Source organism: Chenopodium quinoa, unplaced genomic scaffold, assembly GCF_001683475.1.
Source record: "Chenopodium quinoa cultivar QQ74 unplaced genomic scaffold, ASM168347v1, whole genome shotgun sequence".
Lineage (NCBI taxonomy): Eukaryota > Viridiplantae > Streptophyta > Magnoliopsida > Caryophyllales > Amaranthaceae > Chenopodium > Chenopodium quinoa.
This window is the reverse complement of record NW_018745248.1, coordinates 1,205,688-1,277,776: the sequence shown is the minus strand read 5'-3', so window position 1 is coordinate 1,277,776 and position 72,089 is coordinate 1,205,688. Positions and strand designations below refer to the sequence as shown.

At 38.4% G+C, this 72,089-nt stretch overlaps 2 protein-coding genes and 1 long non-coding RNA gene across 3 annotated transcripts; 1 reads left to right on the top strand and 2 right to left on the bottom strand.

Annotated features, from left to right (window-relative positions):
• Positions 1 to 15,168: 15,168 nt before the first annotated feature.
• Positions 15,169 to 16,438, top strand: LOC110711243. The gene is made up of 2 exons (XR_002509311.1): positions 15,169 to 15,545; positions 16,182 to 16,438. It is a non-coding gene; the product is annotated as an uncharacterized LOC110711243 (long non-coding RNA).
• A 242-nt stretch (positions 16,439 to 16,680) lies between these two features.
• On the bottom strand, positions 16,681 to 38,278 carry LOC110711242. The gene is made up of 17 exons (XM_021889618.1): positions 37,645 to 38,278; positions 36,680 to 37,033; positions 36,445 to 36,585; positions 35,787 to 35,919; positions 35,576 to 35,689; positions 35,398 to 35,471; positions 35,238 to 35,312; positions 32,161 to 32,253; positions 32,015 to 32,075; positions 30,228 to 30,560; positions 29,658 to 29,784; positions 29,391 to 29,490; positions 28,337 to 28,406; positions 28,085 to 28,237; positions 27,892 to 27,987; positions 19,254 to 19,573; positions 16,681 to 17,321 (listed from the first exon to the last, which is right to left on the bottom strand). The coding sequence occupies exons 1-17, from the start codon at positions 37,720 to 37,722 to the stop codon at positions 17,076 to 17,078; spliced, it is 2,568 nt and encodes an 855-aa protein (XP_021745310.1). The 5' UTR covers positions 37,723 to 38,278; the 3' UTR covers positions 16,681 to 17,075.
• Positions 38,279 to 60,731: 22,453 nt separating this feature from the next.
• Positions 60,732 to 61,379, bottom strand: LOC110711277. Its single transcript, XM_021889657.1, has one exon. It carries the CDS (start codon positions 61,377 to 61,379, stop codon positions 60,732 to 60,734), a length of 648 nt encoding a protein of 215 aa, XP_021745349.1.
• Positions 61,380 to 72,089: the final 10,710 nt, after the last annotated feature.

The window sequence follows — 72,089 nt, the reverse complement described above, 5'->3', positions numbered from 1 at the left end:
GTAAGCCAGTGTGAGGGAAAATATGAGGCAACTCATCCGGCTATGATCAAGTATCTTCAGGCTGTCAAAGAAGAGGCCGGGGCACTTGAGGAATTCTGTCTGAGTCAAGTGCCTAGGTCAGATAACAATCAGGCGGATGCATTGTCCAAATTGACATCTTCCCCCTTCTGTGATACGCCTTGGTCAGTCTTTTGGGAAGTCCTAAAGAGAAGTATATATGAAGAGCCCATTGGAATACTGGACCGAAGCTCTACCTGGATGGATGGCATCCGGGCATATTTAACAGACGGCACACTTCCTGATTCACCATAAGAGGCAGCCGTCATGAAGAAGCGAGCAGCAAACTTCAAGATGAGAAATGGAGAACTCTTCAAGGCGGGTTTCCTTAAACCTCTATTGAAGTGTGTTACCCCAGAAAAGGGGAAAAAAGTTCTTGAAGAATTGCATGCTGGATACTGCGCCTCTCATATAGGTGGCAGGTCCCTAGCCGTTAGAGCCAGGGGCATTACTTTTGGCCTACTCTTAAAGTAGACGCTAAAGAGTTGGTGAAGAGGTGTGACAAATGCCAGAGGTTTGGCAAGCTTATTCACCGCACGGCTACTTATTTGACGGCAATCCACAGCCCAGTCCCGTTTGCTAAGTGGGGCATGGATATCTTAGGTCCTTATACGCCTGCTCCAAGCGGAAAGCGTTATATTTTGGTGGATGTGGATTATTTTACCAAATGGGTAGAGGCTAAGCCGGTCAAGAACATCAAGACAAAGGTTGTCATCTCTTTCATTTGGAAGAACATCATCACCCGGTTTGGGGTACCTATGTCTATGGTGTTTGATAATGGCCCTCAATTTGAAACGCCTCACCTTAAGACTTGGTTGGGAGATCTGGGTATCTCACATTGTTTTGCATCAGTCGGGAGACCCCAAGCAAACGGCCAAGTTGAAGCCTTCAACAAGCTTATCTCAGACGGCATAAAATAGAAAATTGAAAGAGTCGGTGGCTTATGGGCAGAAGAGCTTATTCACGTCCTATGGGCCATCCGGACAACTACCAAAGGGGCAACCGGTGAAACCCCATTTTTTATGGTATACAGTGCTGAAGCCGTCTTGTCCATTGAACGTTACGAGCCGACTCTCAGAGTCATGCTTTATGATGAAGAGGCAAATTGGGAGGCTATACGGCTGGCATTGGACTCCCTCCCGGAACGCAGGGACAACGCTGCCCTACGCCATGAGATATACCGTATGAGAATGACAAGACCTATAACAAGAAATTACACAAGCGCCCTTTGAAAGTTGGCGACTTTGTGTTACGAAAAATGGAGTCAAACAGGTAGGGCCAACGAGGCTGGAAAGCTAACCCCTAATTAGGAAGGCCCCTACCGGATCTATGAAGAAGTCAGGGATGGCGCCTACCGTCTGGAAACTCCAGACAGCAGATGCCTACCTCGAACTTGGAATGTAGAAAACTTAAAAAAGTACTACTTCTGAGAAATGTAAATTTTTTTAAACAGCGAGTCTATCAATGAGAAATCAGGCTTTGTTTTCAAAATTGTTTTGTTATCTTTATAATTATTATCCGCCTGGGTAATACTCAGACGGAACTTTTGCTTAACTAACTAAGTTTGATACTTAGTGTAATTTAATGTAATAATTATTTGTCCGCCTGGGTAATACTCAGACGGACTATTCGTTTAACTAACTAAGTTTGATACTTAGTGTAATTTAATGTTATAATTATTTGTCCGTCTGGGTAATACTCAGACGGACTATTCGTTTAACCAACTAAGTTTGATACTTAGTGTAATTCAATATTATAATTTTTGTCCGCCTGGGTAATACTCAGACGGACTATTTGTTTAACCAACTAAGTTTGATACTTAGTGTAATTTAATGTTATAATTTCTTGTCCGCCTGGGTAATACTCAGACGGACTATTTGTTTAACCAACTAATTTCTACATTTAGTGTAAATTTAATGTTATAATAACGCGCGGCCAATGGTCAGATTGAAAAAACTAAGCACAAAAACGCTTAGTGGCTATACAACCGGTCTCAAACAAGACCCAAGGCCAATGGCTGGATGGTTGCTTATTTTATAAAACCGCATGTCCCAACATGGACAATGGCGTCCAGCGACACCCCTCCGGGTGCAATCATCGCAGAGAGCAGACTCTTCGTCAGTTCTACGTACTATGCAGACGACAAATATTGAACGACCAAATTCGTTTACTCATAGCCGTCTGACCAGAATAACCTACGAGAACGACTAAGTTTCCGAATAACGGATGCCCTAAGGCATCAGTTAGTTACCGCCTGAAGTTTTCACTTGATTATTTATTCCAAAGTTGCACTCTCTCTCCCAATTGGGGCAAAAGAGTTTGTGTAATGGCTATGAAATAATCCCAGACAGAAAATTACCGCCCGGGTAAGAGGTTAGAAGCACCCGTTATAATGGTCGGTTGTGCACTTGGTTTGGGGCAATCACCATTGTGATTGATTGGCCTAAAAACACCTCATACTTCTCCAAGTATCAAGTGTTTTCAAGCCAATCAATCTATTTGAAATGAAACCAACCACACATCCGTCCAGGGACAAGAGTAGCCGGATTGCAAATTGCTGCATGCTTTTTTAAGTTTGGCAAAATGATTAAGAATTGCAGTATATACGCAAAATTCAAATTGAAAAAATTCAAACACAAATATTTATAAATAAACGACTGAGTCGGAATACTTTATATAAAATATGGCACAAAGGCCAGAATAATTGTTAACCAGAATAACATCCGGAGAAGAAGCAAAAGAAAATGATAGTTAACCAACTCTACAGTTGGTAAAAATACAATATTACTCAGAATACAAGCCGGAAAAGAAAGAAATTGGCATACTGCAGCTGAATTTGGGGAGGCTGATTCAAGGCTGAGGGGGAAGCTGCTGCTTCGGCTGGTTCTGACCGGCTGGGAGGGCATCTGATTGGTCGTCAGCTACTTGAGTCTGGATGCCTTCATTTTGTTCTTCCTCTACCGACTCCTCATTATCTGAGACTTCATATCCCAGCTCTGCAGCCCAATCCTTGAAGCGAGGCGGAGCTGCCTCTCCCAGCACTTGGGCATCATACACCACAGTGGCGTGATCATACCTAAGTTTATAGACTTCAAAGTCTATATCCGGATAGAGGAGACCCCAATTGATCTTTAGGCGGGCTGCATTGTCCCTCTCATTCTCTTCCATCAACCGCTTATGCTCCTGGGCAATCTCATCTGACTGCTTGTTCCGCAGATTGACGATTTCCACACCCAGTCGGGAGACGTCTGCTCGGAGTTTTGTGTTCTCCTTGTCAACGTCTTCTAATGCCTTGAGTTCAGCCTTGGCCTCCTTCAGTTGTTGATCAAGTTCATTAGCCCAGCTGGTAGCTTCATCATTCGCAGCCGTCAAGCTCCGGATCAGCTCCTCCTGTTTCAACTCTACTGCTTTAATCTTTAAATCACACATATAAATAGCATATTAAGCAGAGTTGAGGTTTTCAAGGGCCCTCCGTTTAACATCATTTACCTCTTCTTGCTTCCGCCTGAAGGGGCCTCGGAGCCCGTCTACCTGATATGTCTATTTTATATAGTATTTTACCCCCGTCCCTTGGTCGTAATTAGTAGTGTTTTTGGCTCTTTAGAGCCACTTTTATTACTAATTGGTGTTTTCTAGTGTTTTCGTAGATTTGAATGACTTTTGTAGGGATTTGCACTTTTGGAGCATTTTTCCGAGATTTTATGGAGCAACTACGAGCATTGGAGAAGCATGACCAGTTTCTATAGCCCAGGGCCGGTTAGAGCCATCGAACCGGTGATTAAGTGCTCGATATATGTGATACCGAGGCATTTGAACCAAATATTTAAGACCCGAAGAGGAAATCCAGATTGGCCCAAAGAATTGGAGTCCAATCGAAGTCCAAATAGTGGCCCAAGAGTGCCGCCCGACCAAAGGAGATACCGCTCGAAGGCGCGCCCGGACGGGCGCGAGAAATGTACCTATTGAGCAAAAAGGCGCGCACGATCGGGCGGTGCCTCGCCTGATCGGGCGCATGTTATTATTAGGAGTTAATTTTCGACTTTTAACTTTGTTTTAGTTTAGGATTCTTGCTTAATATAAATACTTTTCCGTTAAGCGAGTTTAGTATCTTCTTTTTACTCTTTCATAATTCTTTCTTAGATTTTCTCTCTCTACTGAGCTTTTAGATTAGTTTCTCTCTCTCTTATACTTTGTTCTTAACGTTATTCTTAATTTCAGATTTCTTTGGTAACGATTTCTCTTCTTTTAATCTTAGTTATTTATTATATTCCTTTGATCATGTCTTGTTTTATTACTTTGATTAGTTTAGATTTAATTATGTGTGAGTAGTTTTATTTAGGGTTTATGGGGATCCATAAATAATATGAAGGGGTAATTTATTGTTGTTGATTATCAATGCTAGATTAATTTCCTATTGATTGATTTAATGCTCTGTGAATAGATTTGCGCAGATCTTTTATGCAAGAGTTTAACAATATTGATTCGAGATTCGAGAGATGAGAATTAATGTTTAGGTCTATTTTCAATAGGCAGGTTAATTTATAAATGGTTAAGTCGAGATTCGAGAGATGAGATTTTTAATACCGGTAGATTAATTTTGTGATTGTAATACGTAGCGAAAGACCTTTATGATCTGATTAATTATGCATTGATGATTGATTATTATATTTTACCCTGGAATGTTATTTATTGGTGAACATATGCCCTAGGCATTTTTTTCATTGTTTTCTCCTTATTCTTATCTTCGTGGTTTAGTTTCCTTCGATTATAATATATTGGTTACTTGTTAATTTAGATTACTTTAATTAATTAGGAATAGAAAGACCAGTTTCCCTGTGGATTCGACCCTACTTCCCTATCTATTATCAGTTAGTTGTTTTAGGAATTACTTTTGATTAGGTGATACGACTTTAGCCTGTCAAAATTTGGCGCCGTTGCCGGGAAAACGGTTTTATTTCTATTTCTGATTATTTTTGTAGTCTAGGTTATTTCTTTTTGTCTCAAAGAACGTTAGTTCTTTGAGTCAAGTCTCATATTTGCTTTTAGTTCTTTGTTTATGCCCAGGTGTTCCAGATCAGGTTACATCCCATTCGATCCTGAGATCGAACGATCCTTCCATAGACAAAAGAATCTTTATAAGCAAATTCTGGCGGATTCTGGTGATAATAATAATCACCGAGATCCTCAAACTGATTCTAGCGATTAAGAGGTATCTTTAGATCCAGAATCAGAGATGACGGCTCCAAAGAAGCTTAGTGATTATTCACAACCAAAGCTTACAAATTTTCCATGCCTGACTCCAACTCCAGTTCTTGATGGGGTACAGTTTGAGATTAAACCCCAATTTATAACGATGATAGAAAGGAAGAAATTTAGTGGAGCTAAGGGTGAAGACCCAAATCTTCATATTGCAGACTACTGGGAAACTCTTGTGGAAGCAATTTAGTGGAGCTAAGGGTGAAGACCAAATCAGGGAGATTTTCTTTCCTTTTTCTTTAACCGGAAAAGCCAAATTATGGTTTAATGGTTTAAATAGAACTACACTTGGTATAACTGACTGGGAAACTCTTGTTTTGAATTTTTATAACAAATATTATCCTGTAGAGAGAGCAGCTGTACTACGGAGTGCAATTCAGAACTTTGCCCAAGAAGCCGATGAAACGTTATATGATGCTTAGGAGAGGTTCAAGGACCTACAAAGAGAATGCCCCCACCATAATCTAGCACAATGGCAGTTGATCCAAGCCTTTTACAATGGGATTGGAAATTCATCTAGAATAATTTTGGATTCTGCAGGTAGTGGGAGGTTTATGAATCTCAATGTTGATGATGCAGGTCAAGTTATCGAAGATATGGCGATACATAATTCCCAATATGGGAACCCTAGAGGATTCGCTAACAAGGGGAAGAATAGTGTTGACTCTGTATCCTTTTTGCAAGCTCAATTAACCTCTATCTGCCAGAAATTAGATAATCTTAGCACTGCTAATGTAGCTAACGTTTCTGCAATTGATAATAATGCTAATGAGGCTTTCTGTGAAAATTGTGGAATTTTAGGTCATTGGGAACAAGATTACAGGAGTTCCGTGGAGCAAGTCAATACCTTTCAAGCTTATAGGCATAATAACCCATACTCCAACACCTACAATCCTAGGTACCGGAATCATCCATACCTTTCCTACCGGAGTACCAATGTTCAAAATCCACCACCACCACAAGAACCACAGGTGCCACAACAACAACAGCAGAAATATTACCACCCTAATGCTCGCAAGAAAAACCAACCACAACAACCCTCCTCATCTTCCGACCCTGCTTTGGTAGAAATTAGAGCGATGCTGGTTAATATGTAGAAGCACATGGAGAGTAGAGATGCCCAAATTGATTCGATCCTAGCACACAATAAAATTGTAGATAATCAAATTGCGCAACTTTCCGCTGCTCTATAAGCCCATCAACAGGGACCTTTGCCAACATAGCCGACCAGGCATACGGATCAAGCCTATGCAATTACTCTAAGGAGTGGTTCAAACTATGAAGGGCCCCTATGCCTAGAGATGATGAACCTGTTTTAATAAATAATGTTAATCTTTATTCCGTTAAACCTGACAATGTAGCTAATAGCCCTGCAGGGCTAACGAATAGTACTAATATATTTGATTTTACATTCCACGGTACGACCCCAGGGAAGGTGGCCACTCCAGATAAAAGCAATAATGCTCCAAAGCCAATTATCAAACTTCCATTCCCCAATCGTCACTTGAAAACAAATTTGGATAAGCAGTTTGGTAAGTTTCTGGAGATGGTAAAAGATTTGAAGGTAACAGTTCCCTTCACTGAATTAATTATACAAATTCCTGCATATGCAAAATTCATGAAGGAAATATTGACAAGAAAAAAGTCTATTAGTGAGGTAGAGACAGTAGCTTTCACAGCAAAGTGTAGTGTCGTACTTCAAAATAAATCTCCACCTAAATTAAAAGATCCGGGTAGTTTTTCTATCCCTTGTCATATTGGCAATCTAATGATTGATAATGCATTGTGTGATTTGGGTGCTAGCGTTAGTGTTATGCCATTATCTGTGTGCTCCAAGTTAAATATGGGTAAATTAAAAGCTACCAATATTACTCTACAAATGGCCGACCGTTCTTTTAAATACCCCTTAGGTGTTTAGAGTATGTTCCTGTTAGAGTAGGTAAATTTTACAAACCTGTTGATTTTGTTGTTCTTGATATGGCTGAGGATATGCAAACTCCAATTATTTTGGGTAGACCATTCCTTAACACTGCAGGAGCAATTATAGATGTGAGAAGTGGCAAATTAACACTATCAGTAGTGGACGATAAAATTATTTTAAATCTTAATAATACCCCTAAAAGCCCCATGGCAGAGGAGAAGTTCTTTAGTGTTAATGTTGTTCATAATTATTCTAACAAGCCCCAATCTCTTGTAAAAGATCCTCTGGAGGCGGTATCTTGTGTTGCATCCCTTTCAGATTAGATAGATAAATGGCAGAAGGAAGTTGATGCAATATAAAGAGCCCTCTACACTGTCGGTCTTGGCTTCGAGGATGAGAAGGTGGAATTGAACAAGCAAGTTGTGGAAATTGAGCTTACAATAAGTATTCCGCCAGATCGAGTTACAAGTGCTAAATGTAATGACCTTCCGACCTTTGTGCATAGAGTTTTATGAATGTGAAAGTGTTTCTTATCAATGCAAGTTATGTTTTGACATATTTCTAGTCGACTAGTAGGTTGAGCGTACATCTCTTTATACACACGAGAGTGTGAGTTGGGAGGGAATTGTTCACATAGAGGGGTGGTTGGAGAGCGATCGAGTACATCTTTTACTCGCCACATAAATGAGAGTTGAGTGTGTGAGCACTAGTCTTGAATTCTATATGCTCTAGTGGTTTGCTCTATTTGACAATTGTTAGGGAGGAAGGGTAATTGGACGAATTTGATTGGTTGATTTTGAACCATGTTTATTGGATTTACCTTGAATTGCTTGTGCTTGATTTTTACTTTTTGGGGTGAAGCATATTTATTTATTCATTGATGAGATCTTTGCTTAGGGACAAGCAAAGGTTTGGATTGGGGGAGTTTGATATGTCTATTTTATATAGTATTGTACCCCCGTCCCTTGGTCATAATTAGTAGTGTTTTTGGCTCTTTAGAGCCACTTTTATTACTAATTGGTGTTTTCTAGTGTTTTCGTAGATTTGAATGACTTTTGTAGGGATTTGCACTTTTGGAGCATTTTCCCGAGATTTTATGGAACAACTATGAGCATTGGAGAAGCACGACAAGTTTCTATAGCCCAGGGCCGATTAGAGACATCGAACCGGTGATTAAGGGCTCGGTATATGTGATACCGGGGCATTTGGACCAAGTATTTAAGACCTAAAGAGGAAATCCAGATTGGCCCGAAGAATTGGAGTCCAATCAAAGTCCAAATAGTGGCCCAAGAGTGCCGCCCAGCCAAAGGAGCTACCGCCCGAAAGCGCGCCCAGCCGGGCGGGGGAAGTAAGTCGGCACCTTATGAGCAAAAAGGCGCGCCCGATCGGGCGGTGCCTCGCCCGATTGGGCACGTGTTATTATTAGGAGTTAATTTTCGACGTTTAAGTTTGTTTTAGTTTAGGATTCTTGCTTAATATAAATATTTTTCCGTTAATCGAGTTTAGTATCTTCACACTTTTTTAATTCTTTCTTAGATTTTCTCTCTCTACTGAGCTTTTAGATTAGTTTCTCTCTCTCTTATACTTGGTTCTTAACTTTATTCTTAATTTCAGATTTCTTTGGTAACGATTTCTCTTCTTTTAATCTTAGTTATTTATTATATTCCGTTGATCATGTCTTGTTTTATTACTTTGATTAGTTTAGATTTAATTATGTGTGAGTAGTTTTATTTCTAGGGTTTATGGGGATCCATAAATAATACGAAGGGGTAATTTATTGTTGTTTATTATCAATGCTAGATTAATTTCCTTTTGTTTGATTTAATGCTCTATGACTAGATTTGCGCAGATCTTTTATGCAAGAGTTTGACAATATTGATTCGAGATTCGAGAGATGAGAATTAATGTTTAGTTCTAGTTTCAATAGGCAGATTAATTTATAAATGGTTAAATCGAGATTCAAGAGACGAGATTTAATACCGGTAGATTAATTCTATGATTGTAATACGTAGCGAAAGCCCTTTATGATCTGATTAATTATGCATTGATGATTGATTATTATGTTTTACCCTGGAATGTTATTTATTGGTGAACCTATGCCCAAGGCCTTTTATTCATTGTTTTCTCCTTATTCTTAATCTTCGTGGTTTAGTTTCCTTCGATTACAATATATTGGTTACTTGATAATTTAGATTACTTTAATTAATTAGGAATAAAAAGACCAGTTTCTCTGTGGATTCGACCCTACATCCCTATCAATTATTATTTAGTGGTCTTAGGAATTACTTTTGATTAGGTGATACGACTTTAGCCTGTCACTACCCTCAGCATTACCTGAGAAAAGAGCAGCTGGATTATGACATACTTAGTAAAAATGAAGAAACGATCAGAATTAAGTTGAGGATTCTTTACCTCGGCCAGTTGGCCCATTATCTGGTCAAAGTCCACTACCTGAAGATCAGGTGTGGAATTTTTCTCCAACCGGGTGAGGGTCCTCACCATCCGTTTCGCAAACCCAATAAGATCCGGCTCGTCGGATGTAAGATCTGCACCAAAAGAAGTAGAAGTACTTGGTGAGAAGGAAGCAGCATAGTTGGCATTCATCCGTTGTCGGCTTCTCATTGAACCCTCGGAGGGGTCTACCTTAGTCTTTACTCTCATGAAGTCAAGTGGCCAAGGTATTTCAATCTTGCCCTTACCTTGGGTTACCGGATGGGGCGACGGAATCTCCTACCCAGTTGTTGTCTCTCCAGCTGCAACATTAGGTGGTTGGCCACCCTTTGATGCCGTAGAGACATCCGGCGCATTCTTCTGCGAGCGTTCGGAGCTTTCGCTCAGAATTTTCATTGCATAAGGGGATTTGCCACCGGTCGTGGGACGATCGGTTTTGGCAGTAGAAGTTGACTTGGGGGGGTCCCTCCTGGCGGCCTTGGCAACCGGGGCCTTTTCCAGATCCTCCCCTTGCCTTTTGAAAAGCTTGAAGATGGAGCGTGGAACGCGTTTAGCGGAGTCCTGCAAATTAAGAGTTTAATATACCCAACCGGCGAAATGCCTTTGCAAAAAATGTAAAGAAAAAGCTAAATTCAGGTGGCCTTACCCCGCCTTTCTTGACATCTTTGGCCTCAACGGCTGCTTTCTTTGCGAGAGCAGCTTCTTTGCGCAGCAGCGCTGCTGACTTAGCCGGGGTTTTGGCTGGGTCAACCATTTTCAAGGCGTCGGCTGCAAGAAGAAAATAAAAATTAGAAAAAATCATGAAAAGTTTGTTGTACAAAATAAAGACTACAGAAATACCGGATGCAAGTGGATCTACCCTTGGGAAACATGGGACTTAACCTACAGGCGGACAGAAAGCATTCATCTTTGAAGTAGTCCGGGTAAGGGATCCAGTTTTTTGGAACAATGATGTGAGTCCCATCCCCCATGGGCTCAGTAGTGTTTTCAAAGAAACCCGGCTCCATTATTTGGTCCCGGGCCCTAGTGGAGAGTGCCGGGAGGGGGCATTTCCTGCCCAGAAGAACCGGCTCCTGATTGCACCGGCGCAGTGTCCGGTTGTGTCTCAGAGTTAGTGAAGAGATTAAATAAAACTTGTCTTTCCACCCTGTCCACTTGGACACCTTGTCCAAACTCATTAAGTACTGGGGCAAGGTGGAAAGAGTGTACCAAGCCCCGTGACCGCCTAGGGCCTTGCTCAAGTAATGCATGTGAGCAAAGGCAGAGAAGCTAGGAGCAAGATTTTGAAGCTCGCAGGCGGCTATGTAGCTCAGAATGTTTACCCATAAGTTGGGGGTAAGATGCCAAATTCCCAGATCATACCCCTTTAGGATCTTCCTAATCCCGGTATGGAGGGGGAACCAGAGGTCGGCTTCTATAACCGCCTCGTAGCAAATGAAATAGTTGTCTGCATTCTCTATCTGATCGTCCCACGCCATCACTGCATCAGCAAGCGGGACGGTAATATCCCACCCCTTTCCAAAGGGGTGCTTCTCCTTGAAAGCTCTGAAGCCACTCTTCAGCAGTGTTATGTCACCCGGAAGCATCCTAATCTTCTTCGGGTTGGGGTTCTCAGCAACTTTCGCCGGTTGCTGATAGTCAGCCGTGAAATTATCCTGATCGAAGCCAGAAGTTTCGGCCCCCGGTCTTTTAGCGGCCTCATTACCGCCGGATCCTTCCCCGGATCCATTAGAGGAGGCGGCTTCTTCACCGTCTACCTCCCGTACGCTAGAGCTCCCGGAAGAAAAGGGAGCCTCTTCATCAGAATTGCCGCTCTCCTCCAAATCCTCATGTTCCCCAGCTGGAACAACCTCGTCGGCAGGCACTTCCACAGTGCGCCGGTTCTTAGATTTTATGGCCGTCTGTTTAACTCTTGCCATTGTGTCCTGCACAGACACATAGAGGGAGGAATTCAGAGATGAGCACAGCAGTTCCGACAGTCCAGAAAAGGCACCCCTTTTTCTAGACTCAGCCGTTCCGGGAGACCGGCTGAGTGTCTTAGGCAGTGTCGAGTGTGTGGATTGAGAACTCGTTTTATTTCTAAGACAATATATACAGACAGAAAAAAGAATGTATACAAGTTGGAAAAGAAAAACTAAAGATGGTACATGCAGTTACCTTACTTTTAACTCTGAAAAATCTGAAAACAGCTATAAACGGTGACCGGGTGTTGCAAGGTTAACACACGGAAATCTGGAAAACCCTGACGCAGACGAAAGCAGAGAAACTCTCTCTAAAAATCTCATTTTTCACTCTCTAGAAAAGTCAAATGAAAATGAAGTGAGAGAAAAGGGGGGGAGGGGTAAACTTCTATTTATAGAAGGTGAAAACGGGGGCATCCCCGTTTGAAATTCAAACTTTACTATCCGTTGTTACTGTTCACCTTTGATAGGTGGACACGTGTCACAGGGGTCACGTGTCACAGGCATCACGTGACATGCACGTGACCCCTGTGAGGGGCAAATGTTTAGGGAAAAAATACCCTAGACATGTGGACCAATGAGAGGAAGCCATGTGTCGAGTTCAGGATGGCCCAAGTGGCCCAATAGCCTTTTGACACGTGTCCCCTTCAGATAAGCCTCTGAAATGGCGGTCTTCAAGGGCCCAAATCCCAAGAAGCGCCGTAATTCGGCTCAGCCCACCAAACCTAGGTCAAATGACCTAGATAGGGGCACTCCTACCAATGACCCTATAAATAGGGAGATATTTCCCCATTTTCGGGACACATTCAATCATTTGTTTACACCTACTTTCTCTCTCATCAGAGAAACACCTGAGCTTGGAATCCAAGCGATCCCCACCTAAATTTTCGTACTCTTTATTCTCTTTCAAGTTACTAACTTGATCGTTGGAGGTGGAGCTCCACCACCTGGAGTCTCCGTTGTTTTTGCAGGTACAGCTCAACCGGACCAATCTTTGTGACGTAACTCTCCCGAGGGACAAAAACACCTAAAACAGTAGTGAAAGCCCTTTATAATCTGATTAATTGATGCATTAATGTTTGATTATTATGCTTTACCCTGGAATGTTATTTATTGGTGAACCTATGCCTTAGGCTTTTATTTCATTGATTTCCCTCCTACTTTTATTCCTTCCCACTTTTACTCTCCGTAGTTTAGTTTCCTTTCACCATAATATATTTGTTACTTTATAATTTAGATTGCTTTAATTAATTAGGAATAGAAAGACCAGTTTCCCTGTGGATTCGATCCTACTTCCTTATCTGCATTAGTTAGAGGATTTAGGAATTACTTTTGATTAGGTGATACGACTTTAGCCTGTAAGTATCGCACGTCCATTCATTAATCCATCCTGAACTAGTTCAAATTTAGCCGAGAAATGGTCAATAGAGAGCATGTCTTGGCAACTACGGCAAATGATAGCCTGTCTTCTTTTAATAGTTGATTATAGTCTACTGCTTAAGCTCATGTCCCAAAAAAAATGGTTAAAATTTCGAACATTAGTCTAATAAGTGTACATTGTTTTTTTTGGAAAAATAGTTAAAAACTACCTTTTAGATGACATTTTTTGTTAAAAACTACCTTATAAATTTTTTTTTTTTGAGAGAACACATCATTATAACAAAATTTTTTGTAAGGACATACCACTCACCAGATTTTTTTAGTTTGACCTCAAATTATGGCGCTGACCGGTTACATGCCAGTCACGTGACTTCATTAAACACATTTTTTTTTCCTATTCTTTTCCCTTATCTTTTTCACCCCTTACCCCTAACTAACCTTCTCTCTCCTTAATTCATACCCACCTGCAATAACTCCATCGATATACTGTAGCAAAGGATGCCAAAAAAAAAATATTTACATTGAAGAAAATTATACTACACGATAGGACTTTAAACACCACAATTAAGGTAAGTGTACTACTTATTTGCGTATTTGGTGCTGTCAATTTTTTTTTTAGCTATGCATCTAAAGTTTCTCCAACTATTAAACATGGTTAAAGCCGGAGTCATAAAGAAATGGAAAGCTAAAGCAAGCAAGGGAAGCAAGGGGGACCAATTACTATTTAAAGATGCCATTGACCTGTACGAATTGGCCAAAAATATTAACATACAAAAATCTCCAATTAAACTCTAATATAGTTGCACAATTTGTCAAACAACCACTACAAAGATTAAGATATTTAGAGTTGTTTGTAATTCTACAAAGATTCAATTTCTAGAAAAAATTCTAATTGGATGCGTTTAGAGGAGAGAGAAGGTATTGGATATCATTAAGGCTTTGTTTGGTTCAATATTAGTAAAGGAAAAGAAGAGAGAAGATGGGAAGAGAAAAGAAAGGAAAAGAAGGGAAAGAAAGGTGATTGGAAAAGATGAGGGAAAAGAATAGGAAAAAGAAAAAAAAAATGGGTTTAATAAAGTCACGTGACTGGCGCATGACTGGTTAACGTCATGTTATTGAGGTTAAACTTGAAAATTCAGTGAGTGGTATGTCTTCGCAAAAAAAATTGGTTAAATGCTATGCTCACACAAAAAAATGAGGGAAAGTGGTGAGAAGATGAGGGAACAGAATAGAAAAAAAAAAAAGGAAAAAAAAATGGGTTTAATAAAGTCGTGACTGGTTAATGTCGTGTTATTGAGGTCAAACTTAAAAATTCGGTGAGGGGTATGTCTTCGCAAAAAATTTTGGTTAAATGGTATGCTCACACAAAAAATGAGAAAAGTGGTGAAAAGATGAGGGAAAAGAATAAGGAAAAAGAAAAAAATTGGGTTTAATAAAGTCACGTGACTAGCATATATAACTGGTTAACGTCGTGTTATTGAGGTCAAACTTGAAAATTCGGTGAGTGGTTAAATGGTATGCTCACACAAAAAGACGAGGGAAAGCGGTGAAAAGATGAGGGAAAAGAATAGGAAAAAAAGATGGTATACTCACAGAAAAAGATGAGGGAAAGTGGTGAAAAGATCAGGGAAAAGAATAGGAAAAAAGAAAAAAAAAAATGGGTTTAATAAAGTCACGTGACTGGCACATAATTGGTTAACGTTGTGTTAATGAGGTCAAACTTGAAAATTCGGTGAATGGTATGTCTTCGCAAAAAATTTTGATTAAATGGTATGCTTACACAAAAAAATTCATAAGGTAGTTTTTGACAAAAAAAAAAAAAAAAAAAAAAAGTCATTTAAAAGGTAGTTATTAATAATATTCCTTTTTTTTTTAAGAAATACAAATGGATTAATTTGTCCACGTCACAAAGGTTTGCTAAATTTAATCTTTGTCGAGAATGCAAACCAAGCCCTTCGAAGAAGAGATGGAAAAGAAAAAGGAACTCCCCACCCCAAAAACATAGAGATGAGAACAGTGGCGGAGCCAGGATTTTCAACTTGGGGGGACAAAATGCTTAACTTACGAAAAGCTTAACAAAAAATAAAAACAAAAAAAAACTCACACACAAATTGGTTAATACTTAATATTAAAATTTCAAAATACAAATATATACTTAGTCATACAATTCAAAATGATGAAAAAAATTACATAAACATTACATTAAAATTACAAGTTCATTCTTCGAGTCTTCATACTTTGAAATCGATCAATAATCTTTTCGTCGGAAACTCGTAAGAAGACATCCTTCTCAATAAAAGTGACCAAACAATCATTCATAAGTTGATCACCCATGCTATTTCGCAACTTGTTTTTGACACATGTCATTGCAGAAAACACTCTTTCAACACTTGCCGTGGCAACGGGAAGAATCAACATCAACTTGATAAGCAAATGAATTGCCGTTGCCATAATGTTTATTCTTTTTCCCGGATCATGAGGAAGAAGTTCAACATCGTACACCGAATCTTCCTCTAATGGTACATTACTATTACTTGAACCACCCATTTCCATACTATTTTCTTGACTTTGAGGGGAGCTAAATGAAGGTGAGTTATTGGACTCATTTTCATTGGACTCATTTTCATTGAGTTTCGTTCTTTTAAACAAGAATTGTCGAAGATCGGGTTGTTTAGTTGCCTTTGATTTGTTTGAATTTGGTGAATCGTTTGACATTTCCTAATTAAATCGAAAATTATATATCAATTTCCACAAGACCACAATCCACATCATTACATAATAACAAAACCTAAGAGGCTAAGATTTTAAATTTCTAATTCAACTACACATTTCAATAATTTACAATAATTAATAATTTAAATTCACATTTCACAAAAACAACCAAAAACTCTAACAGGGGAAACAATCAAACAAATATAAATCAATAATCATATATCAATTCAAATTATTCAATAATCAATACCCACAAGGCCACAAATGACAAATTCACAATAAAAATATAAACAATTAAACATTTAAACAAGTAATAAAAATATGAAATTCAGAATTTCAGATTTACTGTAAATTTAAACAATTAAACATTTAAACAACAAAACAAGTAATCAATTATTCAATTAATCATACATTCATTGATTCATACCTCCATTGAAATCCAGATTTACAGCAAATGTGTTATGCTTATGCATATGACGAAGTCACGAAGACACGAAGTCACGAAGGACGAAGGCTCAAGGGCGGCTGTTGAACCTCGTCACTGCTGCGAACTGCCGGCGAACGGTGGACGGCGTCACGGCGAGCCGGCTAGGCGACAGGCGAGGGCGAATCGAAGAGAGAGAAATTGAAAATTGAAAAACTTAGGGTTTGGCTGGCAAATGTCGCAACAGAGCACTGTAATTGCATTTTTTTTTTTAAATTTTTTTTTTTTTAAATTTTTTTTTTTTGAAAATGGGGGGACAAGTGTCCCCACATGTCCCCTTCTAGCTCCGCCCATGGATGAAAAGATTCAAACATGCAACCTCTCAAATCCAGAAATTAGAGTCCTTGCTACTAACTTTTTTTGTACCAAAGTAGAATGGCAAAGTAAGCATTATTCTCTGCATTAGTATACATACATACAAACCAAGCTTAATTAACATATACAAACATCTAAGACGCTGAGGAGAATGCCTTCACTAAATATACATACATGAAGTATACTCAAACCGAAATTGACGATTTCTCATTCTCATTAACAGCCTTCGGCCATCTCTGAGATTTAACATTGACAAAAGTATTCCTTTTTCTTTTGTCCTACATTTTTCCTTTTTTTTTCCTTGATATTTCTTTGTTTTTTCCTTTTGCCTCATACAATTTTCTCTACAATTGGGACTTTCATTTTGAAAGCCTAGCTAGCTGAATTTTCCTACTCAACCCCCATTCCTAAATGACATTTAGAATGGGAAGAAAGCTAAATTCCTACACCTAAAGGCACGACAGATTGCGCCTGCCTTTCTCCTACAATAAACAGCCTATAAAAAATACAAGGTGAGAGAGGGGGTCACAGCTTCTGACTATTTTACAGATGATTCTTTCAGGGAACTATCAACATGGTGACTGCCGCCTCTAAAGCGACTAAACCATGACAACTTTATCTTGCTAGCGCCAGTACATTGATCTTCAGTTTCTTCCTTGTTGCTGAAAAGTGTTTGGTCTGAGCAGTCCAGCGAAGCCCCACATGCTAAGTTATAAGACTGGCATGCTGAATAGCAGACTCTTAGCCTGTTGTCACCATCCATGTCGCACTTTTGAATTGAGATCTAGAATGAGAAAGGCAACATATGTGAGTTAAACTGATGCACATATAGAACAAATATTACACATACATGTGTGAATCTCAATGCCTGGAAAATAAATGCTATCTACAACCAAAAAAATAAAATAATAATAATATACACATACATGTGTGAATCTCAATGCCTGGAAAATAAATGCTATCTACAACCAAAAAAATAAAATCATAATAAAATAATATATGCATATACTTGCAAAAAATGAATACTTGCTATTGCCAACTGAATAATTGAAGAATCATTTCAGATCAACAAAGGCTACAGATGAATGCTATAAAAACTGAAAGGAAATTGCTTTCATAAATCTATAGCACATAGAATGCCATGCTAATCTTATTGCATGTACCATGACTTTTTACATAAATAAATTTCTTTACCATGCATTGTAATGATCCATGGTTAAAATAAACGCTTAGTAAAGCTTTTCTTTATACAATAAGAAATTAATCCAAGCCTTCATCAATCTTAAACAAATCCCCAAAATTGAGCAACAAAAGAAAATTGCAAGTGATGCACTCTGAACACCCTCACCACACAAAAACCGTCTACAAAAACCACATGTCCACATGTATCCTACAAATTTCATTAACTGCAAGGTCACCCTAATTAAGCTACATACAACTTAATGACTGCCCCCCTTATCCCGGCCCATAGGGTTTGGGTCACCCTAATTAAGCTACATACCACTCAATGACTGCCCCCTTATCCGAGCACATAGGCCCATCTGATATATTTTATTTAAGGAGACCAACACTTGATCCCCTACCCTAGCCCCTGATGAAACAAAACCCTTCAACTCCCTAACTACTCAATGTTAACCTGAAGCCTACAATAAACCTTAGCTCAAAATCCTCCATCACATTGGTTTATGGCCTTGAGGGTCTCAGCCTTCCCTTTCATCACATAGGTTTAATGAAATAGATTTTTTTGTCATCACAAAGTCTCTAAGGCACATAGTACTATAGTAGAATAAGTCACATAGATGAGTTCACGAGAATGGAGGGATGCAACAACCATTTCTCTTGCTTACTTACAAAAAAAAAAAAAAAAAAAAAAAAAAAAAAAAAAAAAAAGACACTAGTAGATGTTATAAAATAAAAAGGAAAGCATGTGGAAGTCAAACTTCTTATGCTCCACATGTCTTTTTTTTCATTGCTCTAGGCCCTTATAAAGTAATCAACATTATGACAAACAATCATCCTTCTCCTCTCATATCAAATTATACTCTATAACATCTATGAAAATTTCATCATCCAAATGACTATTATCTCGAACTAGCTTACATGCCCTCATAAGCAAACCTCATAACTCCAAGTATATCCTTCACAAAATCTGCCATAGAAAAGGATATCGAATAATCTTATAACATCTGAACCACATCCACATGCCCCAAATAGGCTAAAAGAGATATGAATTCACCCACGGATGAGCTAACCGGCACTGTCGCACAAGAGCATCATCTTATAGATGTATGGGTAGTTGGCTAGCAGTACTGGTTTTCTCTGACAAGGAATGGTATAAATTTCAGTGGATAACTCGCCAATGGCGCATTTGGATGCATATAGCTGACATAAGTTTATACAATGATGGCATCTACAAATTTGAAAACTACAAAATACAATGATGGGATCAACAAATGGTTTCCTTCACATATGCTTTCCAAAAATTTAGCACTGAGACATACTAATGATACTTAAACAGTCATTTCATGCAAAGTAACTCTCATTTATTTATCATAAAATTAGCACTGGCATAATATCGACACACTCACTCAATTAAACAACTTTGATCTCAACATTTGCAGATGTAGAATTAATAGATCCTCTAAATATCTCAGCAAATGGAATTAACCGTAAAAAGAATAGGATTTGCATAAGTCATATTAACTAACAAACTTACCCAGCATGCTAGCCTTTTAGCAGCTTCATCACAATAACTGCTGCCAAAAATGTTGAATAACTTTCGAGCCCCGCCTGGAAAGAGACGGTGATAGTTGGGCATGACAACCACCTCTTCAAGCTGCTGCAATATACTTGGTTCACTAGGAGCACAGTGTTTCCCGGAAAAATCATTTTTAAGAATGTTTTGGCAGACTGAGAGACTTGACATTAACAAAGAACTATTTTGGCATGTGTAGCCAGCATAATCAGAGCAACGGAACTCACAAACTCCATTGTCACAGACACCTCCATGAAGGCTGCATTGCTCATCACATACAGCTGCAAATCACATTCAAGTAAAATACAAGTTATAAGGAGGCTCTACTTAATTCTACTTGATAAATTTTGCACAAATCACAGGCGATGATACCTACGAGAGTCTTAATAAATTTTTCAAACATATAGATGTAGCCGACACTGAAATCATAATCATGCAAAACTAAGATAGCTATTTCATTGCTTAATAGGCTAATTGTCACACATCAAACAAGAAACAACAACTATGCATGATGATATTTGTTTTGGGGTTTTCTGATGTCCTGCGGGAGAGCTACAATTCCGAGACTGGAACCGGATGCCTGTACCTGCAAAATAACGGAGACTCCTGAGAGCTCCGCCTCCAACGGTCAAGTTAGTACCTGATTAAGGAGTAATTAATACAGAAATTAAAGTAATAAGGTCTCTCTAGGTGAGAGTATTTAATGTAGGTAATCTGCTTTGCTAGCGAGATCAGCCGGTTATTAGTGTGTTCCGTAATGTTTCTCCTTTGTTCTGTTAATTATTCGGTCCCTTGATTAATGAGGATTAATCGAGTATTTATAGCCTTGGGAAGCGTGCAACTCTCTAGGTTTAAGGTAAACCTAGGGCCGAACGGGCTTCTAGACTGAAATGGGCCTTGATGGCCGGTTGTCCCATTTGGCATGGGTGGACACGTGGCGTGTCTTAAGTGGTCCGTGGAGGACGCGTGGCGGAACCTGGTTGGTCCACTTGTCAAACGGCGCTTGGTGGATAAAAATCCCCTAATCATTTGCCCCTCACAGGTGGCACGCGACTGGTCACGTGTCGCCTGTGACAGGTGTCGCACGGTGACAGGCGACGGCCCGTTACAGGTGTCACCTTGCAGACGGCCGGGAGACTCTCCCGCCCAAATTTGAATTCGGAGGCGACCCTTCGCCTTCTCATTTTGCCTATAAAAGGAAGTGCTGACTTCGGTCATTTTCACATTTGAGAATTTTTGCGAGAACATTCGGACCCCTGAACTTGCTCTGACATTTTCGGACTTTTTCTGCCTACCGCCTGTTCTGACAAGCCGACTGACCCGAACTTTCAGGACTTCATCAACTGTCATCCGTTCAGGTAACTCAGTTCTCTTACTCTTAATTTTCTTTTTATTTTTTTGAAATGGCACCATGGAAGCACACGACACGCCCTAAGTTAGTGATCAGCCGGTCACCGGGGACGGCTGAATCTAGGACTAGGAGTGCCGCCTGCCCTTTTCTGGACCCATCTTTGCCCTTTATACAAAGTCCGACTGAATCTGTGTCTATGCAGAACGTGATGGCCAGAACAAAAAAGACTGCTAGAATATCAAACTCAGACGGCTCCTCCCAAAGGGTACTCCTTAGCGAAACATCTGACCAGGCGCCAGATGTGGAACGAGGCGACTGTCAAGCTGACAGTTCTGAGAGAGGGACCAAGGTGTTCCCTTCTCATCTAACCGTGGACATGTCTAATTTACCTTCTGCTCCTTCTAAGGGAGAGGAGGCGGGCCCCTCTAGGAGAGGGGAGGAGTCGTCCTCTTCGGACTCGTCAGGGGACGAGTCCAATTCCAGCTCTTCTGACCATAGTTCTTCTGACCATAGTTCTTCTGACTCAGAAGAAAAACATAACCGCCTACAAGAGGCGAGAAGTTCCCATGCAGTGGAGAAGGGGGATAATTGGGCAGAGCCGTCCGCCTCTTACAGAGAGGAAAACACCCCCTACTACTGCAGGGTGCCCCGGGGCCGGATCGCAACCATGCGAGACAACGTGGCGAGCTTTATTGCTAACCACAAAATGGGCCCGGAGTATTTACTGTTTGTGCCGGATCCAGAAGATACTGTCGTCTGGCCGGCTGGTACCAGCTATGGTGACGGCTGTTTTGGCTGCTATGTGGCGGCCATCAAAGCTGGTCTGCGCTTCCCATTACATCCGGCTGTTCAGCGGATTTTAGATGGGTATGATCTGGGGTTATGGCAGTTAGCCCCCAACTCTTGGGTAAACGTACTCGGCTATGTGGCCGGGTGCGAACTGAACGGGGTGGAGCCAAGTTTTGAGGCTTTCGCCCACATGAACTATCTCAGCCGGACCCCTAAGTCGGGAGGTACCGGCTGGTATCAACTAACAAGCCACAGGGGTTACCTCATGACGAGAGGTAAGGCAAACAAATGGAAGGATTGGCGGAACACCTTCCTTATTATCGAGAGTTCAGACACGGAGCTGAACAAACGTTTTAACAAGTGGAACAGGGATCCGCCTCTTCTTGCAGGCGGCCGCAGCATGCCGCCTGTTCCCCCAAAGGCTAAAAGAGAGATCCTAGACAAAGGACTCTTCAAAGTAGAGACTAGGGTGAACTCTACTTCAGGGGTACGAGAGCAAGTACCCCTACACTGCGTCCCGAGCTTCAAGTGGCTCTATGATGAGTACTTCTTGGCCGCCTGTGGCCTCGGCAGTCGGTGCTCTAGAGGTAGCCGGCCTGACGAATACTCTGTTTTCTCACGCCTTGTTTACTTGGGATTTTTACTAACTTTGCTGTTTATTTCTTTCAGCCGACGCCATGAGTAAAATAACAGCATCTAAGACTGCGGCGGCCATGCTGCGGGTTTCGCTAATGAAGCAGTCGTACGCCGACTCCCCCAGCAAGGAGGCACCCTTGGTAAGCTTTGAAAACTCTTCCCCTTTAAGTTGTATTATGCATATACTAACTCTTTTTGTTTTCAGTCTGGCACTCCAAGGGCTTCTTCCTCGCAACAGCCGGACCCCAAGGCTCGGAGAACGACTGTTGCAAGCTCTCCTGGGTCTTCCAGGAAAACAGTGGCGGCTGAGAAGCAGCCGGCCACTTCTTCAAAAACCCAGGCGGGGCCGCCTAGATGTATGGACACTTGCTTGTAAAAACTCACTCTTGCTTCCTTCTTGATTAGGTCTAACTTGTTTTTCCTTCTGCTTAATGCAGCCGGCCCCCAGGGACTTGACTTGGTTGAGGTAGCCAAGTCAATGGTTAAAGTAGTTCCTCCCTCTGACAGGGAGGCGGTCAAGGGTGCCGGCACCCTTGACCTCGATGGAATTTCGGGGATCCTAGCTGAGGTATACCCTTTTGAAGTTCCAGGACGCCTGTTAACCCTTATGATTGGAAACTGACGCCTGTTTTTCTTTGTACTTAGGCCCTGCTCCGAGTCAACAGCCTTCGCAAGCCGATTGATCGGAAAAAACAAAGAGGTAAAGGCCGCAAAGGCTATGGCCGCCTCCAGCTGTGATAAAGCAATGTTTCAAATTGCCCAAAATGAAGTACTGACCATTGATCTTCTTTATTACCAGGCGCAGGCGACCGCCGCTGTTCGGGCTCAGCTAGAGGCGGCCCAAAAGAAGGTTGACGAGCTGGAGGGGACCGTCACCAAATTTAAAGCCGAGCTGAAACCCCTTCGCCAGAAAATGCACTCTTACGAAGCCATGGAGAAATCTTTGGCTAACGTAAAAGAACGCCTGGTGAACCAGGAGAAGAGTCTTACCCAAGAGCTCTCGGACAAGGCCGAGCAAGAAAAACAAGAGCTCGTCCGGGAGATGGTGGAAGACTCCGCCCAAATCCAACGCATGACCTGGGAACGACTGTTCCCCAGTGCCGACTTTGCCTCATGGGAAAGAACGTACCGCCAGTGTTCGGAAATATATAATCAACAGATCCTGGCGGCTGCTGAAGAAGAGGCGATGGACGTTGCGTTGGAGGAGGAAGAGCCTGTTGTGGCGCTTGTGCCACTTGGGGGAAAGGCATCAAAAGATGATGCAGCGAAGGCCGAGTCCAGCAAGAAGAGTGCTGACCAGGCGGCTGCTGCTGATACTGAACTGCCCCCTTCTTAAGCTTTAAGTATATTTTTTCTTTTCACGGCCTGCGTGCCGTTTGCTTTGTAATTACCCGGCCAGGGGGCCGGGGTTTTGAATATTCTGCTGGTCTTTTATGGCCGGCTCATTTTAATCAAATTTTTTGTTTTTGTTCAAATTTGTCTAAGTATTTGAAATTTGCTCACTAGACAGACTGTTGTGTATGGCCGAACGTTAAGACAGGTACAAATAGTAAGTATGCCGCCTATGCCCCTGGACGACTGGTTGTCTGTTTCCAGGATAGATGATCAGTCGGCCATTTAATCAATCGGTATTCGAACTCTTTATTCAATTTGACCAAGTAAATAGAATTACCAAGTAGCCAAGGAATTTAAGTAGGAAAGCAAGCGGCGGGTACCGGTTGTTTCCCTTTATTGCCAATGTTGGCCTCTAATTTGTTATTTGTTAACCTAGCAAGAGTATTGGTTGAGAGCCTTTGTTTATTAAAAACAAGTGGACGACTCGTACCTTTTAGGCTCAGTACTAAGTTTGAGTGACTATTAAGTTAACATAGGAGTTACTTAGTCTTCGTCACAATCTTGATTGAGTAGTAAAGGTATCAGGCGGCGTAGGCCGGCTAGACCCCTTGATTCACCAATGTTTGTTGGCTATTTACTCAATAGGTTATCCCGTAGGAATAGGAGTTCGAGTGCCCTTGTTTGTATAAAACAGGCGGACGACTCAAACTTTTTAGGTTCCATACCAAATTTGAAGGAGTGACTATGAGTTAACTTTGGAGTTACTCAGTCGCCGTCACTTTTGTTTGAGAAGTAGAGGTACCAGGCGGCGTAGACCGGCTAGACCCCTTGATTCGCCAATGTTTGTTGGCTATTAACTCAATAGGTACCCCCTGCATTTATCCCAAGTAATACAGGCGGTCATCTGACTCAGATGTCAACTGCTACCACTGGTTTGGTTAGTGATAGAGTTATCCTTGTCTCAAAAACGGCTACGTGGTTGCCCTTTGGGACAGTCGTATAGGTGCCGTGTAATTAGTTTATAGAACAATGTTCCACCCAAAAGGGAGCTGCTCTCTGCGACGAATTTCATCCGAATGGATGCCGCCGGACGCCTGCTATAATGTTGGGACAGGTCGGATTAGTTTTTAAAAGTTAGATCAGTTGACTAGGCGCCTGGTCTGATCATTCGGCCAGTGGCCTTGGTATGTTCTTGGTGAACGTATGTGCTAAGTAAAAGAAGGGTAGCCGCCTGTTAGTTACAGGATCGGCCAGGCCCTAAACTTTTTAGCTAAGTATTGTGAGTAAAATACTCGAGGGAGAGTAGCCGACTGTAATGGAACAGACGGCATGCCCCTGTAAAGATAAAGAGTGAAACTCAATGGAGAGTAGCCGACTGTAAAGGTACAGACGGCATGCCCCTCGTAATACAAAATTGAATAGTAAGTGCCAACTTTTTTAAGTAGCTCTTTACTTTACATCATTCAAAAGAAATATTTCTTAAGGTTATCTACATTCCAAGTTCGAGGCAACGGTTGTCCGTCTGGTGTTTCCAGACGGTAGGTACCGTCCCTGACTTCCGCATAGATTCGGTAGGGTCCTTCCCAGTTGGGAGTTAGTTTGCCAGACTCGTTAGCCCTACCAACTGCTTCCATTTTTCTAAGTACAAAGTCCCCTACTTTGAGTGGACGCCTGTGCACTTTTTTGTTGTATGATCTAGTCATTCTTAGGCGGTAGATTTCATGGCGCAAAACAGCATTGCCCCTCTTTTCAGGAAGTGAGTCTAATGCCAGGCGCATAGCTTCCCAGTTTGCCTCTTCGTCATATAGCATTACTCGAAGAGTCGGCTCGTAGTGTTCTATTGGAAGAACAGCTTCTGCACCATAAGTTAGGAGGAATGGAGTTTCTCCAGTCGCCCCTTTTTCAGTCGTCCTAATGGCCCAAAGAACATGTGGTAGTTCATCTGCCCATAGGCCGCCTGCTCGTTCAATTTTTTTCTTGAGACCGTCTGAGATGATTTTATTAAAGGCTTCTACCTGGCCGTTTGCTTGTGGACGGCCGACAGATGCAAAGTAATGTCCAATTCCTTGGTCTCCCAACCAGCTTTTGAGAACAGGCGTCTCAAATTGGGGACCATTATCAAAAACCATAGACATGGGAACCCCGAACCGAGTGATGACGTTTTTCCAAATGAATGAAATTACATCTTTCGTCTTGATTCCCTTTACAGCCTCCGCCTCTACCCATTTAGTGAAGTAGTCAACGGCAACAAGTATATACCTTCTGCCGCCTGTAGCAGGCGTATATGGACCCAGAATGTCCATGCCCCACTTAGCAAACGGTAGTGGGCTGTGAATAGTAGTGAGGTCAGTAGCCGGACGGTGAATTAATTTGCCAAACCTTTGGCACTTGTCACATTTTTTCACCATCTCCATTGCATCTGCTTCCAAAGTAGGCCAAAAGTAGCCCTGCCGCCTTGCCCTTTGAGCAAGCATCCTACCACCTATATGGGAAGCACAGAAACCAGAGTGAAGATCATCTAGTATCTCTCGTCCCTTTTCAGGAGTAACACACTTTAAGAAGGGTTGAAGGTGCCCCCTCTTGTGCAGTTGCCCCTGTATCATTTCAAAACAGGAGGCTCGTTTTTTCAGTGATGCCGCCTGTTGAGGATCATCCGGCAGTGTACCGTTTGTCAGATATGCCCTGATTGAATCCATCCAGGTTGAGCTTCTGTCTAGAATTCCAATAGGATTTTCCTCGATGCTTCTCTTCTCCATTACTTCCCAAAACACAGTTCGAGGAGTATCGGAGGAGGCGGATGATGCTAATTTCGAGAGTGCATCTGCCTGGTTGTTTTCTGATCTCGGTACTTGGATCAGATGGAAATCCTCAAGGGAGCCGACTGCTTGTCGGACCGCCTGTAAATATTTGATCATGGCCGGATGTGTTGCTTCGTATTCGCCATTGTACTGACTCACTATCAGTTGTGAATCAGAACAGGCGTCTATTTTCCTTCGCTGCATCATCTGTATCGGAACTGTCGGCCTGTTGATTCTTTTTGGCCGACTGCTTTTTTGAGGAAGTATTCCCCGTAGATTTCTTGACATAAGTGTCAAGATCACCTTGATCAGCCAAGCGGTCTAGGTACCGCATGAGACTAATGCAGTCGTTGGTGTGATGACCAATGTCATCATGATAAGCACAGATTTTGTCTTGGTTCCGGTTGCTCGCAGAACCCTTCATGGGGAGCGGTTTCTCAATTGAGAGCCGTCCCTTTATTTCTTTTAGGATAAACTGGTTATCCTTGTTAAACACATACTTTGGGGAGTATGGTTTGAATTCCTTTTTCTTCTTGGCCGGCTGTTTAGAGGAATCAGCCGCCCAGACCCCTTTTCTTTTTTCATCTTTGTTGGACGACTGTTTCTGTCGTCCTTCTCTATTGTCGAACCTCTTCCCGTCCGACTGTTTCATTGTACACAGATCAGTCGCCTGTATATAGGCTTCTGCTTCAATCAAGGCCTCTTGAAGAGTCGCCACCCTTTTTCGAACTAAATCAAATTTGAAGGTAGACCCGTCTTTGAGACCTCTAAAAAAGTCAGTATAAGCTACCTCATCCGGTAACCCTTGAATCTGTATTCTCATCAGGTTGAACCGCCTGATGTAAGAACGAAGCCCCTCCTTCTCGCCCTGCTGAATTGTTCCCAAATCAAGGGTCGTTTTCTTCGCAGGGATGTTCATAGCGAAGTTGGAGGCAAATAAGTAAGCAAGCGTCCTGAAGCTGTTTACACAACCAGTTTGCGAAATAAGTAAGCAAGCGTCTTGGATGCCATCTCTGAAGTACTTTCCCGACAGACGGCGCCAAAATGTTTCGGGATTTTCTGATGTCCTGCGGGAGAGCTACAATTCCGAGACTGGAACCGGATGCCTGTACCTGCAAAATAACGGAGACTCCTGAGAGCTCCGCCTCCAACGGTCAAGTTAGTACCTGATTAAGGAGTAATTAATACAGAAATTAAAGTAATAAGGTCTCTCTAGGTGAGAGTATTTAATGTAGGTAATCTGCTTTGCTAGCGAGATCAGCCGGTTATTAGTGTGTTCCGTAATGTTTCTCCTTTGTTCTGTTAATTATTCGGTCCCTTGATTAATGAGGATTAATCGAGTATTTATAGCCTTGGGAAGCGTGCAACTCTCTAGGTTTAAGGTAAACCTAGGGCCGAACGGGCTTCTAGACTGAAATGGGCCTTGATGGCCGGTTGTCCCATTTGGCATGGGTGGACACGTGGCGTGTCTTAAGTGGTCCGTGGAGGACGCGTGGCGGAACCTGGTTGGTCCACTTGTCAAACGGCGCTTGGTGGATAAAAATCCCCTAATCAATATTGAGTGATGACAGTAATATGTTCTTTTTCAGCAAAACCAACTAATCAAAGTTTATGCTGCCGTAAACCCTTGCTCTAAATCACACAACACAAATAGCAGGGATCTTATTATGTCGAGGATCTTCAACATTACCTGTGGAACAGTCAACACCTGTGTATCCATTATGACACTCACAGACCCCATTATCAAGACAGGTGCCATGGTTGGTACAGTTAGTAGGACAGAGGCCTGCATAACAAAATTAGCACGTACTTTCAGAGGCATAGAAAATAAAATGCAAACTTTTTTTTGTAAAGAAGACTTCAGAGGGAAAGGGGTAACATACGTTTATTACAGTCATGGCCATGGAACCCCAAAAAACAACGACACCTCCCATTTACACAATCTCCATTCAAATTGCAAGAATTGGGACATTGACCTGAGATAGGAAGTGATGATGTGCTGCAAAGTTCATGATAAGCAGGGCAAACCAGCTCACCTAAACAAAGCAACAATAGAATTATAGGGCTGCAGAAGGAAAAACAAGATGATTAAATAGTTACATACTTCACAAGTTAGCTGTGTGATTAGTGATTACCATTGAACCCAGGGAACTGAATGTGGCCACCAGCTGAAGGGCAGGCTTTCCATATGCCATCCACTGCAATCTATGAGCATGAAAAGGAATATTATACAACAAATTGCCTTATCAAACAAAATAACTCTTACAAGATAAAGCACACAGCACCCCATAAATTAGCTAAAGGGTCTACATAGGACTATTTTCCATAAAAAATTTCCCAAAACTTTTAGAAGGTTTCTAGTGGTGGACCATTGTCATGTATAGTACGAATAAAAAGCTGTGGCGGGGAAATTTTATTATTATTTTTATTTAGGTGAGAGAAATTAGGGGAGTGTGATATAGGGTTAATATACAGTAAGTCTCTTGTAAGGTGGTCTAACCAGGTAAGACATTATGATGTCAGCACGACACCAGCACACTCTTGGTAACTACATAGTAATAAAGATTTAGCTAATAGAGGGAAAAAAAATTGATAACGAATTATGAAAGGGTAACTATAAGTAGAAATTAGTTATCGTGTTTTTATATTAGTTTGCCACTCATATACGAGTATTAATTTACATTTTTCCTAGCTACCATTTTTGCTTCATTAATCATATAAGTAACATTACTAGTTACCCAGTAGGTCGTACTGTCGTATATGATCTTACCAAATAAAACTGTCTTATAGTTTTTTTTTTTAGATTTTTTATTTTAATTCAAGAGAGAGATAATGGGAGCATATAATGGGAAGGGTTTAAAAAATTTTAGCTGCAGCCAAACCAAAAGAGGAAATGCAAAGTCTATTTGGGACAAACCAAAAAGTTAATAAATAAATAAATATAGAAAGTATATATGGGGCAAACCAAAAAAGTAAAAGTAGGAAGACTAAAGGGATGGAGGGAGTAAAAATTTTGTGACTCAGGAAAGATAAATCCTGTTAAATCATCGAGCTTCAAAAAAACTACGGCCCCTTCCATCCCTCCTCCTGCATCTTCTCTTGCTCTATTAGCCATTCCCCCAATAACGTTGTAGCCCCATATCTTTTTATGTACACAACAAATACAAGTATTAAATATCCCAGAGTTACCTCTAATGTCTTGTTTATACATCGATGTTGATAACAACCATTTCCCTGAGTCGTTGAACCACGTACAAACCCAGTTCGAACTAAAGAAGAGGCCATGCACCTACACCATGTTCAAGACAAAATTTAGCAGCTACAAATACTTATATTTTTTTATCTTAACATCTAGAAGACGTTTCATGTCCACCAGAAACGAGAAAGGCTCATTAACAACACCATGACCAAAATACCTGACAAGATTCAGGCTCAAATATAAAAAATAAGTAATACCTGGAATTGCTTCCACGCACTTCTCCCAGCATTCTGTCAGGTGCTCTTGCACTGTTGGTGTCGGTACAAGACCCATCAGAATAAGCTACAAAGTATGTGCAATAATCTGCCAATGAAGACTGCCCACCTGCAATAGCCAAATCAAGAATCTATGTTACAGACAAAAATTAAACGTCTATAAACAACATAACTTGCTCATAGAATTCCTGGTACATGTTGCTCTTCCTCTTCAACCAGTCCCCCCTACCCCCTGAAAGAGCTTCAAACTCCAAATATTCCACTCACCATATCCTGAATCTATTTTACATGCTTCCAGGGTTGTTTGATTAGGAGTTAGGGTATATGATTGATTTCTTATACTACAAGTAAGCTAATTTATTTCAACATTTGAAGCTATTTTGCATCTAACAAAGAACTCTCTTCCATGGTGATAAATTACATCACAGATTATTACCTTTTCAATCATTACACTAGCAACATGATTAGGAACTAAGCACAGATTCCACGAGACAGGAGGGACTATATGAGGGGAAATTGTAAATGTAATAGATCCATGTCATGAAAATACACCTTTATTTGCCTGTGGGAAGTACTGGGCCCACTGAGGGAGATCGCCAATATAATTTACAATGGGGCAGTACCCTTCTGCCTCTCTATTATATGTACAACCTGACAATTGGGTATTGTTGCAATGATAGGCACCCTTCCATTGATTACATGGTGAGGTAACAAATTCAGTGCCTTGATTGCGCCCCCAGTCAAGGCGGTCTGCCATGCTATAGTTGGCCTTGTACCATCCACTATCCTCCAATAAAGCCAGAGTCATTGTTGAAACAACAGACCTTGTATCTACAGATCCTGTCATGATCTCGTTCATCAACAGTCTCTTCTCCCAATGCGAGCCTGAAAGCATATACAATGAGCTATAAGTCACTGAACTGAAAATCTTAGATACATTAATGAACTTAGCACAAAAGGAATGTTTGCACTGGAGTACAAACAAAGATTTATAAGATTTATGACCTAATTACAAAAGGTGAATTACATTAGATTAGATATGGCAAAAGTGCAAAACTATTACATCCATGCAGTATCTCCGGACTTCATATTTATGTTACTAGGCTACGAACACTGCAGTACAAGGTTGGAAATAAGAATCTGGATGCCTAATTTGTCATGGCCCAGAAAATATGAGCATTGTCCAATTAATGGACATGGGTAGAGACATGGTCACATGGCTTTAAAAAAAAAAAAAAATACTTTCTCCACCTCATAGGCATGCAATTTGAGGAAGAGATTAGATAGAGTATATGCACAAATTATTTAAAATAATTTAAACCGTAACATAACATAGTACATATTATAATATTTTTAAAGACCCTTTGATGACAAGAACTTTCATAGTTGTTAAGGAATTTTACATGTCTAAAAATACTGAAATGACCACTTCTACAAAGCATTAATGTTTAAAAATTCACAGCGAACATTCTTGATATTACTGATCCCTGTACCCATGTAATCCCCCCCCCCTCTCTTCTCCCTCTTTTCTTGTTATCTACTCTCTCCTTGGCATGCCACGAAATTCAAGATCTGAATTCAGTACCAACAACCGGCCTCTCTTATCTCATCATTAACATCCCATCAGCAATTCAATTGTCTGTATCTCTCAATCCAGATCTGCTGCCACTTGCAATTCTTAGCTACTGCTAGTCATTTTTCTCACATCATTTACCACATCACCATTGGTGAAGCCATTGTCAACTCCTTCCCTGACTTTCATTATCACAGCCTATAACTCTTCTCATAATATATCTTCCACTGCCATAAAATCCTACGCTCCACATTGAACCCACCCCAGCCCTCTTTATGATTAGTACTTAAACGTCCAAATGTTATCTTCAAATTAAGCTTTGTCATGCATATTAAGAAAACAAGAGCTGGGACAAAAAGTGTTAAAAGAGAATAATATATTGGAATTTGAAAAATAGGAAATTGTAGAAATTGCGAAATTATAATACAAAAGTAGCAAGAGCAACAAAGCAAGTGTGAAAATTGTGAAATTATCCGATTGATGTGATGGAAAGAGAATATAATAAGAGAAAGTAGGATTCCACATCACACAGGGAAGAGGGCAAGTGGACAATAAATTGGAACAAGGGGAGATATTTATATGGGGCTCCAAGTCCAAGAGCAGAGTGGAGAGTTGGGCAAGGATCTTGTATCCAGTATACAAAACATGCTGTGATAAAAATGGTTCTTAGTAACTTATTTTCCCATAAAGGTATTATAGCTTAAATCCCAGAAGGCAACACTTGATAAAAATAGAAAGGGTAAAAGACAAAAGAGAAGGGAATGACCTGATGTTCCTCGCCCACCACCATCTTCTAGCTCTAAACCAGTAAAGTTTTCAGAAAATGCCTGCCAAAGTAACAGATAAGTTATACACTAAGTCATAAGGCTTGCATAATTGCATGCACAAAGAATTGAAAGTTTAATCAAATACCCCATAATGATACCGCGCATGCATTATAACACGAGGGAGCACTACACGTGTTACCATTCTTCCTAACCTTTCATCCATGTTATGTTTTGTGACCTGCAAACAAGTCGTGAGGCCAAAGTTAAAGAAATTTACGGATAGTTATAGATAAAGATGGTCAATCAATGTTGATTATTTGCACAGATAAAGAGGATTTTTCCTCAAAAATGGCGTATGTGCACAACAAAGATCTAAAATCTGAACAGAGAGCCAATAGAGACTTTAAATTGAGTATAGAAACATATGGCACTAGCACTAGAAAGGATAAGTGAAAATTAGGCAAGCACCCAAGGAAGTGACACATTGACCTTCCCAAATCGTCAAACTTTCAAAACTTTACCAAGCTGTGAATAAACTATAATGCAATAGCACTACCTAATAATAGATGCACAACTATAGTTCATTCGTGGAACAATCATGATCTCCCAAGAAGCATCCTAATTTTTAAGTCTAAAAGGTACTCACTCAGTTCTTATTAATGCACAGTGTGCTTTATTCTATTTTAAACATACCCCACTTTACTATCTAACCCCTCCTATCCCATAATAATTACACCTTTCCGCACAATCTCTTTATTCATCTTTTTTTTACAATTGCCCACCTTTTTACACTCTCTCTTAGGGGCCGTTTGGTTCGCACGAGGGAATCGGAATGGAATGAACAAAGGGAAAGGAGAAGAATGGAATGAAAATACCCTATTTTTGCTTTGTTGTTTGTTTTTATAACAAAGGGAATCGTTCCCCCACCACACCACCCCCACCACAACCACCACACATTTCATCAATTTTTCACTTCCCACCATTTCCAGCCACCGCCGCACCTCCTCCACCACTCGCCGCCCTTCGCCGCACCTCCCCCTCCCCTCGCCGTGCCAGCCCCAATCTCCCCTCCCCCGAAAAAACCACAAACTGCAGATTACCAAACCCTAATTGCAAACAATCGATACAAAATCCCAAATTGTCATAAAATTCGTTCAATTCGGAACAATCCAGAGGTACAGAACATCAAAATCGTTTGACAATTAATGAAAATACAATCAAAATCGGATATCAAGATAAACAAACACAAATTACGAAGAAAAAAAAACGATTTTTTTGTAAATTGAGATGAAAAATAGAGATACCTCAGTAGCAGATTCATGGGGGAGGGGGATGCAGCGGTGATTGGGGGAGGTGCAGCGGTGATTGGGGGAGGTGCAGCGGTGATTGGGGGAGGTGCAGCGGTTGTCGGGGGAGGTGCAGCGGTGGTCGGGGGAGGGGCGGCGGTGGTCTGGCTGGGCTGGTTTTCCGGTGGTGTTGGTAGGTGTGAAGGTGGTGATGTGGTGGTGTGAAGGTGGGTAGGGAAAGGAAATGGGAAAGTCCAGGGGGGTGGGAATGGAGTTGGAAGGATTTGGGGTAATGAGGAGGGTAAAGGGAATGATTAAAAGTGTAAAACAAACATCAACAAAGGGAATCAGTTGATTCCCATTCCCTTTCCTGATTACCCCCAACTAAACGGCCCCTTACTTTATCTTACTTTATCTAACATCCACTCATCCTGTTTCAAAATAATATGATTATCAACCAAGTAGAACACGAAAGAATGAAACGAATAAATTAAATTATAGAGTATATTACATCACTTTTGTAATTGCGGACTCCTAGACAATTTCTGGAGTAGAGAGAGATAGAGAGAGAAAAAATAAAGAGAGCACATGTGATATAAAAGAAATAGAGAGAATTTATTAACTAAAAGGGAAAGTGATGCATCTAAATTTAAAGTTCCATTTTTAGAAAGTGATGCATCTAATAAAAAAATGGAGGAAGTATTAAATTTCATTGGAAATTCCACAGTAGACTACTGGTAACATAAATTGGCCAACCAATGGAAGCATTCTCTCATATTCAGTGGATTCCCCTCTACAATTTCTAGTAAAAGAGGTTCAAACTTCAAACTATGAACATAGGAGACCTAGCATTGAATTAGAAGGAACACAACACTTTTGCAAAGAAATTTCATTCGATCAATTAGGCCAGATATAAGAAAAGTTATCAATCTTAAGCACAAGTACCATATTGGATGTTGGATTTGTTGTGTCATTGGAAACTAAATGGAGGTTCGGGATGTAAGAGATTTGTGTTCCCCTCATCAATTTGTAAATCCTTTGACAACTATTCAGCATGAGAAAAATATGGGGCAGGATAATTAGAGTTGATCAAGAGTGACTCTAGCTTATCCATGGAATCTAACATCAGCTTTCATAGTGACCGACTGACTTCTGTGTAACTTATATCTAGGTTCAATGATTGTCTGCTTACCAAGTTGACGATGCTAGAAAGTAGAAACACATTCACGGAGGTCTAGGAAGGTTAAGAAACATGCTGATGATCTGGTTCTAAAATTATCTGTGGACACGAGAGTATGGATACCTTTTCATTCACTTCTAATAGGATGTGTACATCATTTGTCATCAGCAGGGCACAGCACCATATCTTAGTAGCCAACATTACCTGGAAAGTCAAAGTTCTACTTAAGGCAAGAGATTTGTGATGATATTTTCCTTCTCATATATAAGGTTTCACAAAACACATTTGTTCTGTTGTCAAAGATCTAGATATCTCCTTTTTCCCTTTGAGGATTGGGTTAATTCCAACCACCCCAACCATATTTCACTCCAGTTTTCAAGTAATCTGCATTGACACCTTTTCCCAACATCAATTCTGCTTCTATTTGAGGTGTACAAAGCCAAAGTGCAAGTGTGCAACAAACCACGTTTGATTGTACTTTGGATGCTTTTAATAGAATAATCAGTAACCCAGTTACATACTTTCCACACATGCTTGTATACTACCAACAATGTGCCAGTGAATCGTGTCCACTGCTTTGCCCTTGAGCTTTTAAAGGTTTTTGGTATAAACATTTCGAGCATTACATGAAAATATTCCACCAATTGCCTTTTATATCTAAATCTAACATCCATAATCCAAAATTTTAAACGAGCACAAGGTATGCCAAGGGACCCCCCCCCCCAACACACAACTTTTTGTTACACTGAAAATTACCTGAGCTCGTCTTCTTTTGCGCTCATCACGAAAATGTGCAAAAGCATGTGGATCAAAACCAAGAACATGCATAACCTGAAAAAATAAAACCATAATAGGTGATAAAGCTTATTAATTTCTGTTTCAAACAAAAATCAAAAGAAAAATAAAAATCACTAACCTCATGTATGAGAGTTGCAGAAAGTAGTGTTTCAGCTTCTGCAGTCAAATGTCGAGGAGCAACATTTACGTGGCCTTCACGAACAAGAAAAAAGTAATTTATACTTGTCAAGAATTTAGCAGAGATACATCAACCCAATTACCCAATCCCTATGCCAGATGATGTATGGTAAATCTACCTGCAATAGCACGGCCCCACTGATCCCGCTCACACGCCACAGCCCATGCTAGTGTGTTTCCAGTTGTTGGCCTTGTGGTTACCAAAAGAACCAAATCTGCATCAGCAATACCCTCTGAAAGGAAAAAGTGAAATAATTTTGTCATGAACCCTAACAAAAGGCTGACATAATAGAATCCATTCCTGACACTGATTGCCAAATAAGACAGAACCTTCTACATATTCCCTTGGTAGCTGTACACCTCCATCTTGTCCGCACGCAGAGTATCCACTCAGTCGCAATTTTCCTCTAACAGGCTCAACGGCTAAGGCTCTCTGGAACCAGTCAGCTGTCTGCCCCAGAGCCTGCCCATCCATTAACAGACATAGGTATTACTTGACAGGTCGACATGTAAAGACTGTAAACCGAGTAATACTTAAACAGAACATTTTCTTAAATGAACCTAAAATTTGTTAAAATTGGAATGCTTGCAAGAACAATGAACAATTTTTTTGTTTCTAAACATTTTCCAGCCGTAGGAGGTTGTGATTGTTACAAAGGGGGTCAAGCAATTATATAAAACCCAGAAAACTGGAATTATTGACCCCAAGCTCAAGCCTGGTAAGGCAGTAAGTATTTGGAGTACATCATATATCCCAATTTTCCAAGCTCCCTATTGCTTCACTTGAGCATCACCCAAGTTTTAACAGACAGGCTGCCCTATCTTAAAAATCACTACAACTAATAAAACATACATGATCAGCAAAAAGATAAATCGCATTGCAGTGTACACAATCACACCACATTCTGTAACATTAGGCTTGTGGCATAAAATGAATCAACACAATACATGCTTCATATAGAGTAAGAATGGAAAACAAAATGCATACCTTATGCAGGCGATGCTTTTTGTCACCCCCAGATATGTCTTCCAAAGTACAATTATACCAGCAATCCCCCGATATTGGTGGATCAACATTAGGATTACAAAAAGGTGTTACTGGAAAAGACATCATAGGAGGCTCCCCAACCTGATCAACCAAGATGCAACATACAAGACAAGAGAATCAGCAAAAGCATACCACTAATATGCACATAAATGCAGCTACCGCTCCCAATCCTCACCTTTACAATGTCCCCAACATTTCGGCAATCTCTATCAGGAGAATGGCCTACTGCGTCATAATTTAAAAATATTCTAATCGGCCACTTCCCATCTTCAGATTGTGGTATGGATTCCGTCATACCAAGCAAAGCACGCCCCCTGCGGCTGAGAGATTCAGTGAGACTAGGCTCCTCATACACTTGAGGGGTAACAGAATAAACCTGGCGACCAGGTCGCCTCCGCTGTGCAATAATTTGATCATGTATACAAGAATGTGAGCTAATACTTTTAACTTCCCTTTCTTGCCCTTGCTGTTGAAGCTGATAATCAATGGACTCTGCTGCATTTGAGAACAACCCCAATACAAAAACAATCTGCCACAGTATAACATTAGCCGATAAGCAACTTACACGACAACTGTGAATCGACAATTAACTAAGCTGCTTCACTATCCAAAGCAAAAATCTGTGACCTCAAATTCAATTGATTATAAAAAAAAGAATTTCCATTAAAATAAACATCATTTAACAACTAAAATTTCACTCAAGAAGTGCAAATTAGACACACTATAAATTTAACTCCCTTCGTCCGCTATTAATTGTCACTTTGATTGTGTAATTTGAGCTAATAATGACACAATTAAACCTCCTAAGTCATACCTAGTAGTACTTTTTTTCTCTGAGTTAAGTTTAACATTAGTAGTCTGTGTAATACACAAAATATAAGGAAATTATGTAAATAAAGTATAAAGATCTAATGAAGGTGGAAAATTGAGTATTAATTTCATTGTTAATTTCCAATCGAGCCAAACAAATAAACCCCCATTTGGAAAAATGACACAAATTTACCATATAGTCACATTAATTTTTTAAAAATAAAACGCAAAAAAAAAATGAAATAATTCCAACAACAAATACCCAGTATTCCATTAATGTAATCATTCTATAATTACACAAATTAGATTACATAAGATGTAAAAACTTACCTCGAAAAGAATGACAGCAAATCTGAAACAAACAAATCGTAACCCAAAACATGGAGTTTTATAAATCATCACCTCCATGAATAATTTCACTAAAAACCCACTTTCCCATCAAAAATCCAGCGCTGTTTCGATCGAAACGCGTACCCATAAAAATCCCAACATTTCAAAATTAATCCCAAGAACAGGTACAAAAAGACTGAAGAACGAATCGTTGTAGTTAATTGATTTAAAAATAATTAAATCAAAACTGAAAAAATGAAGGTAAGATATTAAATTTTCTGGAGAAAAAGGGAAATGATGAAGTGAATTTGAAGACTGAAAGACTGATTCTTCTTTTATTTTTCTGGGTTCAGGTGAGGTGGGGTTGTACTGTGGAGCTACCAAACGAGTGAGAGCAAAATTTTAAGAAAATGTAATAAAAATAAAAACAAAATCAAAATGGATATGTGATATAAATGTTTTTTATTTTTTTGGAATTGGGAAAGTTTTAATTTTAAATATGGAAGGTTTTGGTTATTTCAAAAAAAAAATATGGAAGGTTTTGGTTGTTTGATGTTGGATAATGGTGGTAATGGATGTGGAGAAATGATATAAAGTAGTTTAGCGTAGGTGAGAAAAAGGGAGACTATGAAAGGTTAGGTTATGGTGGGTAGACAATTATTTGTTTGTTATGGAGTATTATATTTCAATAAAGTTAGCAATTGGGTGAAGATTATTGGATCCTCCTAAATTTTAATGGATTTAAACTTTTTTTTTTTGGTCTTTTAATCGTGCAATATTTGCATTTTTTTTTCTCAATAGGTATGCGGAAACAAATACTCGAATTATCAAATTGTTAAAACGGGAAGCAAATAATTATGATCATATAAGCAATCAACCATGGATCTACCCTACAATCTTTGCAATGAATTGATAATTTGAATATTGTTCCTTTTGATGATAACATTTTCTTATGTTACTCTCAATTGCTATTCAGATCTCTCTATGATGAGTTTTAAATATGTATCTATACTTAATTTTTAAGAATTATAACCAAGAAACTAAGAAAGACACATATGACAGAGTAAGTATTACCCACTACCATGGTATGGGTAATACTACCCAATACCACAATTTTTTTTCTTTTTCCTTTTTTTCCCTTTCCTCTTCATCTTCTTCCTTCCTTAAAGCCTTTTCCCCACCTTCATGGATAGCTCCCATTGCCGGCCAAACCTCCACCCACCACACCTTCACCTCCGACAACAAGAAGCCAACCCCACCAGCTACTACCTCGGTCGAAATCCAAAAACACGCAACTACCTCCATTAAAAATCACCAGAAACCATCCAAAAAAACATAACCCAAAAACTAGAGACACAAACTTATGACTCTAGCCATTAAAAACAGTGAATTCTATGCTGGAAATCGCTGAGTTCGGTTGAAATTGACTCCGGTAGTTTTTTGTTGGTGCTCAGTTATTATTAATTTCTATACTGTTATTATTGGTTTGTATACTGTTATTCTTGGTTTTTATACTGTTATTCATAATTTATATACTGTTATTGAGAGCAAAAAGACTGCATTTTTACAACATGGGTAAGTTTTACGTGAAATTACATTTTAGCCCCTGGTATGGGCCCAACGAGCCCATACTTGGTAGTGGTCTATCACTACTCCATATGACATGTCTCCATCCATTCCATTACAATTCCCTATTTTCGTCTCTAACCAAAGTGTCACATGTCTTCTTATAGTATTAATTTTTTATTGCACCTTTTTTTTTTTAATTCTTTCATTAAACTTATATTTCATCTTCCATACACACTTTATCTCTCCTCTTTAATTTAACCTTTTCCTATTCGCTCTTTAATTTTAGCCCCCCCCCCACCTTCTATTTAAGCCTCTTTTCGATTAAAGTTCCAAAATTTTAATTTCTTTAATTTTGTTTCCGATAACATATTATACCCCATAATGACTTATTGATATTTCCTCACTTATGTCTCAATACAATTTTATATGAATAATCTGTGCATTGCATGACCCAAAAAGCTATTTCATTTATAAAAAGCTTTTATGACCTAGATTAAAAGTGTGTGCATTATTAAAAGTGTGTGCATTACTATTATTGTCTTAAAGGATGACGCATATTTTCGCTAAGTTGTCATGAACGGAACTTTTTAACTTGTGTTTACATAAATTATGAGATGAGGGACTATTCATGCCATAAAAAAGGGTTATTTAGATAGGGAGAATAGGAGTGAAATGTTTCCTAAGAAAGGATCCAATGGAGTGACAAGTAATATCTATGTAAGTTATATAATATCACTCATATTAAACTAACATGAAGCGCACTCTTCTATAGGTATATTTGGATCTCAATATAAAATACAATAGAACTCCATACGCTCCTAACTAGAAGGATTATATTTCAAAATTCCCTAAACTTTTTATGATCGAGAAAAAGAATAATCTATAGTTTCATGGCAAAGGTTACGTATAATACAAGTGTTGATATACGTACGTATTATATTTCTTTTAAGTTAATCATCTCGCAACCTTAAGCTTTTATGCAACTTCGCCAAAGGAAGATTGAATCATGGAGGTCATCCAAATTCCAAATCAAATCCCTTAACCTTTTTAATTTCCTCTATATTACTCCATGAGCTAATCCTATTGTAGATCTTACTATAAGCTGGTTGTTGGCTCGGACACTTAATTTAATGTAATATAATATGAGATTAAAGCTAATATCACAATAATTTCAATTTTATTGCAACTAATCATAATACTTTAATAATAGTTTGCCAAGAGTCACATTAGCTTCTAAGGCCCTGTTTAGTTCACCTGATTTTAGCTGATCTGGTCTGGTCTGGTCTGATCTGATCTTATCTTATCTTATCTTATCTTATCTTATCTTATCTGAACTTATATTTTCTGATCTGACCTGATATGAACTTATTTTTTCTGATCTGATCTGAACTGAACTTATTTTTTCTAATCTGATCTGAACTTATCTTTTCTGATCTGATCTGATCTGATCTGAACTTATTTTTTCTGATCTGAACTTATTTTAATTATTTCAATATTCTACTTTTATTTTAATCAATATTAATGTTTTTTTTAAAACATATTAATGTTTTATTATTATTATTATTATTATTTATTATTATTATTAGGAAAATTATTATTATTATTATTATAAAATATTTTAGATCCCTTACAAATATTTTAAAAGAAACCTAAAAGTATTAATATTATCAGATAGTATAAGGTAATATACTTGTAATATTTGATAATTTTATTATTTATAATATCCAACATCATAAATGAATTTGTTTATAAGAAAGTATTAAAATAGGAATTTAAAAAACCTAAATTGCAGATTAAATTTGTCATAGCTTTATAGGGAATTTTACAAATTTTTTGGTAATGTAAAATGGTTGACTAAATTGAATTGAAAATTATCATTTTATCTTTCAATATTCCGAACAACTATGGGTAACACCTCTATTTTCCTATATAAAACAACATCTTAGTGTCATAATTTTCACACTCTAAATCAATCTCCTAAAATATTTTTCTATTCATTTGTTCAATAGGTTGTTTGTCTTTTATCTCCATCATAGGTAAATACTTCAACACTCTATGTCATTAATTTTATCATTTGTCCATTGTTTTTTTAGATAATGTAGAAAAATATACATTTATTTGATTTCATGAATTTTACAGTTGACCTTATGCAAGTAATATCGATGAAAATGTAAGCACAATTAATATTTTATCTTCAGTTCATTTATTTCAAAAGAATCATTTTGATTATAATCCTGGTGCCAATTCAACATTAATGTCTATAATTTATGCATGAAATATTGATTCCAAAGTGCTCTTTATCATAGTGTAATGGATGGTTGGGTAGCATGGTCTGAAGAATGTACGGAGATATTGTTGGACATATGCTTGGAGATGAAAGAATTTGGATATTTAAAGCTTAATTGGGATAGAATAGTGAGTACTTTGATCGTAAAATGTGGAAAGCAATTCAATATCAACCTAGTAACAAATCATTGGAATGATTTGAGATATTTTGGACAATTCAAATCTCAATGGAAAATACTCACAATGATGCCAAATATGGACACTAAACATCAATTGGCGATTATGGTTGCTGCATTCACACTTTACAATTTTATTCGGTTACATGAGTTGGATATACCCATTGATAGTGGTATAGAAATCGAACCAAGAGCAGATTATGATTTGTTTAACGAGAATCGTAAGGCCTAATGAACGAAGTACAACTTAATATAGCGAAGGAAATTTGGAACTTCTTATGATGGAAATTATATTTGTAAACGTTTTGATTTGGAGCTTATAATGAAAATTTAATTATTATCATTTATTGTTTGAACAATAATAATAATTATAATAATAATAATTATTATTATTATAGTAATAATAATAATAATAATAATAATAATATGTAACAATAATAATAATAATAATAATATGTAATGATAATAATAATAATAATAATAATAGTAATAATAATTATAATAGTAATAATAATAATAATAATAATAATAATAGTAATAATAATATGTAATAATAAAAATAATATGTAATAATAATAATAATAATAATAATAATAATAATAATAATAATTTGTATTTAATTTGAACATATCTGATCTGATCTGAACTTATTTTTTCTGATGTGATCTGATCTGAACTTATTTTTTCTGATATGATATGATCTGAACTTATTTTTTCTAATCTGACCTGATCTAAACTTATTTTTCCTGATCTGATCTGAACTTATTTTTTCTGATATGATCTAATCTGAACTTATTTTTTCTGAAATAAGTAAAAATAAGGTGAACTAAACAAGGCCTAACTAGTGATTTAGCTGGGTCACACAACTTTTAATTTATAAAAAGATGTGAGTTTAATTTATTAGTTAGACTTTTGATATTGGCATCTAATTTTTGGGATCTACATGTTTTAGAGGAATTGTTTTCATATTATAAATAGTTATTATGAATGTACTTGTGTTACAATTGATAATTATGATTTTCGAGCCATATTGATAATTAGTTTTATACTTCCTTCTTTTTTTTTATAATTGCACCATTTGTCATTTCACACTTGCAGATGCAATACTTTGGTCATACTTATAGCCAAAATATTAAACTGCGCCTAAATCGAGCTTTATATGCAAACCCAATAATCATGAGGAGGGTCCATTATTAATTTTAATTATATTTCTAAAACCATTGATCTATCTTTTCTAGAATTATCAAGAAGGTTATTTTAAGTTCTAAAGGCATTAGGATTATTAATTATTATCTTCTAGAAGGTCCTAATTTATCCTATTTTGAAAATATAATGATCAAGAATTCTACATTGGATAAAATAAGTGTTTTTAATGGATTTAAAACTGATTTAATAAAGATAAGTATAGAAGACCGGCTAACCCAATTTGATTGGAAGTCGAATTCCGTACGAAATCTTATCGTACGGAATTTATCGCGTCGCAACGAATCCATCACAATGCGATAAGATCATCGCGTTGCGTTAAAATTATCGCGTCGCGATAAATCCGGTTTTACTTCAGGATTGAATTCTAACTCAAAATCTGATTTTTTCGGTCATATTTGCTATAAATAAGGGTGATTTTTCCCGTTTTCAATTTACCCAAAATCATTAACAATTATCACCAATCTTCTCTTTCTCTCTCTCTAAGCTACATCTTATTCTTTCTAGCTCGCTCTTAATTTTCAAAACCCTTTTCTAAACCTTTTTTTATAAATACATACACCATACGTCCTTCACGAGATACTAATACACATAGCCAAGCTCGAAATTGTCTTAGACCTCGACGTGAAAGGTTGATAGTTTTGAGGGTTTTGTCCCAAATCCATATCTCAATTAATATTATTGTTTGATTTAATATTTTTATTGAAGTCACTAACGTGTATATTGTTTTAATAGAAAGAGGTACGAGGTTTCAAAGTAAGTAGTTTGATTACTCAATTTCTTTATGAATCATGTTTAGGTTATTTTATTAATTTCTAGTATCAGGTTAGGATGCTTGTATTGCTTTCTAGTATCATTTTTAGGGAATTAAATAATATTTCTAATATCATGTATATTCCTAGTATCATGTTAGGGCTAAAGCTTTAATTTTTACTATTAATGACATGCTAGGATTTGTTAGTTATCATGTTAGTATCATGCCTAGGATCTAGCTAATATTATTGTGCTTTGATGAGATTATTATTATGATGATGATTTGTTGTGTCAATATTAATATTATTATGTTGCTTGATATTATTATTGTTATTGATTGATCACACCCTTTTTTGCAGGTTTAATGGGAATTTGTATTTGAAATCACACTTAATAAGATAATTAATAATTTATTTAGGCTAATATGATTTCAAGTGATCTCCAATAATAACTTTATTTGTGCATTAATAATCAACCAACATAGATTAAATATGCTTAGGTTTAATTTATTGATTGTATGTTAATTGGAAAGCGCACATGAATATAAGAAAAACAAAGTAGAAGCCTATTTAGGGCGGGCACAATCTCTTTTAGATTGAATCCGTACCAACATCCTCGAATATCCAGTCATGGTTCAGGACCACTATGGAGTTAGTGATCTCTGTGATCGTGAATGAGGTGTAACCTTCACACCCGTGGATGGTTTACAAGTTTCTAAAACCTGTTGGCGACTTTTTTTTTCTCTAGATTCCTTCTGTTCCTTTGGACGCCACCATGTTTGAATGCATGATCACAGTAGGGCTCAAAATTGATGCTTGAAATATTCCCTACAAATAGTACAAATGTGCTTATCCTCCACCATAGGTACAAGTACTACAACCACAACAGAGTTATTACCAACCTTCACATTAGAGACCACAACATGTTTGTTACTCCTCCATCTAATTCTGGCCTAGCAGAAATCAAAATTATGTTAGCCAATATGAAAAAGCACATGCAGAGTCCGGATGCGCAAATTGATTCGATGTTAGCTCATAATCAAATTATAGATAATCAAATTGCGCAGATATCCTCTGCTTTCCAAACCCTCCAGCAGGGAGCCTTACCATCACACCCAATACAAGCAACAAAATACGCGAATGCAATTACCCTGAGGAGTGGTTCACACTATGATGGGCCTCCTATGTCCAAATATGATGAACCTGCTACAACAAAAATTGCCAGTCCTGATTCTGTTAAAACAAACAATGTTGTTATTAGCCCAGTAGGGCTCCAGGGTAAAACTAACTTTTCTGATAATTCTTTATAGAGTAAACCCATAAGAGTGGAGATGTGTGACAAGAGGAAAATGTAGGTCGTTATCTACCTCTCCCTAGAGCCAAACCTAATTTGTAAACACTCGACCAACCTAATACAAGTATATGGTAAGTTAAGGGTCGAACTCTAAGGAATGTGTAGGTACAAGCTATATCCCATGTCAAGCTAATTCGAAGAATATAAATGGTTGTGGTTGGTAACTAAAGTATCAAGAAGCTAGACAAATCAAGAAATTCAATATGCTAAACACTAAGGATATAGGTTCCACATGCAAGCTCAATGATTATGCTAATTGATAGATCACTCAATCAATTCAACATTACAAAGGACAAACCAATAGATGCAATCAAAGGAATCCAAAAGCTATCTCCTATAAGCCAAGCTAGGGTTCACTATGAATGGCTAACTAGGAGAAATCACAACCAAATTCAATCAATTAAAGCAATTCTCAAATCAAGGGTTCATGTCATTGAAATTTGCAATGCAATCTAGATTAATCTTATAGGTTGATCACTCCTAGTCTAATTAATCACATGCACAACTATGTCAACCAATTTAATTGCAACAATTCAATCAATTTAGTATCATAAACTAGCAAAAATCATCAATCAAGCATGCTTCCCCTTCTCCCTAGCAACTAATCTACTCACTAATCATGGTGAAATTAAGAAACAAAACAAATTCAATCAAATTCATATTCATTTAAAGCTTAATCAAAAGGAAAATCAATCAATCAACAAATTCTAGAGCAAGGAATTGCATTAAAAGTAAATCAAAGGAAACAAAATCTTACAAACTTTCATTGAATTGAAGAAGGAAATTCAAGATTTAATTGAAATCTAAGATCAAATTCAAATACAAACAAGTAAATCTTAAGCTTCTCTCTCTACTTTCTCTCTCTACTATTATTGGAAAATTATATCTAAAGTACAAAAGATAAGTCGTCCTAAAAAAAGAAAGTCAAAAGCTATAAATAGAAAAATTGAGCGAAGGGGGATGCACAGGGCCGTGCGCGCGCACCCCTATGTGGTGCACGAGGCTTGACTCCTTCGCTTGCTTGATCAAACTCTGCGCTTCCGAGCATCCCCATCATCAGTGCACTCGAGATGATGCCCGCGAGCAAGACAGTCCCAAAATGAGCAAATTGACTTGATTATTCACCTACAAAACACAAATAAAACTAAGAGAGAAAGTATAACAAAATAAAACTAAAACTAAAACTATGAATAATCATCTAAAAGTATGAAAAACTCGTAAAAACTAAGCGAGAACCAAAATGAATTATAAAAATGGAAAACCAAATAAAACTAAGAAAATTATATGAAAATGATGAAAGAAAATAAAGAAAATGAACCTAAATCTTATTCTTTTGAGCGCCATAAATGGCGCTTATCAAATTCCCCCAAGCTAATCTTTTGCTCGTCCTTGAGCAAAACAAAATCAAACCCAAGGAAAAATGATGACATTATTCAAGCAAAGAAAGAAACAAGAAAACTAGAGAGGATGGGAATATACACTAACTCACTTTCGTAGGAATCACAGTCAATTTTAGCAACTAAAGACAAGCCATTTAAACCCCTAGATCGCCCTAGAGGACGAGTGATGCTCTAGTAAAGGTTTACAAAGAGGTTAACCTATAATTCTTTTTATTAAAATGGAGGCAAAACATAAGAAAAGAAAAGTGAAAGTTTAAAACCTTGAAAAGAAAAGAAATGCTTGTACAATGGAATTTTGCACATGATCAAAACACGAAAGGATATTAAACTTTCTAAAACAACAATGGTAAGCACGTTCTAAGATATCAAGGGTTGATTGAAACATAGGGCATGCTAAGCGTATAGAACTAATGAGGCGCAATCCACTTTCATCCCAACCAATCTAGTCGCGTTCTCCCAATGGCTTCAAATCTTCCCTTAGTAAGCGTCTCTATGGTTCCTCGAAGGAACCAGAAAAGAATAAAATTTGAGGGTTCTCGACAACTTGACCTTGCATCCCTTTTCCTTAGGCTTTAACTCATAATGACCTCCCTCGGTATATGATTCAACCACTAGGTCGAAAGGACTTTCCCAAAGGTTGTAACGTAAGGTAAAAAGGTTAGGGGTAGGCCTAAAATTTAGAATTTGGTGGTACGCCTAGGTTAAGAAGCAAAGATTGGCCAAATCTCAACACCAAAACCAAGAAGTCACCAAACAAAAACAAACTAATACCCCCAAGCTTATTCAAAGTTATATCCACAAGCATATATACAAAAAGCGTAAATGCTTCTCTCCCAAGCTAAAAGGAAGCATTGTCCTTAATGCTTGAAAAGGGAAAAGAATCACATCAAAATATTTTTGAATTTTCTCATTTTCACTTTTTTTTTTTTTTTTTTTTTTTTTTTTTTTTTTTTTAATTGTCATTTTTTCAAAGCAATGTCCTCGCCTTTTTAACTTTGGACGGCTTTTTCAATTTTGCATTTATTATGTCCTTGTCTCTTTTAACTTTGGACGACCTTTTCATTTATTCACTTGCCATTATTCACAATATATACAAAATATGAGCTTGCTTACAAATAAAACCAATATCCAACCTTTTAGACCACAAACTCCAAAAACATGACCATTTTCTTCACAAAAACCAAAAATGGAACAAAAAGAAACAAAAGGCTCAATGTTCTAAAGATGTGGCTTGAAAAGAAGGGGAAAGACTCAAATGGTTAGCAAGAAGGCGAATGTAAACAAAATGAACTAAAAAGGAAGAAGAAAATCCTAGAAATGAAAAATTACCATCCCGAAAAGTTGCCTTTGTCCTTCCTAGTTGATTCGGTCTCGTATTTGAGAATTATGAGTCAAGATTCAAGATTAGGTATGCAAAGGTCAAGGATCCACGCCGCACAATCAAAATATGATGAAGGCTTGAAAAAGAAAACACGGTTGTAGCAAAAACTTACTAAAGTTGTCAAATCCACCAAAGGAAGCAATTCTGTCTTACCACAAACCAAAAGAATCCGGCTTCAAGGCCCCAAAAGGTCTAAAGCGCTACCTTAGCATACCCTATCCTAGAGTCAACCAAAGATACTCTCAAACCGTGCAAATCATTGTTTTTAGGAAGAGTAATAGCCAATGTGCACATTTAATTCATATTTACAAAATCAAGTTTTGTTTTAATTTTTTAAGGGAATTTATTTATTTATTTTTTAGAAAAGGAAAGTAAAGGACTAAAAATCAAAATAATGAGAGCAAGGGACAAAAAGAAAAGAATAAGAAAAAGAGAAAGGGAAAACATGAAGGAAGAAGAAAACCAAAAGAAAAAGAAAAAGAAGAAAGGGAAATGAAGTGAAAAATAGAAAAGTAAAGGAGAAGTAGAAAGCAACAAGGAAGTAATGCTAACACACATAAATCCCAATCAACAAACAAGTGAACATTCGGCCACAACGCCAATGTTCCCAAACACACTAGGGTGTTAAAAAGCAAACAACCTCGAACCATTCAAGTCCTCCTAAAACTAATCCTAGACTAAGCAACCAAGAAAAGAAAAAGAAGAGAAATAGAAAGATCTCACCGAGCGCCAAAGCTATGCTACATTAAACAAGGCGAAAGAGAACCTTTACGAATCGTCGAAATCCAAAGCATAAACAATAAAGCAAGGTGAGAAATAAAAAACTATATACAAAGAAAATTGTTAGTAACTTCAATATAAAAGAAAAGAAGAAAAGAGAAAATAAAATGCATGAAAATAAAGAAAAAGCAAGTAATAATAACAACAGGAATAGGATCAATTGAGAATAGGAAGCAGAATCATCAGAATGAAGCAGTATCAGGAGACAAGATATCAAATAATCATCATCAGGAATCATCATAACAGAGACACAGAGAAACACAGTAGATAGCGATGAGCGAAACAAACAACAAAACCAATAACCGGACAGAGAAATCAGCAGAAGTACAACATCATCATCATAAAACCAAAAGACACAGAGATCAATACCAGAAGCATATGAGACCAGGAATGAACTACAAAAGCAAGGGGGGAAACGGTGAAGCACAAAAACAAACGATATAAAGCACCCCCAAGCTTAAAATGGACTACCCCCTTAACTTTAAACCTAAAAACATATATGCAACAGAGAAACAACATATAAATCACATAAGAAGGGGGGTAGCCATGGTAGTACACTCCGCACTATGGTAAGGGGTAGAATGAGAATTCCCTCACCGGTCTCTGACGTGGGGTGAACTAGGTCGTTGGACTAATCCTCCCTAAGCAAAACAAAATTTATAAACACTTAACTAACCTAAATACAAGTATAGAGGTAAGTCAAGGGTCGAACCCAAAGGAACTGTAATGTCTAGTTCTTTCGATTTGGGTGCCTAAGCTAGGTCGAAGACGAAAAGAAGGTGACACTAACAACTACTTAAACGAAGAAACCGAACAAATAAAAAGCTAGGGATTAGGATTTACATATAATAGCAATGAACATAGCAAATTGGGATAGGAAGTTGACTAAGTCGAGTGATACGAGGGAAAACCAATCATGCAACCAAAAGAGCATATCAAGCTATTTTCCTAGAGGTCTAACTAGCGTCAACTACGATAAACTCTAGCTAAGAACGTCACAAGACACCTCAATCGTTAAATTCAAGCCACAAATCAATGGTCCGTATCAATGTGAACCTACAATGCAATCTAGTGTGAATAACTAGGGTGATCAAGCCTAAATCAAACACACACATGCACATAATTAATCAACCAATTTAATCACATCATCAACCCCATCAATAATCCCCTAATTTACATCAATCCATCACATCATATAAGCTTCACCATCACCCTAGCAAGCAAACTACTCTAGCAACATCATTAAATCAACAAACAACTATAGAAAACAAGAATCAACACTCAAAGAAGAACAATTACTCTAATTAAAGATCAAAGATCAAAATCCAATCAAAACAAATCAAACAAACATGAATATTAAACAAAACAATAAATGAGATAGAGTTTAGAAATGCTCATTGATAATAGAGAAGATCTCCAATACAATTGTCACCATTGAATCTTCAATCTCTCAATCACTGTTGAAATTCCTCACTTTCTCTCTCTAAAATCTACTCCTAAAACTAACCCTAAAACTAGAGGGATAAGCTCTCAACTAAGCTAAGAATATGATCAAAATCTAATATGAAAACTTGCCCCAAAAAAATCGGGTTACAATGGTATTTAGAGGCGCGAAAACATCAAAAATCGAGCAACAAATACCCAGGAAGGTGGTCCCGCGCAGCAGGGGAGGCGCGCCCGCGCCATGGGGTGGTGCGCCCGCGCCATGGGGTGGTGCGCCCGCGCCACCTTTTCGTGCGCCCGCACCCGTGCTTTGCGTGCCCACGCTTTTCTGGGTTTCTTCGAAATTCTCGCTGTTTCGCGCGTTCGCTAAGGTCGCACGACTATGATGATGATGAACACTAGGAGTGGCAATAGCTAATGCTCTTAATTAGTGGGTACACCACTTCTTAATGGTAGCACGGCATGAGAGCGCAAGAGCCAAGACTTGGAATTTCCACTTCCTTGCATTTTGAGCTTTCCAAATGCCGTGAGCTTGCTCCAAAGGCTTTCTCCACCTTAGTAGATCACCAATATCAAGACCCGAACCTCGTACAATACCTACAAACCACGGAAATAGAGCAAATAAAGGAGAAAATACTAGAAAACCAACGAAATGCACAAAAGCTACAAAATAAGAAAGGAAAGGTAAAACTAAGCAACAAAGCATAAAACTAAGCATTTATTAAGCAAGAAAGCTATGAAAAGAGGATGAAAACAACCTAAATACTCATCAAATGGGTGCCATTTATGACTCCCATCAAATGCCCCCAAGCTTATCTTTTGCTCGTCCTCGAGCAAAACATAACTTAGGGATGGAAAGTGATGAGCTTATTCAAACAAACTAAAGAAGAGAGGAGACGAGATTATACACTAACTCACTTTCGTAGGAATCATGGTCAATTTTAGCAACTAAAGACAAGCCATTTAAACCCCTAGATTGCCCTAGAGGACGAGTGATGCTCTTGTAAGGGTTTCCTAAGAGTTTAACCCATAACTCTCATAATAATACAAGCAAGGCAAAGCATGAAAAACAAGTCAAAAGGAAAGCAAAACAAACAAATGTTCATGAAAGGACTTTTCCAAATGTACAAGCACAAATGAATGCAAATCTTTCTAAACAAGTAAGGGAGTGCACGTTCCAAGATACCCAAGGTTGATTGAAACATAAATATGCTAAGCATAGGAACTAGTTTTCACAATCCACTTTCATCCCAAACGATCTTACCACGTTCTTCCCACTAGTCTCATATCAACCTCTAGTGAGCATCCCAATGATTCCTCAAAGGAACCGGAAAAAGAGAATTTTTAGGCTACTCGACATCTTGACTATGCATCCCTTCTCCTTAGCCTAAAACTCACATTTCTCTGCCCCGATGAATGAATCAACCACTTAGGTCAAAAGGTCTTTCCCCAAGGTTGTAATGTTAAGGAAAAAGGGTGAGGGTAGGCTAAAATTTAAAATTTGGTGGTTAACCTGAATTGTGAAGCAAAGATTGCACATTTCTTTACACCATAACCAAGTAATCACCAAACAAAAACAACACCCCCAAGCTTATTCAAAGCTATAAATCACAAACATATACACAAAAAGCGTGAGAACGCTTCCCCCCCAAGCTTAAATGGAGCTTTGTCCTCAATGCTCAAAAAGGGAGAATACTCACATCAAAATATTTTTGAATTTTTTTTTCACTTTTTTTTTTCTCGTTTTCTTGTTTAAAAGTGCTTTGTCCTCGCCTCTTTTAACTTTGGACGGCTTTTCCAACTTTGAACTTATAATGTCCTTGCCTTTTTTTAACTTTGGACGGTCTTTTCATTTATTCATTTGCCATTATTCACACAATATACACAAAACACAAGCTTGCCTTCATTGTGAACCAATATCCACACTAACATACCACAAACTCCAAAATATGACCATTTGCTTCACAAAAACCAAAAATGGAACAAAAAGAAACAAAAGGCTCAAGAATCTAAAGATGTGGCTTGAAAAGAAGGGAAAAGAAGGGAAAAGACTCAAATGGTTAGCAAATAGGCAAATGTAAACCCAAAAACTAAAAATGAAACAAACTATCCTAGAAAAGAAAAATTACCACCCTAAAAAGATCCTTTGTCCTCAATAAATGGTTTGGTCTCGGTCTTAAGAAATATGAGTCAAGATTCTAGATTAGGTCCGCAATAGTCAAGGATCCATGCCACTCATGCAAATAAGTGTAGAAGGCTTGAAAAATAATGAACCTCACACGGATGTAGCAAAAACTCACTATTGGTGTCAAATCGACTATAGGAAGCAACTACCAAACATGCCACAAACAAGTAGAATCCGGTTTCATGATCCCACTAGTTCTAACCAACTACCTTAGCATGCTTTATCCTAGAATCAACCAAGCATACTCTCAAACCGTGCACACCGTTACCATTTAAGAAGAATAACATTCAATTATAAAAGTCCAAATGTTATTATGTCCAAAGCAAGAACAAAACAAATCACAATGCAAATTTGCCTTGATAGAAACAAAAATCTTTTTGGAGATTTTTAAAGTAGAAGAACATGGAAAGGCATATACAAGGGTGCATAGCATATATGAATCAACATCCTACAAAATATGATAGAATACCCTCCCCCAAGCTTGAATGAGACAATACATTCGTATCATAAATCAAATAATCCATGGGAGGGGAAAACAAGAAGATCAATCTAACAAACCAACATATGTCCAACAAGTTATCATCCACTAGAGAAAGAGCAAGGAAGTATATTACCGGATATTAGGTGGGTGTAAATACCCGTAAATGACCCAATTAAACCTTTCAAAGCTAATAACCTCTAATATTGAATCTTGCCTTCCATATGCTAGCAATTGTGGTGCTAATCTTCCTTGATTCCTGATCCAAACCAATGCACCAAAGTATATCAAGTCATGTACCTAGCAAAAGGCACACAAACATTTCCATGAGAGAAAAATCTATTCTAAAAAGAAATGAAAATGAAAGCAATAAAATACGGGTTACTTCCCGAGAAAGGCTTGCTTAAGGTCCAAGCTTGACCGCTCTAGTTATAATATTTCAACGAACGCAAGAGCTTGTCAAATGCACTACTACACATTTCATAGGAAAGTAAGTGTGCACATGACAAAAATAAGGCATGCAACAAGCATAGTGCACACCTATGAGGAGAGATTTGCCAAGAGAAAGAAGAAGAATCAAAAGTAAACTCAACAAAATAAGAAGAAAAAGAAATAGAAAAAGAAGAAGAAGAAGAAAAAGAAGGCAAACTCTCCTCAAAATATTTTTGGGTGGCAACATCACCCTTTTCCTCAATCGAGGACAAATGAGCCACATGCAAATCCTCATAGACAAAAGGGTCCCCAATAGGCTTACCAACAAAGGAAGGGAGAAAAATAGGGCAATAGGGGATGTGGTCAAACTTTTGAGAGAAAGGGGTATGAGAAATAGGCAAAGGGGTAGCTACTCCCTCAACATAAGGTCTCATATCGCCAATGAAGGCATGAAAATCAATCATAGAGTCCTCAAAAGAGGAACACTCATGATCACCATCTCCCTCAAACATCCAACTCCCAAGAGGAACCACATAATCTCCTCCACTACCTTCATAAACAACAACTCCCTCAACTTCCTTAAAGCCTAGAGTCTCAAAACCATGCATGAATGGATGCAAATATAACTCAAAATCATCTCTCTCCCATGAAGCATCCTCAATGAACTTGCTTAAAAGGCTATGGCTATTCCTTATACACTCAATAAACACATTTGACATAACCTCGAACGAGTCCAAATACTCATGGATAGAAGAGTCAAATTCATACACTTGAGACTCATCACAATCAACAAAGGAAGAGATGTGTAGACTTAAAATATCATCAAAATCATCATCACTCTCGACTTTCTTTCCTTCACTCCTATGCTCAACATTAGGATCCTCACACACTCTTGGTTGCTCGAAATTATCATCATCACCCTCAACACACACATTGGATTTGAAATTTTGCCAAACAAGCATCAAAGATGACAATTGGCTTTCTAGCTCTTCATTTCTCTTTCTTCCCTCCTCAAGACGCTCCTCTCTCTTTTTCATCATCTCCAATTGAATTTTCATAGAATTAAGAATCGACTCCTTTTTAGGCCCAAGATCGTCACTAAGCTTAACATGCCTAATCTGAGTTTCCAAAGTAGCAATAAGAGATTCAAAAGGTGTAGGATATTGAGGCTCAACAAGAGAAGAAGAAGTACAACCAAAGGTAGGATCATCATCATTACAAACATGAGCATTTTCATTATATAAGGGATTGGGAGCATTTTCAAATGTATGAGATTTGTTAGCTTGAATATGCAACTCACTATCATGAACAGAAGAGGAAATAGAATTGGAAGCATTTGTTCTAGGTTCAACTGTGGGATCATGTGACATATCATGGTAAATTATACTAACATTGGAAGAATTAACACATTGCACATAAAAAATAGAAGCACGATTACCCTTATTATAGACTTCCCAAGCAAACCAAACATAAAATTCCCAAGCATCTTCAATAGAAAATGCTCTAAATCTACCATTATGCATTCCTTCAATTATATCCCTAGTTTGCTCATTTAAACCAAAATAAAAAATCTCACAAGCCTCCCAAAGACTACAACGATTATAGTCAAGAAATCCCTTAAGTCTATTGAAATATTCACAAAAAGGCTCATCATCATAGTGATAAAAAGATAGACATGCCATTTTTACAAAGCAAACAAAAATCAAATAAAAGAAAAGTATATACAAAGACCTAGACTCAAGGAATAAAAAACACTCAAACATAGACACCGTTACCCGGCAACGACGCCATTTTGACGTGGGGTGAACTAGGTCGTTGGACTAATCCTCCCTAAGCAAAATAAAATTTATAAAAACTTAACTAACCTAAATACAAGTATAGAGGTAAGTCAAGGGTCGAACCCAAAGGAACGTTAATGTCTAGTGCTTTCGATTTGGGTGCCTAAGCTAGGTCGAAGACGAAGGAAAGATACTTAAATGAAGAAACCGAACAAATAAAGTGCTAGGGATTAGAATTCACATATAATAGCAATGAACATAGAAAATTGGGATAGGAAGTTGACTAAGTCGAGTGATGCGAGGGAAAACCAATCATGCAACCAAAAGAGCATATCAAGCTATTTTCCTTAAGGTCTAACTAGCGTCAACTACGATAAACTCTAGCTAGGAACGTCACAAGACACCTCAATCGTTAAATGCAAGCCACAAATGGTCCGTATCAATGTGAACCTACAACGAAATCTAGTGTGAATAACTAGGGTAATCAAGCCTAAATCAAACACACACATGCACATAATAATTCAACCAATTTAATCACATCATCAACTCCATCAATTATCCCCAATTTACATCATATAAGCTTCACCATCACCCTAGCAAGCAAACTACTCTAGCAACATCATCAAATCAACAAACAACAATAGAAAACAAGAATCAACACTCAAAGAAGAATAATTACTCTAATCAAAGATCAAAGATCAAAATCCAATCAAAACAAATCAAACAAACATGAATATTAAACAAAACAATAAATGAGATAGAGTTTAGAAATGCTCATTGATAATAGAGAAGATCTCCAATACAATTGTCACCATTGAATCTTCAATCTCTCAATCACTATTGAAATTCCTCACTTTCTCTCTCAAAAATTTACTCCTTAAACCAACCCTAAAACTAGAGAGAGAAGCTCTCAACTAAGCTAAGAATATGATCAAAATCTAATATGAAAACTTGTCCCAAAAAAATCGGGTTACAATAGTATTTATAGAGGCGCGAAAACATCAAAAACCGAGCAACAAATACCCAGGAAGGCGTGCCCGCGCAGCAGGGGAGGCGCGCCCGCGCCATGGGGTGGTGCGCCCACACCCGTGCTTTGCGCGCCCGCGCTTTTCTGGGTTTCTTCAAAATTCTCGCGGCTTCACGCGTTCGCTAAGGTCGCACGACTATGATGATGATGAACACTAGGAGTGGCAGTAGCTAATGCTCTTGATTAGTGGGTACACCACTTCTTAATGGTAGCACGGCATGAGAGCGCAAGAGCAAAGACTTGGAATTTCCACTTCCTTGCATCTTGAGCTTTCCAAATGATGTGAGCTTGCTCCAAAGGCTTTCTCCACCTTAGTAGATCACCAATATCAAGACCCAAACCTCATACAATACCTACAACCACGAAAATAGAGCAAATAAAGGAGAAAATACTAGAAAACCAACGAGATGCACAAAAGCTACAAAATAAGAAAGGAAAGGTAAAACTAAGCAACAAAGCATAAAACTAAGTATCTATTAAGAAAGAAAGCTATAAAAAGAAGAAAAAAAAACCTAAATAATCATCAAATGGGTGCCATTTATGACACCCATCAGTCTCCATCATATGACTAGAGCTAGCCATCTCGCTCACCTCCATGGGAGCCTTACCCCTTAACCTACCTTCCCTCCTAGCTCTATCAACCTCAAAAAAATGAGACCAATCATCTAAGACCGGCTCGGCGACATGCTTTGTCGTTTAGAGATAGAGGCTTGTGTGCCGATAGTGTCATGTTTTATTTTTCTCGAAACTCTGATTATTTTTTATCATATTACAGCTGATTTTCGTTAAAAATAGCCTCCTTAAACCTCCGTTTTTAATCACCAACTCTCATCAAGAAATTCTTGATACTCTCTCTCTTTCTCTTTCTAAACTAATGTTTCACAAACAAAATTTTGCATTCATAAGATCTAGACACACCTAGCCAAGTTTGAAGTTGCCTTCGCCCTAGACGTGAAAGGTTTAATATTTTTGAGGGTTTGGTCCCAAATCTAGTCTTAATCTTTATTTCAATTATATAATTTAATTGTTTGATTTTATTATTTTCCTTGAAGTTACTAACTCGTGTATTTTGTTATTAGAAAGTGATAGGAGGCATCCAAGTAAGTAATTTAATTGTTTTATTGATATTTTGATATAGAAATCATGTTTAGGTTGTTATTTTGATTCCTAGTATCATGTTAGGATGTTTTTCGTAGTATCATGTTAGGATGCTTTTCTTAGTATGATGTTTAGGGTGACAACAATAAGTTCCTAATATCAATTATGATTTCTATGATGCTTCCTATTTTCTTTCCTAATATCATGTTAGGTTTAAAACTTTAATCTTTATATGTTTAGTGACATGCTAGGGTTTGTTATTAATCTTGTTAGTATCATACCTAGGATCTTGCTATTATTATGCTTTGACATGATTATGATTATGATTTGTTATTATTATCATGTTGCTTGATATTATTTATTGTTATTGCTTGATCACGCCTTTTATGCATGTTTAAAGGGAATTTGTACTTGTAATCATGCTTAATAAGATAATTAATAATCTTGTTTGGGGATAATTTTATTATAATTCAAGTGATTGCCAATAATAGTTTTGTTTGTGCATTAATATTCAACCAACATAGATTAAACAGGTTTAGGGTAAACCTAATGATTGCATGTTAGTCAGAAAGCGCACTGAATACGAGAAGAATAAAGTAGAGGCCTATTATTAGGGCAGGTTCAATCTCTTTTAGGTTGGATTTGTACCTTCATCCCCGAATTTCTAGTCATGGTTCCAGACCTATTGAAGATGAAAATCTCATGGATCATTAAGGGGTGTAACCTTCGCCCTGTGAATGGTTTATAAGTTCCTAAAACTAGTTGGCGACTCTTTTGCTCTATCTTCCTTCCCTTTGGACGCCACCATGCTTAAGTGTGTGATTACAGTGGGGTCCAAAAAGGGCGAAGGGTTAGCGGGATCATATGTATAATCACAACCACCGGGCCGCCTATAGTTGTAAGTGGCCGGGGTGGTGCCTATGATAGAACTAGGGTGAACATGAGGGCCCTCCCAATAAGGGTAGCAAGGCCTAGGACCCACGGTAGGATCAAAAGGCTCCCATGGAGGGATAGGTCTTTGTTGGACCGGGAGATACGGGTAATTCACATAGGGCTCAATCTCCCCCCTCCGAACATGAAAATCGTACAGTTGATTTGCATGATAGTCATAACCAAGATATGAGTTTTGCACCGAAGGCATAGAGAATAACACATTAGCAATAGAATCAAACCTAGCTTGAATGGTTGACAAATCAAAAGTAGAAAGAGTAGGGGAGGGGGAAGGAATAGGCGTACCTCCCGGTTCAACCGGGGGAAGAGTTTGAACATTCGTTGAGAAGACATTGGTTGAGCGGCCTTTTGTATGGTTCGTCCTTTGTCGAATAGAAGGATCAATATCTCGCACCGGAGGCCTCCAAGACAAGGAATATTTCTCTTTTGGTCGGGTAGTTGACTCTTTGCATGGGATTAGGAACCATTCATTAATCTGGGAAACTCTTCAAATGAAAACATCATCCTTTCTAGTACGAACGAGGAAATTTTGGTCCGATTGATCAAATGCTCTGTGAAATCCACTAGCTTAATCTCATGGTCGTTTTGGTTGGCTATCCACAACCAACAAAGCTCTTCTCAGGAGATAGCTCCCATAGAGTCCTTGGAGCAAAGGGAGTAAGTAAGGATACGGTTGAAATACCGCATAGCCGGATGAATCATGGAAGCGGTCTTGGAATTTTAAGGCTCATACTTTCCTTCCTCCGAGATACTTCTCCACCAACGTTGCTCATTATATCCATGGTCACTCGCCATTCTACTATATGCCGGATAGATACAATGATCCGCATCTATGGCCTATGGAAACTTGAAGTAGGAACATAGCTGAGAATCCGTCAATGTTTGATCATTATTGAAAAGTTGGAAAGTCAAAATCGTTGAGAAATTTTCACCCGGTTCTCGGACTACTTCAAGAGAAGAAAGAAATTCATAGGTCACCCTAGCATAAGTAGGGGCGCTCAAATCCAAAAACTTTAATAGATCAAGGCCCTTTGCAAGAACGTGAACGTCCTCATCTATTCCGAGAAACTTGGTTGTTACTTGATTGTAAAATCTTGTTGGTCTTAGCTTCCTCTTTGATAGACGCTTGAAACGATCCCAATGTGATTCTTTAGAAAATTCAATGCCGTATGTTTCTTCTACCTCGGGTAGAGGTGGAACAACATGCCTAGGTTTGCTTAAACTTGATCTTGCCCGCTTCTTTTAACGGATTGGAGCCATCTACAAGAAGGAAAAAAACTCATGAGCAAAACTTAGCATTCAAATTTCAAGAATAAGCATAAGTAATTGCTCAAAAATCAAGCACAAATGCAATTATCTTAAAATTGAAGCAAGAGATGGCCACATATGAACAATGCCATTAATATAGAATCATGAATGTGAGTCAAATAGGCATGGATTAAAGGCAAAATTGAACATAAGAGACCAAATCATGAATAAAATTGAGCAAAATAATCTCAAACATTGAATTATCAAAGAAATAAAACCATCATAAAGAATACCCATGAGAGAGAAAATGACCAACATTGGTGATTCAAGTATTCAATCAAATTATACAAATTCATCATGAAAAAGCTTCAATTCAACACTCAATGACATCATTCAACACAAATTACAAGTTAAAAGAACTAACAATGGAGTTCAACCATGAAAGCAAAAACAAGAGTTTCAAGCTTGAACAATGAGGAAGAAGATGACTAGCAAATGAGAATTATACCTCAATGAAACCTTGAATTATTTGCAAATTGCCCAAAATGAAGATTAAAGAACAAATAGAACAACCAAAGATAAGTTCCAAACCTCAACACCAAGCTTCAAATTTAAAAAAAAAACCCCAACATTTTCGAAAATTTGTGCAAAAATATGGAATTTTTATGTTAATTTTCGAAAATATGATGTGTTAATTGTAATTTGATGTTGAAATGAAAATAAAAGAAGCGAAATTGGTTTGATTTTTGCAAGAGAAGATGAAGGGTTTGATGAGAGAATGAAGTTGGGAAAGCAAGGGAGAAATCGGGGAGAGAGAAAGGAGGAATAAGGGGGATGCGTTGAGGGGTAATAAGGGGGGCGCGAACGCACTCATCTGTTGCGGCTGGTGCTTTCTCGTAGGGGCTAGGTGCGTGCGCACCGGCTGGAACATGCTAGGGGCGATTTTTCGCGCATATGGCCTTGGTGCATGCGCACCACATTCAGCTCGGGGAGGGCTTAATTTTTCAACCAAATGCTAAAATTTTTCCAAAATACCTGACCCCTTTGGTTCGCACACGCAGGTAGGGGGTGTGCATGCACCATAGGAGGATGGAACTTTGATCAAATTCCGGCAAGATTTTAGCAAAAGGTTAGGGAAAATACCCTTGAATATGCTTTCGTGTTTGCATTTTCATCGGCGTTATCGAGTGTTATGATCAAGTATTCAAAAATTTCACAAAGACAATCCCAAAATTTACTCGAACATGAATATAAAAATCAATGAAAATTCAAACACGATAATATATAACCCCAACGAACACTTTCACCTAATCTTAACTAAACCTCATGAAACCTTGAAGTAACACCAAAATTGTTGGAAATTTTCTTCGATCCAATCTCATGGTACCTAAAATTAAGAGAACAAACAAAAATAAAGATAAATAAGAAAAGTTCTCAAAGATAAAAGAAATATAGAAAATTGTAAAATCAAAAGAAAAAGGTTAGAAAACCGGGTTGCCTCCGGGGTAGCGCTTGTTTAACGTCATAGCTCGACATCCTCCACCAATTAAGGTGGTTGTCGGAGAAGCAATGAGTGAACAAGGCCAACAAAAGAACCGTCGAAATACTTCTTGAGACGATGGACATTGACCTTAAACGCAGAAGAAGAATCCATCATTGAGACCTCTACAACACCACTTGGAAAAACATTCTTGACCAAATAAGGACTGATGTATCTTGACATGAGCTTTCCTAGAAACAACTTCATTTTTGAATTGTAGAGAAGAACTTTATCACCAACACAAAAATCTTGCTTCTCAATAAGCTTGTCATGTGTTTCCTTGGAACGAGCCTTGTACACACTAGCACAATCATAAGCATCAAGCCGAAGCTCCTCTAGCTCATGAAGATCTAACCACCTTTTCTCCCCCGCACTTGCCAAGTCAAAATTTATCTTCTTGATTGCCCACAAAGCACAATGTTCAATTTCAATCGGGAGATGGCATGACTTGCTATAGACTAGGAGGTATGGAGTGGTACCTATGGGGGTCTTGAAAGCCTTCCTATAGGCCCAAATAGCATCAACCAACTTTTCCAACCAATCCTTTTGATTTCTCGCAACCGTCTTTTCAAGGATGAGCTTGATTTGACGATTGGAGACTTCCACTTGACTGCTCGATTGGGGATGGGAGGCCAAATCTTTGATGGACTCCATGCTTCCTGATCATTTTTTGAAAGGAATGGTGAATAAAATGAGAACGGTTGTCTCTTATCACCGCCTTCAGTACCCTAAATCTTGGAAAGATTATTTTCTTAAACAACTTCATAGCCACCTTGTGGTCGTTAGTTGGGGAGGCAATGGCCTCGACCCACTTAGACACGTAGTCGACCGCCACAAGGATATATTGATTTCCTAAAGATGAGGAAAATGGCCCCATAAAGTCAATACCCCATACATTAAACACCTCCAACTCGAATATGGGTTGTTGAGGCATTTCGTTTCTCTTGGAGATGTTCCCAACTCTTTGACATCGGTCACATATCTTAACAAAGCCCCATAAGTCCTTAAAGAGATGTGGCCACCATAGACCGCATTGAAGGCAACCTTAGTGACGGTCTTAAAGACACCCATATGGCCCCTGCTTGGATCCGAATATCACATTTTCAAAACACTAGGCACCTCTTTATTTGGCACACAGTGTCTAAGTAAGCCATCGACCCCTCGCTTGTATAAGATGGGATCATCCCACACATAATGTCTTGCCTCTCTCTTGAGCTTCTTTATTTGGTTCTTAGAAAAGGAAGGAGGAAACTCCCCACATGCAAGAAAGTTCACTAAATCAGGAAACCATGGGAACTCCTTTGCTTCAATAGCATACAAGAAATCATTAAGAATCCTATCCTCAATTGGAGAACCATCATCATGAGTTTGAGAATCTTCTAAACGAGAGAGATGGTTCGCCACAACATTTTCCGCTCCTCTCTTATCCCTAATCTCAATGTCAAAGGTTTGGAGCTCAAGAACCCACCGGATCAACCTTGGCTTGGACTCTTTCTTGGAAAAAAGATACTTGAGAGCCGCATGATCCGTGAAGACAATGGTCTTGGAACCCAATAGATAACAATGGAACTTCTCAAAAGCATGAACTATAGCCAAGAATTCCTTTTCCGTTGCAGTGTAATTCCGTTAAGCTCCATTTTGAGTCTTGGACATATAATAGATCACATGAAGTTTCTTGTCCACTCTTTGACCCAAGAAACCTCCTATTGCCGAATCACTTGCATCACACATCAACTGAAATGGTAAATCCCACCTTGGAGCTTGAACAATAGGAGTAGAGATTAGAGTTTTCTTCAACTTATTGAATGCCTCCAAACACTTATCATTAAATACAAACTCGGCATCTTTTTGAAGAAGATCATTGAGGAGATTTGCAATGAGCGAGAAATCCTTGATGAATCTTCTATAAAAACCAGCATGCCCTAAGAAAGATCACACTCCCTTTACATTCACCGGAGGTGGAAGCTTTTCAATGACTTCAATTTTAGCTTTATCCACTTTTATCCCTTTGTGAGAGATCTTGTGGCCAAGGACTATGCCTTCCTCCACCATGAAGTGATATTTCTCCCAATTTAAGACCAAGTTCACCTTCTCACACCTTGCAAGACATTTTCAAGGTTTTTAAGGCATGCCTCAAATGAAACACCTCCTACGAAGAAGTCATCAATAAAAACCTCCATCTCCTCTTCTAACATATCTCTAAATATGCTCATCATGCATCTTTGAAATGTCGCGGGAGCATTGAAAAGGCCAAACGACATTCTCCTATAGGCAAATGTACCATATGGACAAGTGAAGGTTGTTTTGTCTTGGTCATCCGGGTGGATAGGGATTTGGAAAAATCCGGAATAACCATCAAGAAAACAATAGAACTTGTGCCTTTTTAGTCTTTCAAGAATTTGATTAACAAAAGGAAGGGGGAAATGATCTTTCTTTGTAGATGTGTTTAGACGTCTATAGTCTATACATATCCTCCATCCCGTAACCATCCTCGTCGAAATGAGCTCACCTTTCTCATTCTTAACAATGGTCATACCTCCCTTATTTGGGACAACGTGAATGGGAGAAACCCACCTAGAACTAGAAATGGGGAATATGATTCCCACATCCAAAAGTTTGGTGATCTCCTTCTTCACTACGTCTCCCATTTGGGGATGTAGCTTTCATTGTCTATCAATAGAAGGTAAAGCACCCTCCTCAAGAGTTATGTGATGTAAACATAAAGCAATGCTTATACCCTTGAGGTCATCAATGATATAACCCAAAGCACCTTGATGCTTCCTCAAAACACCACACAACTTTTGAGCTTGGTGCTCACTCAAAGAAGAGCTAACAATCACGGGAAAATTGGAATTGGGTCCCAAAAATTCATACCTAAGGTGTAATGGGAGAGGTTTGAGCTCAACCACAGGAACACCTTTACCTTCTTTCGATGTTTCCACTTGCAACTCTTCTTGGCTAGAATTGCTCAAACACATTTGCTCTTCAACATCCTCAATGCCTCCATTTAGCACATCTTCATACCAAGCCATTTCCTTGCTAGGAGTACCTATCTTTTCATTGTTCAACAAAACATTCTCAAGAGCATCATTAGAAGTGAGCAAGTGCTCATGCATGGAAGACACAACATGATCAAGAGAATCAATCATCATGCAATTTTCTAAAGAAGAACATGGATACTTCATGCTTTCATTTAAGTTAAATTCAATGACTTCATCTCCTACCTTAAGTGAAAATTTTGCACTCTTAACATCAATCATGGCACCCGAGGTAGCAAGAAAAGGTCTACCAAGAATAATAGAAATGGTAGCATCTTCATCCATTTCAAGAACCACAAAATCCACCGAAATCACAAACTTCCCTACTCTCAAAGGAACATCCTCTACCTTACCCTTGGGAAATTTGATTGACCTATCGGGCAATTACAAGTTGATGTTGGAAGGCAAAAGTTCCCCTAGTTCAAGTCTTTGATAGAACGAATATGACATTAGGCTAACACTAGCTCCTGAGTCACATAAGGCATTATCAATTTGCATCTTGTTAATAGCACAAGGGATAGAGAAGTTTCCGGGATCTTTGAGCTTAGGTGGCATCTTGTTCATTATAATTGCACTACAATTCTTGGTCAAGTTCACCGTCTCTACAACATCACAAGTCCTCCTACCACTCAAAATGTCTTTGAGGAATTTTGCATAGTTGGGCATTTGTGTGACCGGTAAATGGTAGAGAAAGCTGAATTTGTGTGAGCATGTCAATAAATCTTCCAAATTATTAATGTAAATTGTATCTCATGAATTTTTGTGGATAAGGAAGCTTGGGTTTCACAATTTATTTCTCTAATCTCACCTCTCTAGTTGTCTCAATCACAACCTCACTCAAAGATGCACCATCTCTCTCATCCTCTACTAAGACCTCCTTGGGGACTTCCTTAGTTTCACTCTTCTTAGGCAAACTCTCCTCAAGAACCTTACCACTCCTTATAACAATAGCATTCACGGGTCTCTTGGGATCTAGGCCTTGGGAAGGTAAAGAAGAAGGACTAGCATGATCTTTCAAACCATTGGCAAGTTGAGAAATTTGGGTTTAAAGCATCTTATTGTGAGTCATCATTTCATTGAATTTCTTGTCACTTCCGACCATGTAAGTGTTCAACAACTTTTTTTGATTCTCAATGATTTCCTTCAAATTAGTCCTAGAAGAAGAGGATTGTGAATAGGAATTATCACCTTGAGTCTTCGGAGGAATTTCGGGTGGAGGGTCTCTTTAAGCATTGTTTTGAAAATTGCCCCTACCTTGATTGTTCCAATTACCCCTATTTTGATTTTGACCATAACCTTGATTATGGTTACCATTACCTTGATTATGATTTCCATAACCTTGGTTTTGATTACCATAATTTTGGTTTTGATTTTGGCTACTATAACCTTGATTGTTATAGTTACCTCGAGAACCTTGAATCCCTTGTTCCTATAACCACCACCTTGGTTATAGTTGTCAAAATTACCTTGGTTTTGGTAATTCCTATTCCATTGACCCCTTTGATTATCAAACCTTTGCACATTATTATTATTTGACACATAGCTCACATGTTCACTCTCATTGTTATCAAAATCATCATTACTATTAGGAAAAGCATGAGGGCAACTACAAGCATCATGATCATATGAACAACACACATCATAAAACAAACAACCCCTAGGCATGTTGCTAGAAGAAGGAGAGGGATGAGAGTTAGAAGATGTACCTCTCCCCTTAAATTAGGAGGGAAGATTTGAAGCTTGGAAAGAAGAACTCTCCAATTTTTCCTTAATTGCAATCATTTCCTTCCCCAAGTTTGTCATTTGTGAGGAGAGATTGTTGATTGCATTTAGATGATCAATCGAGTACACCGAAGAGCTACTCTTTCTAGTTGAATCCCTCTCCCCATCTTGCCAATATCTATAGTACCTCACAACTTCCTCAATGATGTCTACCACTTCTTCCTCCGTCCTATTCATAATGGGACCTCTGGCTCCCCCATCAGGCATGACTTGCCTTGGGGACTTAGGCCTCCATAGAAAATTTGAATAATTTGATAGGTTGGAATTCTGTGGTGAGGACCCTCCCTTTGATACTCTTTCCATCTCTCCCACGCATCATAGAGGCTCTCACTTGGCTTTTGTTTGAAACCTTGAATCAAACCTCTATCCTCCGTGTAGACACCCATTTGTGTCTCCCCAAAACCAAACCCAGTGATGAGTACCTTTCACGTCGTGAAGTGAAAGTGTGGAAAGTCTAGTGTTACGGTTAGTTTTATTTCTCTTCTTTCTCTCCTTTTTTAAAAACCTATTTTATGAAAATAGCCAATCCAGTTTAGTTTGGTCCATGAAAAGTGTCTAATAATAGTGTAGTTGGATTGGGTTCAAAAAGATCTTTCCAACGATATATTATAAGCCCAATTCCGATGAATAATGAGGAAGTTATGGCCAAATTACTAAACTGGGCCCGATTTGATCTTTATATGCGGCCCAATGATCTAGAGGAGGGCCTATTATGATTTATCATTCCTAATGAAATTAGGATTGATTATAGTCTTCTAGAATCCTCTAGAAAGTTCTTTTGAATCCTAATGTGATTAGCATTGATAATTGAGTTTTAAGAGTTTCATTTACAATTAAAGAAGTGTTTTAACGGAAATTACAATTTTACCCCTTGTACACTTAAATTTTATCAAAAATATGAAAACTTGTGAAAAATTTGTCTACAGCGCTGCACTATAGGTTGTCGCCTAGCGACAGGCCTGTCGCTGCGGCGACACGTCTATCGCTCGGCGACAGGCTTTGTCGTTTGGCGACAGAGGCTTGTGTGGCGACAGTGTCGTGTTTTATTTTTCTCGAAACTCTGATTATTTTTTATCATATTCCAGCTGATTTTCGTTAAAAATAGCCTCCTTAAACCTCCGTTTTTAATCACCAACTCTCATCAAGAAATGCTTGATACTCTCTCTCTCTCTCTTTCTAAACCAATGTTTCACAAACAAAATTTTGCATTCATAAGATCTAGACACACCTAGCCAAGTTTGAAGTTGCCTTCACCCTAGACGTGAAAGGTTTGATATTTCTGAGGGTTTTGTCCCAAATCTAGTCTTAATCTTTATTTCAATTATATAATTTAATTGTTTGATTTTATTATTTTCCTTGAAGTTACTAACGCGTGTATTTTGTTATTAGAAAGATATAGGAGGCATCCAAGTAAGTAATTTAATTGTTTTATTGATATTTTGATATAGAAATCATGTTTAGGTTGTTATTTTGATTCCTAGTATCATGTTAGGATGTTTTTCGTAGTATCATGTTAGGATGCTTTTCTTAGTATGATGTTTAGGGTGACAACAATAATTTCCTAATATCAATTATGATTTCTATGATGCTTCCTATTTTCTTTCCTAATATCATGTTAGTATCATGTTAGGTTTAAAACTTTAATCTTTATATGTTTAGTGACAAGCCAGGGTTTGTTATTAATCTTGTTAGTATCATACCTAGGATCTTGCTATTATTATGCTTTGACATGATTATGATTATGATTTGTTATTATTATCATGTTGCTTGATATTATTTATTGTTATTGCTTGATCACGCCTTTTATGCATGTTTAAAGGGAATTTGTACTTGTAATCACGCTTAATAAGATAATTAATAATCTTGTTTGGGGATAATTTGATTATAATTCAAGTGATTGCCAATAATAGTTTTGTTTGTGCATTAATATTCAACCAACATAGATTAAACAGGTTTAGGGTAAACCTTATGATTGCATGTTAGTCAGAAAGCGCACATGAATACGAGAAGAATAAAGTAGAGGCCTATTATTATGGCAGGTTCAATCTCTTTTAGGTTGGATTTGTACCTTCATCCCCGAACTTATAGTCATGGTTCCAGACCTATTGAAGATGACGATCTCATGGATCATTAAGGGTGTAACCTTCGCCCTGTGAATGGTTTACAAGTTCCTAAAACTAGTTGGCGACTCTTTTGCTCTATCTTCCTTCCCTTTGGACGCCACCATGCTTAAGTGTGTGATTACATTGGGGTTCAAGTTTGGGGTAATGCTTGAAATATTCCCTATAGTTTTTGGCAACTCCACTGGGGAGGATTTCTATTTTAATTCCTGAACATTTTACGAACACAGAAAAACTGTTGGCTTGAAAAACTATGCTTGTAATAATGTTGCGAAAAACTGGAAAATTTTACGAACACAGAAAGTTGCTAAGGCATGAAGGAACTGGCGTCTAGAAAATAGAGCCTGTCGAAGAAGATATGGCTCTGTCGCCGAGTGACAATCTTGTCGCCAGGCGACAGGGCTATATCGTGGCGACGATCCCTGTTGGCTGGCGCTGCGTTTTTCCAATACCGAGCCAGAAATATGAGTTCTAATTTCGACCAGTTCTAGCACTGTTGGCTCGATTCTACTTCCTGATTGAGTTTTTCTCTTTTTTCTGAAACCCATATATGTTCTACATATGGACATAACCCTCTTAGAATTCATTCTCCATCTACCTGATTGAACGCTCTGAGCAACAAAGGGTACATCCGAGAATGTTGAATTCACCAAACCATGGAAGCGAGTTTAACTCGCGGGGTCCCATCCACTCGTGCCAACCCTTCCAAAGGTAAGGCTTCCGCGCGGTGCATTCGGACTCATAACCATGGACCTTCTTTAACTAACCCATATCCCGAACTTTAGAGAACTAGAGCCATGGTTAGGTTGAAAACTCATTGCATCATATTGTGCCTACTTGACTAATTGTGCATTATTTTTTGTGCATACTTTATATGTTTTTCCTAACAGTTTGTTTAACTTGTGTGTAAGACTTAAATAAAATAATTAATGACTAAAAGAACTTTGCCTAATTAATTAATTTGAGTAATTAAAGTCTAATAATTTAATCAGAATTGACTTAGTACGACTTTAGGCCTGTCTCGTAGAGTAAAAATACTGAAAGCAGTCCCAATTAATGCTGCAGTAATGGCGCAAAAATTTGGGCTGCATTGCCACACGTTGCTGTGCAACGCCGAGTGACAACGCTGTCGTCTGGCGCTGCACTATAGTGTGCGGCGACAGTCCTGTTGCTTTGGCGACAATTCAACATTTTTCTCGAGTCTTCACGACGAGTCTAATTAAACAGTTTTGCTAATCAGTTTGATTATTTTTTTAATAATTGTACCCTTGTTGAGTCCTTAATTGAGTCTAGTCACTAAGTCCCATGGTCTTACACAAGAGTCAAAGCATGTCACTTACACTCACAAATAAAGTACACACTAATATGTATATACACTTGGACCATGTCTAGAGAGTCTTGTATGCGCGTGTTTTCCGTCATTTTTTAGGGGGGTAAGTCGGATATTAATCCTCCAATTAGACCACTTGTTTGAACCCCTATACTTGATTCTAAAAAATATACACTCTATTTTTGCTTTTTTCTTTATAAACCCGTAAAGTCAAAGTCAATTTGAGTCAAGTCATTAAAATAAAAAATGGTTTAATTTACAGCGCGTGGTCAAGAAAGGAAGGGCGTTTGATCAGAGACAACCTTTTCGTTCAAGTACAAATTTTTGACAAACCAATCGGTCAAAAAAGGAAAGCCGAGAAGATAATGGCGAGTCAAGAAGAAGTTAATGAGCTCAAGAAGCAAATGGATGGTGTTATTGAACTGCTAAAGACCCTAACCCTCCAAATTAATGACCCTGTAAAGCAATAACAAATAGAGCTCATGCAAGAAAGCTTGAGCAAGATACCAATGATTACAGGTTCCAGAGCATTAGTTCATAAGGGGTCTCGGTGGACAAGGAGCTTCTTCCGCAGAAGTTCAATGCCAACGACATCCCAAAATTCAAGGCAACTGAGAACCCTTACTTTCATTTAAGAGATTTAGAAACAATAATGAAGATTAATGATATTGATTGAAAAGTATTTCACTCTTTATTTTCCTTATCTCTTGAAACCGTTTGCCAACAGTGGTTCTACTCCCTTGACAAAGAGAAAACCTCTATTTGGGAATCAATTATAAACTCTTTCATTGATAGGTATAAATGCAATATTCAAGTTGAAATTGATCATAGGGAACTTGAAATACTTGAGCAAAAAGAAAATGAAGGTTTCACTTCCTTCTTCAATAAAAGAGAAACCTCTGCTAGGATGATTGAAGTACCGAGTGAAAAAGAATATGTGAGATTGTTTATCAAGAACCTCCAAGAAAAGTACTCCAACCATCTTAAGTACCAAAACAATCTGCACACTTTCAAGGCCATCCATGACATTGGGATTAACATTGAAGACGACCTTGCTAAACAAAAAACTGCTAACAATAACTCCAACAGTGGCTAGAAAGGCAAGAAGAACGACAATCCTTCTTCTCCCAAAACCACCCACTCAAATAATGTTAGCACCTTTAACTTGAGTGAAGTCCTTGCTATGAACAACCAAGGACAAAAGAAACCATTTAGGAGGAACTTTACTCCTATTAGTATGAGTTATGACACCCCATTCGATCGACTGATTGCAAAAGGTCTTATAACTCCTATTGGACCATTTGGGGACCCACTATTTGAAAAGAGGACAGCTAAATGGAACCCCAATGCACACTGCAAATATCACCAAGGTAGGGGCCATCTCACTGAGAATTGTTGGAAGCTTAAGGAAGCTATCCAAGATTTGATTGACAATAATAAGCTACCAATACCCCCTGCAAGTAAGAAGCCAAGTATTAACAATGCACCACTCTCTGATTCCTTGGCTATCTCTGATGAGGAAAATCATGTTGATCCCTCATCTCTCATCAAACCTGTTGAAGAAATTCATGCTATCGAAGAAGAGGAGGAAACCTTTTTCGATGCCATGAATGGTTTTCCTTATGAACAAGAACCGGCAACCAAGGATGAAGTACATATTCTTATATGGTCAACGTGGGAGGGAATAAACTTGTTACGTGAAGCTATTGAATTATCAAAGAAACAAGGAAATGATCTTTAAAGCAATCGCGCTAAAGTCCCACTTATGAAGAAGAAAACATTCCCTCTTTAAGTAATTGACACACCCAAGAAGAGTAATAAACTCTATACTCCAATTGGGACTTCCTATGCTAAAATGTTCAAAATGCACTCCGAGAATGGTAAGGTTAAACCTCTCGAACCGAGACCATTTGAATAACTAAAGAGGACAAATAGGTTCTACTGTCCATACCATCATGGGGACATACTATTGAAAAACTGTTTTAAATTCAAAGATTTAATTCAGAAGATGATTGATGGCAAGAAACTAGTTCAAATCCCACAAGAACAAGATATGAGCATTAATGGGGTTTGGGACAGCGATGACGAAGACGTCTATCTTAAGGACATGGAAGAACCTCCACTTTCAATTTCATATTCAATAAGTGATTTTTGGGATGAAGAAGATTCACCCACATCAACCTCACAAGATCTGGGAGAATGCAACCTCCCATCTCTACACAACCTATTCCTACCATGCAACAAGTTCCCATACCTATTATGGAGGACAATGACATTGTCAAACAATTCAAGAAGACTAAGGTCAAAATGAACGTATGGAAACTTCTAGCTACATCTTGAGAACATAGGTTTGTAGTAAATGAATGCCTTAGATAAGATAGGGATAGATTCCGACACCACTCCTGAGGGGTTGGCTAACTTCTTTACGAGTGATCTTCCCAGTCCTATCAACTTGATCACCTTTTCTAACAAAGATTTACCCCCGGAAGGTGACAAGCATTACAAGGCTCTAAACCTCACAGTAGTCTGCAAGAGGATGAACGTCCTAATGACTCTTGTAGACAACGTATCAGCAATCAATGTCTGTCCACTCAGAACTGCAAGGATGTTAGACATAAGAGATGAAGACTTAACCTCGTCAACACAGGGAATAAGAGCCTACGACAATACTCGTCGCCAAGCTCTTGGAAAAATCACTATGAATGTAACGACTGGAGCAATAGAACATGCCACTACCTTCCAAGTGGTAGATAGTAAGGCTTCATTCAACCTATTGTTGGGACGCCCTTGGCTTCATAACCTCAAGGCCGTCCCTTCATCTCTTCACCAATAAGTAAAAGCTATAGTTGGAGGGATCCCTATTACAATCGATGCTTCACCTATGAGGATTAAAGATGTTGAAAATAATGTGGAGCACGATGAGGATGATGAAGACTTGTGGGGCTTTAATGAAGAGGTCTCCTTAATTAAGGAGGATGAAAGGACCCCTGTTTGTCACGTCCCCCACTCCAATATGACGGTATATGCTATTCTCAAAACACAGGGACATTTTCCCGGAATGACTCTAGGAAAAAAAGGAGATAGCAAAACAAAT

Excerpts from the sequence above, each read along its gene's own strand:
- LOC110711277 (XM_021889657.1), bottom strand. The coding sequence starts at position 61,379 with ATGGAGTCCATCAAAGATTTGGCCTCCCATCCCCAATCGAGCAGTCAA.
- LOC110711242 (XM_021889618.1), bottom strand. The coding sequence starts at position 37,722 with ATGGAGGTGATGATTTATAAAACTCCATGTTTTGGGTTACGATTTGTT. Across the intron at positions 35,472-35,575 it reads GTGGGGCCGTGCTATTGCAG|GCCACGTAAATGTTGCTCCT; the intron begins GTAGATTTACCA and ends TTGTTCGTGAAG. Across the intron at positions 27,988-28,084 it reads TGGCCATGACTGTAATAAAC|GCCTCTGTCCTACTAACTGT; the intron begins GTATGTTACCCC and ends TTTGTTATGCAG.